General features: G+C 44.8%; 2 protein-coding genes across 2 annotated transcripts; one reads left to right on the forward strand and one right to left on the reverse strand.

Annotated features, from left to right (window-relative positions):
- Positions 1-14,434: 14,434 nt before the first annotated feature.
- On the forward strand, positions 14,435-37,756 carry LOC115529870 (60 kDa lysophospholipase-like). Its single transcript, XM_030338996.1, has 17 exons — positions 14,435-14,722; positions 26,189-26,306; positions 27,243-27,357; positions 27,571-27,696; positions 28,391-28,474; positions 29,091-29,217; positions 29,336-29,448; positions 31,828-32,013; positions 32,357-32,470; positions 32,726-32,842; positions 33,785-33,880; positions 34,678-34,841; positions 35,332-35,418; positions 35,951-36,050; positions 36,345-36,410; positions 36,553-36,603; positions 37,055-37,756. The coding sequence occupies exons 1-16, from the start codon at positions 14,554-14,556 to the stop codon at positions 36,571-36,573; spliced, it is 1,803 nt and encodes a 600-aa protein (XP_030194856.1). The 5' UTR covers positions 14,435-14,553; the 3' UTR covers positions 36,574-36,603; positions 37,055-37,756.
- Positions 37,757-68,809: 31,053 nt separating this feature from the next.
- On the reverse strand, positions 68,810-70,884 carry LOC115529848 (endonuclease domain-containing 1 protein). The gene is made up of 3 exons (XM_030338937.1): positions 70,733-70,884; positions 70,059-70,408; positions 68,810-69,882 (listed from the first exon to the last, which is right to left on the reverse strand). The coding sequence occupies exons 2-3, from the start codon at positions 70,392-70,394 to the stop codon at positions 69,217-69,219; spliced, it is 1,002 nt and encodes a 333-aa protein (XP_030194797.1). The 5' UTR covers positions 70,395-70,408; positions 70,733-70,884; the 3' UTR covers positions 68,810-69,216.
- Between the last annotated feature and the right edge of the window lie 1,205 nt (positions 70,885-72,089).

Genomic DNA, 72,089 nt, shown 5'->3' on the forward strand with positions numbered 1-72,089 from the left:
GGTTAGATTAAATAATGTCGGATATAAATAACAATAATCGGGTTAAATAACTTCACATGGTGTGTCTGGTGTGTTTCCAGCATTCGTAGTGTTGATCAGCAGATAGTCCGCCAAGACGTTGAGGTTGCTTAGCAACCAGAGACGCTGTCCATGCAAGTGAATGGAGCGTTCCCTCTTCGTCATAACTATCCAACCAAACATCCTTCACATTCAACGAGCGAACATTATGAAATTAAAATGCACATTTCTCGCTAAAAATGTTTACATAAACGCATTTAATTGCGTAACTATGTTACTATTTCCACCCAGAATAAAGGAAGATGTCGGCCGTATGCTTCTGTGCAAGCGTCACTACTCTGGTGACGTCGGTTCAAGCTCCACGCTGATTTGTTCCATTAGTAGATGGAACAAGGAGGTGTCCGATAGGCGGAGATGATCAGCGGGAGTGGCCGCCAGCGAAGCTGTGCATGGTGGGAGTTGTCTTCAATCCACAAGCGCCAAAAAGTCACTTTCTGCCTTTTCTCGGTCAAGACTGCACCAAAGTAGAATTTTATTTTATTATTCGACTACATATAGGACCCAATTGCAATACATATTCATGCCTCCACCGGTGAAAAGCTCCTTTAAGAGCTTCACGCTAGTCGCACTCACGTGGCAGTCGGGTAGCAAACAGTACCTAACGTGACGATCTGACAAAGTGAGCAGAAAGGGCAGCGTTTAAATACTCCACCAATCAACGCAAGATGAGGGACAGGTGGACAGAGAAAATGGAGGGCACAAACAAAAGACAGGAAGTCGCCCAAATAAGGACATGGGTGTCACCCCGGACACATGACCAACACATGGCTCCAAACATAAACAAAGCCCCGAACTATCACACTCCAACAGGTAGGGGGAGACAAAACAACAGTCCATGCGAGGATCCTGACAGTATCACATACTGACTACAATTGTGCGCAGCTGAATCAGCTTCGCGTTCCGCCCTCTACACGCCCCTTTTTAACCATAAATGGTCAATGCAAATGACCTCATGAATGCGATCTGCATATAAAACAGACTCAGATGCCGGTATTATGTCTTGTTGGAAACAATGGCAGAAGTACTGAGAAAATCAAAAAAGCGAAATTTCACGGAGGTTGAAGTGGAGACACTTGTGGGTGAGATGGAGGCCCGAAAGGTAGTTTTGTTCGGCGGTCACGGGATTGGGATCGCCAACAACAAAAAGCAGAGTGAGTGGCAACATGTTGCTGCAGCAGTGAACTCTGTCAGTAGCACGGAGCGCACTGTCCCAGAATTAAAAAAAGAAGTGGTCTGACATAGTTACATATTTTTATCTAGCCTACCAATAAATCGTTATGGTCCCTAAATACCCTCTCCCTCCGAATCCTGCCATTTGCATGGTCCGCCAGAAGTGCCATATGGTGCAGCATTACCACGGCGCTCACCTCTGTATTTATAGGGTTACGGTAATAAGACTGACGAGAACGCCTTGGATAATCAGTTTGTAATTACCCACGTAAAATGTTCTTGAACATAACCCCTTTTTAATGCCTGATTTGTCATGAAAAGCATCAAGAGTAACGGACAACGATTGTGATGAGTGTGGCTTGGTTTTTCACGCTTGGGATTTAATTGACATTCGATCATGTGTTTACAGTGTCACATAAAAATATTATGTTATTGACACATGTTGGACAGATGCTTTATTCCATGCAGTCGCGCCGTCAGTGGACAGTATGGAGTGACGGGATTAAATATAGAGAATTTCTTTTTATTTCTATTCTAAGGAGATATTTCTGGAGTTATAACTGAGAAATAACGCAGTGGATTTAAATTATTCTGATTAGGATTTAACGCATGATACGGGTTGAAATTAAATTGATGAAGGGCGATGATGAAACATAATCGTTCTTCTCACTCTGCAATTCTTCGGTCTGACTTCAGTTCACCACCACACCGTCTGTGTCGCCAATTCTCCTTTTCCTCCAAACCATGCGTACGCATGGGTCAGAGTTTGCTTAGGGCTGCGCACATTTTCCCGTCAAGTTGGTTTTTTATAGATCACAACCTTGGCGTGAAAAGTCACGTACGCCAATTTCAGCCCCGTTTTGTGCGTACGCAACGGTTATAAATGAGACCCCAGGGCCGGAGGAGGAGCCAGATGCAGACACGCCCGGAGCCGACCAACTACCCAAGGATGATGCAATCAAATTTCAGCAGGGTTTGAATCAGTCCTGTTTTGGTGGTCCACTATTAACAAAAATGTTGATTGGATAAATAATATATACTATAATCAGCAACGGTTTGTCAATTTTTCCACGGATAAGGTCAAGGGACTATAAAGATATAGATATGCTATTGGCAGAGCAAGGAGGGGTGTGTGGGATGATAAGGACAACATGTTGTACTTTTATCCCAACAACACGGCCCCTGACGGGTCAGTGACTAGGGCCCTGGCCGGCCTTCGAGCTCTTCTCGTCCAGATGGCAGAGGACTCTGGGGTCGACAACCCCATGGAGAAATGGATGACTGACATGTTCGGCAAGTGGAAGGGCCTTCTCATGGCCGTCCTGTCATCCCTGGCTTGCTTTGTCGGGATTGTGGTCTGCTGCGGGTGTTGCTGCATCCCCTGCGCCCGCACCCTCTGCTCACGCCTCATCACCACGGCCCTCGAAAAGGAGAAACAACAGCCCCCTCCCTACTCCGAAGCAGCCCCCCCTCATGCCCCTGCTGGATTTCCCGGACCAGCTTCCCCTGGACGACCAGATAGTGCCTGCAAACTTTGACTGTGAGCATGGCCTCCCTCACCCTGCAACCTTTGACTTTGAGTACGAGCTCCCCTACACACTCCCAACCCCCGCCATCGGCTGCGTCCCCGCCGAGCCGGACATCTACCCGTGAGTGCTAGTGGCCTCTCCAGGTGCACGGCCCCGGCGTCCTGTTTCCACCACCGTATGCTGAAACCCCCCCACCACACCCCCCTCCCCCCCCGCCTGTGACGTGCTAGTAACCTCTCCAGGTGGGCTGCCCCATTCCCGTCCCCGCCAACGGCACCACCCCCCTCCCACCTGATGCACCCACGTCGCCCGGACCAGGGATCTGCGTTCCGGCACCAGGGGCTGCGGCCCGTTCCCTTAAGGCTTGATGGCGCCCCTGGCTGTATTCGCTTCTGTACGCTTCACTGTTTTTAGCCGCTCCCATATCTATGCCTGCGTCTACGCAACCGACGCCGGGAACGCAAATGTTGTTGTTTATATCGCTGTCCCACTAGATGGAGCTCGGGGATACACACGGGCGAGATTCCAGGGGCCTTGATTGCCCGTTTATCAGATGAGGTCCTGAGCGCAGTTGAATAAAAGGGTCTAATGCTCAGGTGGCGCATTGCGTCCATCTGCCCATGATGACACTCAGGACTATTCCGTGGTTTCTTAGTTGTTCCCGTGCCCCGGTCCTACCCTGAATACCCCATGCGAGTGATTGCTTATTGTTACACGACCAGTTAACAATAAGCACATCCTTAGTGTGTGGTCATCTAGGGATGGGTTGAGGGGGATTGCCATTCGTTGTGTACCTCATATCTTTCTGATATTGTAATTGTACTGAAGAAAGTACCGGAGCCTATAAAGGATGTATAATTTCTAAAGGGATGTAATCTGACTCATGTAATCTATAACCAAATAATATCTAAACCTGTGTACATATTTAGCTAAGAGTGGGAGGAGACCAAAGCTACGTTTAACAGTTTAATACAGACAATAAACTACCCTAGATATACACATTAAACACATTGACATATAAACACTTCAATACACACTCACACTCTACCTCCCCAATGCTGTACCCTCCCTTTAACCCAATCACACAGCACACACACACACACGCAGACAGTCCGACCTGAGGTCCCTCGGTGGGCCTAACGAATGTCCTCGTGCTCGTAGTGCGGCGCCGCTGGGTCGTTGGTGCACTTGGAGTGGGGGAGGGGAGAGGGGGTGAGTTGAAACTGCCTGATACAAAGGGGGGCGTTGGAGAGGGGGGACACCTCCCTTGTAGTTGGGGTGAAGATCGGCGGTGCTGCCTGGTAGGGGGCTTGAACCCGCCTCACGAACCTCGTCTGGATCGAGGGAGACCAGCCTCTTCCTGGGTCCCTCTGGCGACTAGGCCGCGAGCACGTGCTCCTGGATAGCTTAGCTCTTCGCTTAGCTCTCCGCTAGCTCTTCTCCACGAGAAACGCTAGCGGGCGAACGGACGGCAAACGCACCTCTGTCTACAATACACAACATGCCCGAACTGACGTAATAAAAGGGCAAACAAAGAAATGAGTAATACAATACCCCAATTAACAAAAAAATCAATTAGTACACAACAGATAAAATGCACATTTAATCCCTGGAAGTATGAACTATAATTGCCCTTATATGCAATTAAAGGGACAAGAATATCAACATATGCAAACCTTCAGAACAGTTATTATTATTTAGGGACACGTTTCATGGTTGCATTTCTTTCCTGTGATTGTTATTGTGTAGTGTTTGTGTGATTGCTGCATTTTTGTTTATATCGTTATTGTTTACTGTTAGTTTTATTGTTGCATTTTGTTGGTTGTTGTTTTTTGGTATCGTTTGATATTTGTTTTTGTATTGTTGTATGCTTGTTGTATGTTTTTTGTGTATTATCTGCTGCCAGTATTGTTGGTATTGTCTGCTCGCGATGTAAGGCCGGGGTGGATGCCACCCCCTAGGTGGGGTGTGTATGGCATACCCATGTCTGAAGCATGGGTAGCGTTTCTCCCACGTGGTTCCCCATACACCCGGTCCAGCGAGTTGTTTTAGTCCCATGCCCATGGTTGTTTGTTTTTATGATCATTTTGCCTTCTTTCTGTTATTTCTAATGGTGTTATAATGGTAGTCCCGCGCTGGAGTCCTATCCCTCGTACCCCTAATGAGTAAAAGTCGTCTTGCGACGACTTGAGGGGGATATGTTTTGAAAAATAACCTGCTGAGTACATCACATGTACATTACAAATATAGCTAACTCCTACCCTAGCCTGATAAGCACATCACATGGCAGACTCCAAGAATTGGCAGATACTAATAATCATGAGATAGTCATAAGAAACAAGACAAAGATCTAAAGTTGAGGCTTCCTCATTCTTAAATAGGAATTGAGTGAGCGTTTCGGACAAATGTAACACTCGAAATGTAGGTATGCGATGTGCAAGCTCAAACAAACATCGGAACATCTTCAATACTAATATTCAAACTTCATATTTCCTTGCCTTGCTACGGCTTAAAAAGGCTGCGCCTATACTCATAGAATCTAGAGTTACAATGCTAAAACTATCGTTTTAGCATTGAATCACTTTAAATCTGGACCTCACATTTGAAAACAAGTAAATATTTTAATGCTAATTTATTATTAATATTAGTAACCAGCCAAGTCTAGGTAGAGCAGTGTCAGATCAGGTCATTGGTTCCTACCTTCAATGTAAAGTCTAAACTGATTGTTTAACAATGAAGCAAAGCTTTTAAATAGCAGTTCCTAGCAGGAAGATTTCATCACCTGATTGAAAGGAAAGCAAAATTCTTAAGAATAGAGGTGTGCCAATTCATCATAAAGGCCTCTTCACACATTTTGCACTCGTTTAGACAGGGTCAGACAGGGAGAGTTAAAATGTAATTTTAATCAAATTTGTCTTGTTGGGCTTGTGAGTAATGTGGGCGGGCCAGCACCACCCAGTCTCGTTACTGATAATGCCGCTGTGGTAAACAACTGCAGACTGTTATTCAATAGGTAGACTGGCAGAGCCGGACAGTAACGGAGTACATTTACTTGAGTACAGTACTTAAGTACAATTTTGAGGGATCTGTACTTTACTCGAGTACCATTTTTTGGGAGTACTCATGACTTTACTCAAGTACATTTGAGAGGCAAATATTGTACTCTTTACTCCGTTACATTTCTATCCATAACCGTGAGTAAGTACCCGTTACTCCTTCTGAAAAATAAAAGGAGAAAAGAAAAATCACGGAAACCCTCAATTTGTTGTTTCCCTCTCAAACGTGATTCCGTTTGAGAGGAATCAGCCTTCAGCCTATCAGCAATCACCTTCGCTTTCCGCCAAAGCCAACTCCATGGTCAGAATTAGATGAGAGACGATTGTTGATTTGATTGATAAAAAAACGGAGAAACTCACACATACCTAGAATTGTTAGCTGACTTTTCTTTTCTGATATTGCATATTTATGTAAGCTGAGCAATTGTTTTTATGTTCTTGAGTAAACTGTTATACTGTATACTATTGTGCTATTGCCATGGTAAAAAGATGAAAATTACTTGATTTTACTTTCAATTCCTTTTACATTCTCCAAGGTGTTAACATTTTTCATAACTCCATGTAGGACGTTTCTATACATAAATGTAAGCACTGTGGCAGTAGTAATGCAATATTTAGAAAACATACTCTTGTACTCTTGATACTCAAGTACTTTTAAAAACAAGTACTTCAGTACTTTTACTTAAGTAGACATCTGACTCTAGTACTTTTACTTGTACTTGAGTAAAATTTAGCAAGGGGTATCTGTACTTTTACTCAAGTAAGGAAGCTGTGTACTCTGTCCGCCTCTGGAGACTGGTGGGAATTCAGTGTACTTTGTTCCACATGGACTTGAAGCAGTTTCTAGCGGGAAACTTTAATCACGTGACAATCAAGCGAAATTCTTCAGATTAGAGGTGTGCCAATTCATCATAACTGCCTGACATTGTGACACATTTTGCAAACCATTAGACCGATCTTTTCTACTGTTTTAATGTTAAAATGGACAAGATGGTGGTAAAAGGTGCCCAGTACAACCACAGACTTCTACCGGCTGACCTTGGAGCTGCCCATTCCAACCAGTCTTCTACTGTTGTACCGGGGCCTGCCAGTAGACATCTGCATTTATTAAGCATCCCGACTAAGCATAAAGGTATTTTTAGTAAATGACTAAATCTCAACAGTAATTTTGACGTGTGACAGTTCAAACCATGATGACACTAGAATCTAGAATCTAGGATCAAGCCCTACCCTAGCATTCATTTCACGAAGGCCGGCTGTCTCCAAGAATTGGCAGATACTAATAATCATGAGATAGTCATAAGAAACAAGACAAAGATCTAAAGTTGAGGCTTCCTCATTCTTAAATAGGAATTGAGTGAGCGTTTCGGACAAATGTAACACTCGAAATGTAGGTATGAGATGTGCAGGCTTCAACAAACATCGGAACATCTTCAATACTAATATTCAAACACATAGCTTGTAGAATTTTGTTTTACTTGTGTGTGTTGATATTGATGGTGAAGTCACACAAATAATCTTTACACATCCTTCCCATCACAAATTCATGTTTACATGAATACAATGACAGCTGCAAACTTGTAATAATAACATTGACTCATAGGAATTGTTTCTCCTTGAGTTCATCTTCAAGTAAAACACCACGGTGATTACAACATCACGAATTAACTTCACAAATGTGCTCCCCCGCACAAGTGTGAGGTGAGGAGTGAGGAACCTCTTACCTAAATTTTGCAACACCATTTGCGATAAATGTGTTGCAGAACTCGCACTAGTAGCCTGCAGTGGGGTGGAGACGAAGTGAAGCAATTTGTACTGAATCTACCGATACTGACCATACATTACATACCGCAATACAGAATGTGTAAATATACTGAAAGTACATTACATAGCCCAATACAGTATGTGTAAATATACTGACAGTACATTACATACCCCAATACAGCTTGGTATCCCTCTAAACAGTATTCGTCCTGATGCTGACAGTACATTAGAAGCCCAACACAGTATTCTGAACTGATATTTATGGTATATTACATTACTAATACGGTATCTGTAATGACACGGACAGGTCATTACAGATACTAAGCAGTCACCACATCTTGACTGGAACATTTGTGAGTTGTTGAGACACCCTAGTAGCTGATGTCAGTAGTTTACCACGTAAAGGAAACTGCTCTCTTGCCCTCTGCCTGTATGAGTTTTACTTGTTTTGGATAATCCACTGTGTGTGAAATACTGCAAATATTGCTGGGAGGATATCCTAGTAATAATGTATTTGTATGAATTGTATGAATTTACCAATCATTCCCTACAAGCGTAGGTTGGTGTGCCTGGAATGTCTTGTTGGGGTCATGGTGGGCGTCAGCCCAAGAAAGGTTGAGCACCACTGACTCATTTTATGAAAAAAGTTCGCACAAATTGCAAAATAAAATATTCCCCAACAATCATTAAAAATACCTTTTCTCATTCTGATTGCTTTAGTAGTTAGCACACATTTTTATTTCAATCACATAGTATGATGTCAGATTGTTGCATTTTTGATGGATACTATTTGTGTGAATGTAGTCTGATGTAAGACTCCATGTTTCTTTCTAAGGTGTACAGTATTGTGGATTTAGTATGATTTAAAATTTATAAATCATACTAGTATTAATACTGTATGTAAAATTACATTTTGTTTGAATAACGGTTGCATATTTTATTCATGTGAATGGGGTCTGATGTTAGGCCCTATGTTTCATTTTCTGTTGTAAATTTAGGTTAAATGTGGATTTAGTATTATTGTCTGTAGGGATATAGTTTGGATACAATGTAAGATTGTATGAAAGATTACGCAATATATATATTTAACAAGGGTAATTCATTATTTATAAATAAAGATATATTGTTAATAAATCTTGTTCCAGGCATGTACCCTTCTTTGAATCAAAGCCCCTGCCACTCAAAAGGTCTCTGCACGGCCCTGTTCCATACATCAAGACAAACCAACAACAAGTTTCTGGAAATTGTTTAACATGAGCATACGTTGCATAATCGAATTACGTATGTTCTCTAGGGATGGGCATTTGAAGGCATACCAATATTCGATAAAAATAAGAGTATCCGGTTAACCGAACTACGAAAAATATATATACGTGTCGCGCACTCATAATGTAGCCTGAAGTTCTTCCGTGGTCTGGCCTTCACTAAACAAATGTATTCGTTTTCCATCTATTAGTCAAATAAATAAGGAAATAAAAAGCAATTTGCTCAATTTATTGAGCAATTTAGAAGTAAAAAAAACACTCAAAGTCAGTATGCTGAATCGAAATTGGTTGAAATGAAACCATCATTTTTGACAAAAATATGAATGAAGAGTATTGCATAATTAAGGCACAAACTGAAATTAATTAAAGTAAATTTAAGGCATGAACTGAATAGATTCAAGTAACTGAAGCACAACAGCAAAAAGTATAAGTTGTAACGGGGGGGGAGGGGGGGGGGGGGGGGTTGGGCAGAACCCAAGTGCACAGACTGACAATGGTGACAGGTCAGTCCAAATGTTTTATTGGTCGCACAGATGATCAGGGTAGGACTGGCAGAGTAAACGGGGACAGGCAAGAGTTCGGGAACCGGCAGGCAATCAGGCAGACTGGCGGGTACCTTCGGCGGGCGGGTATCGGTCAGGCGAGGGGTCAATACCAGGAGGGCAGACAGGCAGGATCAGCGTTGGAGAAACGTCGCTGGAGTCACGGGAAAACTCTGTGAGTATCGAGAGACGATCTGGCAGAGACTGAGTGGAGAAAGAGGATTGATATAGAGGGAGCACAGGTGAAGGTGGTTGGGTTAATTAGGGGAGATCAGGGTGGCAGGCAGGTGAATGGGAAAACCAGGGGCGGACCATGACAGTACCCCCCCCGGCAAGGGACTGCTCCAGACGTACTAGATCGAACAGGGAGGGTAGAGGGGGCCCGGAGTCAGTGGTCGCGGTGGCACATGCCACAGGCCAATAAATGATCTCGGCGCTACTGGAGATCAGGCCAGGTGCCTGGCAAAGAGAGGCCCGTTCACGATTCTGATTTTAATTTGGGCAAGTGAACATAACATTCGGCCATGTCGAACATGACCTGTATTAGCCCGATGGGCAAGTGCTTTTTAAACCTTAGTGTGTCAACCCCTGTACTACTTCAGTTATTACTACTACTACTTCAGCTACTACTACTTAATATAATAATACTACTGTAATACTATAATACTACTACTTCAGCTGCTACTACTTCTACTTCGTCTTCTACTACTACTTCAGCTAAATGTAAATAGACTGCATTTATGTAGCACTTTTCTAACCATTGGCCACCCAAAGCGCTTTACAATATTGCCTCACATTCACCATTCGTGCACTGACGGCGGATTCAGCCATGCAAGGCGACAGCCAGCTCGTAGGGAGCAGTTAGGGTAAGTAGCCTTTCAAGGAACCTCAACACTCAGCTAGGAGGAGCCGGGGATTGACCCAGCAACCTTAAGGTTACCAGCCAACCCGCTCTATCTCCTGAGCTACTAGTACTACTGTAGCTACTACAACTTCTTCATCTTCTACTACTACTTCAGCTTCTACTACTACTTCAGCTTCTACTACTACTTCAGTTTCTTCTAGTACTTCAGCAACTACTACTACTACTTCATCTACTACTACAACCTCAGCTCCTAATACTACTATTTCAGCTGCTACTACTAATACTTAGTATAGTATAGTAGATTTTATTTGGACATGGACATGACAATGTCATTGGACGAACCAGATGCATTGTTTACAGTGTATTAGCATAAATGCTAGTTTACAACACCTGTCCACAGGAGGCTTTTTGAAAACAACAAAAGAAACTAAACAAGACAGAAACAAGATCAAATACTGATAAAATACTGATAGTGATAATTAAAAAGAGTAAAAATGCAGTATACAGTAGAGTACAGAGCAGCAATATAATGAGTCGAATATATATATAGGCTACGTAGAGAACAAAGGCAGCATGATCAAACAATAACCAGTTGTAAATTATTTGTGTGAGCACTGTTGATTTGATTTGAGCCGTTGTTTAAGTTCTCTGTTAAAAGTGTTGCTGTTAGTCTCTAGTTTTAGACTAGTGGGCAAGAGGTTCCATAGTTTTGCCCCCTTTGCAGAGAAGACAGACTGACCGAAAGATGTCCTGTGCATGGGAACAAGACAATCACCATTGATGGAGGCTCGTGTATTTGCCGACGAGAGCTCTGACGTCTGATGGCCAATTCAGACAACAGTGGTGACACATGGTTATTTACACACTTGAAAAAAAATTGAAGATTACTAAAATTAATAAAGTTATCAAAGGTGAAAAGGTTGTGTTTTTTTAGAATGCCGCAGTGATGCCATCTCATGGGTTTCCGGTCCATGACTTTTATTGTCTGTTTGTATATTGAAAAGATAGGTTTTAGTGCAGTAGAAGAAGCTTGTGACCATGATGTGATACAGAATGACAAATTAGAAAATATCATATCGTGCATAAATAATTTGGCCGTTTGACATGACAAGTCCCTTCTTATGAAACGGAAACAGTTTAGATTTAGTTTCGCCTTTTTTGCAACATACTTAATTTGCGTAACAAATTTTAAATTCTGATCCAGGATGATGCCCAGATATTTTACTTAATTTACTGATTCAATTCATTCATTTTTGATCCGTACCTCGAAAACATCGGTGATAGGCCTATTACGGATGGAGAAGCACATAGAGACGGTTTTCTTCACATTAATGGTCAACTGAGACAGCTCAAGCCATTTTGAAATGCTGAGTAATGCTTGTGTCAGGTGCTCACCTGCTAAGCTGGGTGTTTTACTGGACACATGGATAACATTGTCATCAGCATACATTTGACAGTTGGACCCCGGACAGCAGTTTGGTAGGTCATTGATATACATAGAAAACAACAGTGGACCAAGTACAGACCCTTGCGGTACACCCATGCTGTTGGCACGCAGATGGGACCTGACTCCATTGACCCTGACACATTGCTCTCTCCCCTCCAGGTAAAATGGAAACCACTGCAGAGCTTCTGATGACATTTTGAACGATTTTAACTTGTTCATTAGAGTAATAATAATAATAATAATACATTTAATTTAGAGGCGCCTTTCAAGACACCCAAGGTCACCTTACAGAGCATATAGTCATCATACATTTTTTAAAAAAACAAGATATTGTGTAAAAATAAATAAACATAAGCAATAAGAAATAAATAAAACAAAAACAAGACAAAACAAAACAAAAAAACAATCAAAACAGTGATCAGTTAGACGTTGTGTCCGAGTTTGAACAGGTGAGTACTGTGGTTTACCGTGTCAAAGGCCTTTTTTTAGGTCTAGGAACACTGCCCCAACAACATTTCCTTTATCCATTGAAGCTTTTATGTTTTCAAGCAAATAACAATTAGCTGTTTCAGTTGAGTATTTCTGTCTAAACCCAAACTGCTGTGGATGAAGCAGCTGGTTAGACTCTAGATGTTCCATTAGTTGCTCAGCTATGATTTTCTCCAGAACCTTTGCGACAACAGGGAGGATAGCAATAGGCCTATAATTACTCGCTATGTCCTTGTCTCCTGATTTATAAACAGGGGTAATTATTGCAGTTTTCCAGCTTTCTGGGAATATTTTGGTTTGTATAGACAGGTTAACTAAGTAATTGATTGGCTCTAACAAGTAGCTCTGATGTTTCTTGATTAATGCAGCATGAAGATTATGAATATCTTTTGACTTGGAGTTACTCATGTTTGTGATCACCTTTTCAACTTTATCATGAGACACCAATTTAATATAAAAGGAGTCAGACTGAGCATTGTCAAATTCTTTGGTAGATGATTCCGTAGCTTTAAAATTACTCACCAGCTCTTGTACAGACTCAATAAAAAAGCTATTAAAAACATTTGCAATGGACTCATTTGTATGGATAAGAGTATCACCTACTTTCAGACTGGTTATTTTGGGGTGTTTATGCTTGCTGGAGTTGGTTAGTTTGTTTATATGTTGCCACAGTTTGAACTATTACCATTGGCCTCTTCAATGAGTTTGGAGAAGTAATTGGTCTTGGCCTTTCGTAATTCAGACACTACTTTGTTCCTCAGGCCTGTAAAGACAAGGTGGTCAGTGTTGTGTTTTGTTATTAAAGACCTTTTAAGAGCAAGATCTCGCTTTTTAATGATCTGAAGGATATCACTGTTGACCCATGGAAGAGATAATTCCTTGGGTCTGCTTTTCCAGGTTTGTGTGTATTTATCAATCAGATCACAAAGGGTTGAGACAAAGTTGTTGGCACTGTGGTTTAGATCTTGCTCTTTAATTACCTTTTCCCAATTAATTTCACTCAAGTCATGTTCAAAGTCACCAACTTTTGACTTGGGAATTGCAGTTGTTAGAATTAGATTTTCTGTTTTGTTGTGGTGTACTAGGCGTTTTTTTGTTAGCTTTCGTACCATCAGTGTCATATTATGATCTGAAAGGCCAGTTATTAGATTATATGTTTTTGTAACCCTATCTGGCCTGTTTGTAAAAATCATATCAATAAGGGTTTCACTTTTCCTAGTGATTCGAGTAGCTCTACTGATCAGCTGTTTGTATTTAAATTTCTCCATTGTTGATTTTAGTTTTGATTTACCACTTTTATCCAGCCAGTTGATGTTAAAATCCCCAAACAACATACATTCATGACAGTTATCGACAACAAAGAGAAGATTATTCAGTTCATTGCAGACATTTGCATCATGTGATGGCGGATTATAAAGTACAACAATATTAAATTTCATTTTAGGGGATAGCATTACATTCAATCCCAGGCACTCTAAATTCAGGTCCAGTTTAAGCTCTACACATTTAAAATGTTCCCTAATATAAATTAAAACACCCCCTCCCCTTCCCTTGGCCCTATCTCTCCTATGGCATGTGTATCCTGATATGTCAATTAGGTCAGTAGGAACATTAGGATTTAGGATGGACTAATTAGGATTAGTCCAAATTAGAGTCATTAAGTACATTCCGGATCTGGTCTATTTTAGGCACAAATCATTCTTGACTACAGCCAATTATAAATACACAGTAAAATGTCACAAACTCATGAGATAAGACATGAAACAGGCAGAAGTGTAATTTATAGCACTCAGAATCTGGTTCAGGAGGTTAGGTCTCCGCTGACCATCTCTTGACACAAGTTTACATGTAGGCGTTGTTCAATGGCAAGAATAACGATTCAGACAACTATGGATGTCTCAGACTGAAACACACATTCACTTCAGCTACTACTACTAATACTTCAGCTGCTACTACTACTCTACTACTTTCAGATTCTTCAGATCAATTCATTTTACATTTCTGCATTTTCAGCAATGCTTTGCGTTTTTTATTCAGCCGTCAGCATTTTAGTATGAGGTTTCTCTGAAATACAATTGGGAAACGACATATTTGGAAATCATACCCCTTAGGCTCTTACCGTAATATCTAAGGTAATGGTGACACACCGCTAAGGAATTTGGAGGCTGGCCTTACTGCTTGACTTGACTTCACCACCCATAGATCATCCGATATTTTGTAAGTAGGCCTAACCCTTTAAGACTCCACTGTTGTGGTCGGATATAAAGCTAGGGCCAGAGCCGAGAGGGGTTTAAATCGGGGCGGTATATAAGACGTCTACGTCGAATCCTCCTTTGATCTCTGAAAAAATGACTTCACTCGCTCGAGCTTTGTCTAATCCCAAACCCAGCCACGCGGAATCTCTGAACTGCCCCCCCAACGCGATGCCAAAACGGATGCTGCATGAACGTTCTGGAGATCGTCGGGTACTGGTCATCAACACCGGAGGAACCATCGGAATGAAGAAACATGACGGGGGTAATTATCTATCTATGTTCTCAGATGAGCCGGGAGAGAGCATCGCCTGTCTAGGGAATCATCTGATGGACTATCTACTTGGACATTTAGGGTGTAGATTACGCAGAGTCTACTACGTGCGTTAGTGAACAATTCTGACAGATACATCTACACATAGGCCTACTACTGTTTTGGTTGAAACATCACACTCCTGATGACATGCACACAGGCACGCTGTTCAATCATTTCGCTTTAGTCAACTATGTGTCTGTGAAGGTTTCAAATCAACATTGTGCCGACTGTAGAAAAAAGAGTGTTCTTGATCGATAAAGAAATAAAATAAGAGCTGCTTCACCAAGCTTGGATCAATCCAAGCTGAGGGCTGAAGTTGGCTCTTAACACGCAAGCAGATGAGAGATGTTGGTTGGTCATAAACCATAAACAATATTTGTTAATCGCACACACTGGCACTTTGAGACAAATTCCTATTATGTTCTGCATAAATGGCAATAAAAAGAAATCCTAATCCTAATGTTGCAATCACAGTTGAGCTCTGAGTCCATAACCACACCAAGATTTAGGAACCTGATTTAGACCTTTATTCCACACTGATCGAGATTCAGTAAGAGCAGTAACTTTCACTTTTATCTTTGGCCCCAACAATTATTTTCAGGTTTATCTTTATTTAGCTGGGGGAAATTGATGCACATCAATTCATTAATTTGAACAATGCCCTTGATGAGTGAATCAATCTGACCATTCCTGCAATGTTAACTACCTATAGATTTATAAAAGTCAGCCTGACCCCACTGGTGTCATTCGTCCAGTAATAGTGGTGGAGCAGGTTGCCCTTCTTCAGTAGCGATGCTAAACAGTAACTCAATGCTGACTGTGTTAATATAACAACTCATGCTTGGAGTCTAGGGAGACAGCGCCCAGCATTACACAGGTTCATGTTTCAAGCACTGACATCAGACGTGATGACGGAAAAACAGCAAAATATCAGTTTTGTGGGTTTCTTCCCTCAAATCTTGTGTTTTCCTGGTGCTTCAGGGTATTGGAAGGCCAATACTGTTGGCCTTCCATCAATAATGGCCATTGATGCGCGCGCAAAATGATCGCAAAAAGAAATTTTGCTTGACCGGTTGCCATGGTTATCTCTGTGCGGTTAATTTGCAGCTGCGGTGTTAATTAGCGATGTTGTCCGCTTACTGTTACATTAAACTGTAATCAGAAAACGCGGTTATATGCTATAGACCCTGAAGTATCGGTGGTATAAAGGCAGGGACGAATTTCTAATTATAATATATGTACACTTTATGTTGAAAGAAAAGACCATCGCGATTCCTAATGAAATGAATGGCGGTGTTTATTCTTAAAAACGAGTTGATAAATTGTGAAAAATGAATTAAACTGTAATCAGACAACGCGGTTATGCTATAGACCCTAAAGTATCTGTGGCATAAAGGCTGGCACGTATTTATTTTATAAATATGTACACTTTATGTTGAAAGTATAGACCGTCGCGATTTCTATTGTAACGAAAGTAAAGATATATATGCGCAGTGGATTATACACCTGCGGAGGGTTGGGTGGATTGCGTGAAAAAAGTAATACTTGGAGGGATTGGGGGCTGGTCGCGGTTGAAATAAATAAATAATAAGCAGGTTAACATATTGACCAGCAAACGGCAAACTGACAAATTATATTTTTCTATAATCACCCTGCTTCTAAAATCTCCGCCCAGCGCTCGTCCGCTGGTTTTCCACAAGCATTCCACTGCGCGATCATCCTTGCTGCATATGCCCTCACACATTGTTGAAATTATATGCTGGATGCTTTATTCTTTCTATGTGGCTTTTAGTTAATGATCGGGTTATAATAAGACCACGTTGGCTATGTTCGCTTGCACACCGCGGTGTGCAAGCATAGGCTGATGAGGTGTCACGCGCTGTTCGACACATGCATGCGCATTGCGGTTACATCCCGACATTGTCAGACTGATCTGGCAGAGGTTCGGGACAGCGCAGGTGGACCTCTTCGCGTCCCGGGAGAACACGCACTGCAGGTGGTGGTTCTCCCTCAGCCCTAGGGATCTTCCCCCGTTGGGGGTAGATTCGTTGGCACACACCTTGGCCGCGGGCTCTCTTGTATGCGTTTCCCCCGCTCCAGCTGATCCTTCCTCTTCTGAAACGGGTCAGACAGGAGAGACTGTCCCTGATATTAGTGGCCCCGGAGAACCGTTCAGCTCTGTGGTTTCCAGAGCTTGCCGCGCTCTCGCGGTCGGCGCCTTGGCCAGTACCATTCAGGCCGGATGCGCTTTCACAGGCCCACGGGACGGTGCACCACCCGCCCGATGTCTCGGGACGGCTGTTGGTTTGGCTCCTGAGAGGTTGATCCTGCAGGGCAAAGGTTTGCCTGAGACGGTTATCAACACTATTCAGAGTGCTCGTGCGCCTTCTACTTCTTCCCTCTATGCGGCGAAGTGGTGCGCCTTCTCTAGTTGGTGTGAGACGAACCACGCTGTCCCATCTCAATGCGAGGTGGGAAGCGTGCTTTCGTTTCTGCAAAACTTATTGGAAAAAGGTTTGGCCTTCTCCACTATCAAGGTCTATGCGGCAGCCGTTTCGGCTGGCCATGCAGGCTGTGATGGTGGACCGATCTTCAGCCATTCACTGGTCAAGAGATTCTTGCGTGGGGCTAGACGGGTTAGGCCTGTTTCACGCGTGCTTACACCACGCTGGGATCTCCCCACCGTGTTGCACGGATTGTCCAGGGATCCTTTCGAGCCTCTCTCCCAGGCCCCTTTGGATGCCCTGTCATTTAAGACGGCGCTCTTGTTGGCCTTGGTTTCTGCCAAGCGGGCCGGTGAGCTAACCGCTCTGTCTGTCAGCCCGAGTTGCTTGTTGCTAAACGAGGACAGCTCCTTCGCGTTGCTCAGACCTAATCCTGCGTTCCTCCCGAAGAACATTAATAGTTCTTTTCGGTCGAGGGATATTGTGCTTAAGGCTTTTCACCCCCCGCCTCATTCTAGTGAGGCGGAGGCAGAGTTGCATCTACTGTGCCCGGTTCGGGCGTTGGCTATGTACGTGAATCGCTCGGCAGCGTTCCGCTCCACACAACAGTTGTTTGTGTGTTATAGCGACGCTAGCAGGGGCCGCGCTCTCTCTAAGCAGCGGTTTTCTCGCTGGGTATGTGAGGGTGTTTGCCTAGCCTACTCTCGGCAGGGCTTGGCGCCACCGTTGGGCGTTAAAGCTCACTCCACACGGAGCGTGGCCGCTTCAACGGCTCTACTCGAGGGCGTTTCGGTGGAAGACATCTGCGCGGCTGCGTCTTGGTCTCCCCCCGGCCCCTTTGTCCGTTTTTACATTTTAGACATGTCCAGGGGCTCACTCGGCAACTCTGTGCTAGAGTCCGGGACCCCTTTTACGGCTTAAGAATATAGACATGTTCTTTAAAGCGGCGTGGTTGGATTTCCTCTCGCCGGCTGGCGAGTTGGTCTTGATTACCAGTCTCTTACTCTCCCACCTTTTTTTTCAAATGAAAAACAGGCTAGGGGGTTTTTCTATTGGCTCGCCAATTGTCTGGTGGTTTTGTTTACCAGTGAGGCACTCCCGCCGTTTTCTTCAAATAAGAAACGGCCGAGAGAGTCCCATTATTGGAGAGCCGAATTCCGTAGCTCCGCCCCCGGTGGTAGCGGACCTAATGGAAACGATAGTTATGTTATTATAACTCTAGTTCTATGATTGTAGGCGTAGCCGTCTAGGCTTCGCCTTATGGGCTTGTCCCGTGCGCGCGCCCGCGCGCGCTGAAAATTCAAACTATGCACCTATCAGCGTGGGCACCGCCCACATTTCCCACGGTATCGTGTCTATATAACGCGGTGTATACCGTCGCTCATCCTCCACGCTTTTCTTTCAGCATTTGGAGGGTACAGCAGGCGGGAAACTAGACGGCTACGCCTACAATCATAGAACTAGAGTTATAATAACATAACTATCGTTCTATTTCATGTAGGCTACGCCGTCTAGGCTTCGCCTTATGGGCTAAGGTGAAGCTGCGAGCGGAGCCCGATCAATGTACTCCTGCTGGACCCCAGTCAAAACGACCTAAGTCACCAGAGCACATTAAGACTCAAAAAGCCAAGGAAGTGTAAAACACAACAGCTTTATAAAAACGAATTCCTCCTAGATCAAGCAAGGCAATGATCAAGGGAGAAAAAAGTGAGTCTGTAAAGACTCCGGCTCTATTCCGTGCTTCATGGAACCCATGAAAAGGAAAAGAAAACCAGAGCAAAACGGTTTCCATTAGGTCCGCTACCACCGGGGGCGGAGCTACGGAATTCGGCTCTTCAATAATGGGACTCTCTCGGCCGTTTCTTATTTGAAGAAAACGGCGGGAGTGCCTCACTGGTAAACAAAACCACCAGACAATTGGCGAGCCAATAGAAAACCCCCTAGCCTTGTTTTTCATTTGAAAAAAGGTGGGAGAGTAAGAGACTGGTAATCAAGACCAACTCGCCAGCCGGCGAGAGGAAATCCAACCACGCCGCTTTAAAGAACATGTCTATATTCTTAAGCCGTAAAAGGGGTCCCGGACTCTAGCACAGAGTTGCCGAGTGAGCCCCTGGACATGTCTAACATGTAAAAACGGACAAAGGGGCCGGGGGAAGACCAAGACGCAGCCGCGCAGATGTCTTCCACCGAAACGCCCTTGAGTAGAGCCGTTGAAGCGGCCACGCTCCGTGTGGAGTGAGCTTTAACGCCCAACGGTGGCGCCAAGCCCTGCCGAGAGTAGGCTAGGCAAACACCCTCACATACCCAGCGAGAAAACCGCTGCTTAGAGAGAGCGCGGCCCCTGCTAGCGTCGCTATAACACACAAACAACTGTTGTGTGGAGCGGAACGCTGCCGAGCGATTCACGTACATAGCCAACGCCCGAACCGGGCACAGGAGATGCAACTCCGCCTCCGCCTCACTAGAATGAGGCGGGGGGTGAAAAGCCTTAAGCACAATATCCCTCGACCGAAAAGAACTATTAATGTTCTTCGGGAGGAACGCAGGATTAGGTCTGAGCAACGCGAAGGAGCTGTCCTCGTTTAGCAACAAGCAACTCGGGCTGACAGACAGAGCGGTTAGCTCACCGGCCCGCTTGGCAGAAACCAAGGCCAACAAGAGCGCCGTCTTGAATGACAGGGCATCCAAAGGGGCCTGGGAGAGAGGCTCGAAAGGATCCCTGGACAATCCGCGCAACACGGTGGGGAGATCCCAGCGTGGTGTAAGCACGCGTGAAACAGGCCTAACCCGTCTAGCCCCACGCAAGAATCTCTTGACCAGTGGATGGCTGAAGATCGGTCCACCATCACAGCCTGCATGGCCAGCCGAAACGGCTGCCGCATAGACCTTGATAGTGGAGAAGGCCAAACCTTTTTCCAATAAGTTTTGCAGAAACGAAAGCACGCTTCCCACCTCGCATTGAGATGGGACAGCGTGGTTCGTCTCACACCAATTAGAGAAGGCGCACCACTTCGCCGCATAGAGGGAAGAAGTAGAAGGCGCACGAGCACTCTGAATAGTGTTGATAACCGTCTCAGGCAAACCTTTGCCCTGCAGGATCAACCTCTCAGGAGCCAAACCAACAGCCGTCCCGAGACATCGGGCGGGTGGTGCACCGTCCCGTGGGCCTGTGAAAGCGCATCCGGCCTGAATGGTACTGGCCAAGGCGCCGACCGCGAGAGCGCGGCAAGCTCTGGAAACCACAGAGCTGCACGGTTCTCCGGGGCCACTAATATCAGGGACAGTCTCTCCTGTCTGACCCGTTCCAGAAGAGGAAGGATCAGCTGGAGCGGGGGAAACGCATACAAGAGAGTCCGCGGCCAAGGTGTGTGTGCCAACGCATCTACCCCCAACGGGGGAAGATCCCGAGGGCTGAGGGAGAACCACCACCTGCAGTGCGTGTTCTCCCGGGACGCGAAGAGGTCCACCTGCGCTGTCCCGAACCTCTGCCAGATCAGTCTGACAATGTCGGGATGTATCCGCCACTCGTCTCGGCGGGGACCGCCTCGAGACATGAGGTCCGCTCCAAAGTTCTGGGCGCCCGCGATATGCAGGGCTCTCAGACTGCGGAGATACTGATGAGCCCAAAGCCAGAGCTCGACCGCCTTTCGGTGGAGAGCAGGGGAGCGGACTCCCCCCTGTCTGTTGATGTACGCCGCCGCCGACACGCTGTCTGTCCTGATCAGAACGTGGCGGCCGCGCACCAGGTGAAAGAAATGCAACAGCACTTTCCTCACAGCGTCGAGCTCCAACACATTTATGTGTGCTGTAGGGGGCGTGCGCCACTCGTCTCCGACCGAGTGAGAGAGGCACGTTCCTCCCCAACCCGTCAACGAGGCGTCCGTGAAGACCACTACGTAGGACGCCACCCTGCCCAGTGGAACACCCTTGAGAAGGGCGGAGGGTCCTTTCCAATATTCCAGGTCTGGCGACACCGAACGGGGGACGAGGAGCACCCTGAGCTTGTGTCGCCTGGGGTCCAACCGTTGGCGAGCAAACCACCGCTGGAGTCTGCGCATAAAAAGCAGACCCAGGGGGACCACGGGGTGGGCAGCTGCCATCAGCCCCAACAGGCGCATGGTGGACAGTGCGGTCACGTTTCTGCGAACGTGAAAACGGGAGAGCGCCGACAGGATGGCGTCTCGCCGAGGAGGCGAAAGCATCGCAGTCATGGTGGCTGAGTCTAGGCAAAGCCCCAAGTAGACTGTCTGCCGGCTGGGGAGCGGGGAGCTCTTCTCCCAGTTGATGGCAAAACCCAGGAAGGAGAGATGGTTTATCACCAACATGGTGTCCCTTCTCGCGGTCTCTTCTGAGTTGCTCAGAATAAGCAGATCGTCTAGGTAGAAGAGAATCCTCTTTCCCTGACGTCTGAGCGGTACCAACGCCGTCTCCACACACTTCGAGAAGGTGCGCGGCGCCAGGGAATAGCCGAACGGCAGACACTGGTACTCGTACGCCATCCCCATAAAGGCAAAGCGGAGAAACTTCCTGTGCGCCTGCCGAACAGGGACGTGGAAGTAAGCATCCTTGAGATCCAGGGATGTGAACCAATCGTCCTCTCTCACACACCGGAACAATGCTCCGACCGTGAGCATTCTGAACTTCCTCGTGGCAACGAATCTGTTGAACACGCGAAGATCCAGAATAGGTCTCATTTCCCCTGACTTCTTGGAAACCAGGAAGTAGCGGGAATAAAAACCTAGGTGAGACTCGTGGGGGGGAACGACAGTGATGGCCCCCTTTACCAAGAGACGTGCCACCTCTGCTGCCAGAGCCGTGCTCGCAGCCGGGTCCCGTAGCGTGGTCTCCACCAACCCCATAAAGGGTGGGGGACGACGCTTGAACTGTATGGGATGGCCCCATCTCAACGTGGTGTCCAACCACGATGGCAGAACGCACCGCTCTTGCCAACACGCATAGCGGTTGGAGAGAGGGCGAGCCGACAGCTGAGGAAGACCGTCCAGGAATAACCCGTATTCCTCTGCCCCTACCGCCTTCACACTGCGTGTGGACCAAGGGGGGCTTCCCACGAAAGGGAGGAGGCTCAGCGAGCGTAGGAGACGTACCACAACTAGCAGTTGTAAAAACAACGAGCTGTCTAGACGTCGCGCTCGTGCCCGCTGAACAGGGAGCTAGCCGTCCGGCCGCAGCACCTGTGCGCATGCGCTGTCCGCAGGCTGTAGCCACAGCGCGCGGACCCATCTCCTCACCTATAATGTGGGGAACCAGGAGACCGTGCAACGAGTCTCTGATCCGTCCACGAGGCTCCAAGGGACGCCGCTTCTTAGAAGCAGGTGAACCAGAGGCCATGTGAACACGCCGTCCGACCGCCACCCTACAGCCACCGGGCTGAGAGGGGGAAAGAGGCAACATGGAGGAGCGCACCACAAGCGTAGGGCGCAGGTGGCCTGGGGAATATCGCTCTTTAGGTACCATGTACTGCCGTTCGGCCGAACGGTCTTTACTCTTTTCTTTAATAGGGAAAGAAAAAGTAGGAGCAAGCGTCCGGAACTTCCCGGTCCGTGGCGCTGCTGCTCTCCCCGTGCGCGGCGGCTGCGGCTGCTGCACCGGGGCTGGAGTCGGAGGCGGCCCCATGGAACGCTGGGACCGGCCTAGACCCCGCTTCCTCTCAGCCTGCTGGCGGGAGGAGCCCGTGAGAATCGTCCCGAACCGGGAACGATCCTCACGGACTGACTGCTGGTGCGCGAGCACCTCGGAGAACCTGGGACCAAATAGGCCATCCGGCGCTAGTGGACCCTGGACGAGGCTGGCCCGCTCTCGTTCCGGCACCGCAGTGTGGGAGAGCCATATGACCCTTTGAATCATGGTAGCCCACGCCATATGCTGGCCGGCCGAAACGGCTATCGGCTGGCATAACTGGAGGATGGCGCTGGAAAAGCGGGAAACCGCCAGCCATCTCGCGGCTTCCTCCGGGCCGTAGGCCTCCCTGTCAGCCGACAAGGAGACCATGGCAGAGGAGAGCAGGGCGATGTTGTTGACCGCCGCCGCGGATTGAGAGGCACAAACGAACACCCTGTCCGTTAGGCCGACAATCTGCTTCTGGAGGCGGTCGGGGGGCAGCGGCTTTTCGTTAAGGAGCCATCCGGCGCCCGGACAGAGAAGCGCTGCCAGGGGAGGCTCCAGACGAGGGATCCCCCTCGCCTGAGCATCGGCCCACCCCTCCACGTTGGTGAAATCCGTGTAGGATCTTACCGGAGCCTTCAGGGTCGAAGGGTCCTCACCGGCAGCAATAAACAAGTGCTGCAAAGGCGGGAACAAGGGGCACTGGGTAACCCGCCGGGAAAAAGATGGGGTGCGAAAGCACTCGCCCTGCATATCGTCAGATACGGGGGCGAGAGGCGGGGCCGGCATGGGAATCCCTTTGATGGCCGCCGCCTCACCCATGATCTCCCGGAAGAGATCGGTCATCCGGCACGGACCCTCGTGTTGTATGACGGTGGCGGTTGTAACCCGAGAGCGGGAAAAACCGGACGCCGAGTCGCCGAAGACGTCGTCCAGGGAGGCGTCGATGATGCCATCGTCGACGTCAGGTCCGAATAGGTCAATGGCGTCAGCCATTTCCACCGCAGGGGAAAAGAAGAGATGCCTGGAGAGGATCCCCTCTTCAGGCAGCTCCCGGCAGGCGACACAGGAGACGGGGGCCGCCATAGCAGCCGCGGCGTGGTCGGCGCCGAGGCACCAAAAGCACGCCAAGTGCCCGTCACCCGGTGCCAGGGAGGCGGGACAGGAGGCGCATAGGAGTCCTGAAAAGGACCTAGCTCTAGGAGCGCTCTCAGGTGGCCCTGAAAAGGGCCGTTTGTCCGCGGCCTCGCCCGAGCCGCTGCCACCGGCTTGGGAGATCCGTGTTGAAGTTCTCATCTTCTTAATAGTAGTTCTCAATTTCTCGCTGATAAGCACAAGTGCTGAAAGAAAAGGGAGGATGAGCGACGGTATACACCGCGTTATATAGACACGATACCGTGGGAAATGTGGGCGGTGCCCACGCTGATAGGTGCATAGTTTGAATTTTCAGCGCGCGCGGGCGCGCGCACGGGACAAGCCCATAAGGCGAAGCCTAGACGGCGTAGCCTACATGAAATAGAACCGTGTTGCTCTGGTTTTTCTTTTCCTTTTCATGGGTTCCATGAAGCACGGAATAGAGCCGGAGTCTTTACAGACTCACTTTTTTCTCCCTTGATCATTGTCTTGCTTGATCTAGGAGGAATTCGTTTTTATAAAGCTGTTGTGTTTTACACTTCCTTGGCTTTTTGAGTCTTAATGTGCTCTGGTGACTTAGGTCGTTTTGACTGGGGTCCAGCAGGAGTACATTGATCGGGCTCCGCTCGCAGCTTCACCTTAGCCCATAAGGCGAAGCCTAGACGGCGTAGCCTACATGAAATAGAACGATAGTTATGTTATTATAACTCTAGTTCTATGATTGTAGGCGTAGCCGTCTAGTTTCCCACCTTTACCCTCCAAATGCTGAAAGAAGAGCGTGGAGGATGAGCGACGGTATACACCGCTTTATATAGACACGATGCCGTGGGAAATGTGGGCGGTGCCCACGCTGATAGGTGCATAGTTTGAATTTTCAGCGCGCACGGGACAAGCCCATAAGGAGAAGCCTAGACGGCTACGCCTACAATCATAGAACTAGAGTTTTAATAACATAACTATCGTTATCTCGGCCATGGTTGACAAGAATTGGGGGAAAGGAACTTTGGCCTTGACTCTCTGAAGTAACCCCGACATGGAGGACAAAGGGATTGTAGGCCTACTCCCGGAGCTGAGCTGCCGGACTGCCGCCGCGCTCCCTCCAATGGAGCAGCTCGGCAGTCCGGCAGCTCAGCTCCGAGACAGATCACCCTCACTTTCTCCTCGATGTCTTCTCCTCCGGAGTCCGGACTACCGGCAGTCGGCAGCTCGTCCCCTTGTCCACAAAATCTTAGCTGCTCTGATTGGACAGCTCGTCCCCTTGTCCACAAAATCTTAGCTGCTCTGATTGGACAGCTCGTCCCCTTGTCCACAAAATCTTAGCTGCTCTGATTGGAGGGGGATGGGGAAGTGGGAGCTAATATTCAAAATCGCCGAAACTGATTCGCTTGTTTGGTAACTGGAGGCGGGGTCCTTTCAGAATGCATCTCACTCAAAAAATCATTTAGGCTACAGACCTTTTTCCAACAACCCAGATCCCAGGAAAATTGTTGTTTTCATAATATGTCCCTGGCCAAAATACAATAACCTACATGGAGGTTTTCCTGACATGCAGTAGCCTATGTCTGAAATCACATATCAACTGCAAATGTCACATCTGAATTTGGCGGTTGATAATGTAGGCCTACTCCTCAACTAAGTGAAAGATCCATATGTATTCAAATAACGAATCCTACATTAAAGTACTTCAGTATGAAAACATTTCCTCAAATGTAGTTAAAACTTCTCAGGCTTCAATAAGCTTGTCAGCCATATGGCAAGCAAGTAAGCTTGATAGACAAGCTTGCATGCCATGAGTGCAGTCATGCATTCATTGTATTGACAAAGACAATTCATAAATAAAAAAATCATATATACTGCCTTAGAAATCTCTGTATTTAGCATTATGATTACAAATGGTACGATATAATAAATGGAGGAGTCCTACTTGAATGTGTAAACTGAGACTAAGACTTTAATCTCTTGCAGTTTTAGGTTCTGTTTTAGGGTTCGGTTCATACGATTTTTCCCAATCTGTGAATATGTAATGGAACACGAACATGTTAATAAAGTTAAAAAATAAATAAAAGTTATATTATGTTCTTAAGCACGCGCATCAAGTGCAATTTTCCTTGTTACCAGCAGAGTTCACTGTCAGCCAGGTTTCTGGGCTGCTTGATTGTAACACAGCCACAAACGCACGCCTCTCAAAGACTGATAGTTTTTGTCTCACCCCCAGGCCTCAAACCGGAGCCCAATGCGATGGTGAAGGAGTTGCGAGGGATGAAAATCTTCCACGATGCAGAATATGCCAAGGAAAAGGGCTACGACCACGATGAAAACACACTGGTCCTGCCGTAAGCCTTTCGTCCAGCAAGACACCCCTTCAATATGTCATAAATATATTGCTCAGTCTCAAAGGGCTGTGAAGCCCTTTGAGACTGTGTGATTAAGGGCTATACAAATAAAATAGAATTTAACAATTCTATTGTATGGGGTGCCGATTGTAAAAATTCGGTTACACTTTTGATACATTTTCAACATTTAGCTCACTTTCCTCACATTTAGGGCATTTTCCTCACATTTGAGACAGATATTCATGTAAAACAACACGTTATGTAATTGTCAACAATATGTTCAAATGTAAAAAAAGGTTTTGTTGTTTCTGAATTTCTGTCTGAGGAAGCCTCGTAGGCTGGTCTGATGGTGGCGCTGTGGATCATTTGCCTTTGCCAAGAATATATTTAACATTGATTCCCGGGAAGTAGCACAGACTCATATGTTAGTCCTCCATTCATCAGACAGCGTCAGTATGATAATGCACTACCCTTGTAACACCTTAAGGCTACACTGGCAGCCTTGTAACACCTGAAGGCTACACTGGCAGCCCCACATAGACGTTGCCACTCGTTCGTCCCATTTTTTGAGAAGAGGGGGAAATGCTACGCCCATCCACAGTTCCGACTGTGCTTGTAAATGCCTTGGGACCCCCTGCAGCTCAAGCAGAAGGGGATCTGCTGCACAGCCAATCGTTTCGTTGAACATGCTTGCATTTTTCAAATATTTCCCATCCATTCTCTTAACACTCTCAAGTTAATCCACCATTAGGATTAACCAAATGAACGTGTGATTTCCTGTGTGATCCATTACTCCTTTTTGTCCATCTTTTTCCTTGTTATGCTGAATATTGGCCTTCATTGTAACTGCTGTATTAACTTCTTACTTTTAACGCCCTCCCTTTTAATCGGCTGGCTAATGCATTTGATAATTGCAAAGTCGACGTCTTTTCACAGGTCATATAGCAAGTGCGATCGACGGGTTGTGTACACCCTTCTAGAGTACGACCCCTTACTGGATTCCTCCAACATGACAACCGAGGACTGGGCGAAAATCGGGAAGGACATCGAGGTATGTAATGCCCAATTATCTATTTCTCTGCAGCACATTAATTATCACGCCTTTTGGGCATCACAATCAATTAAATATAAGGTGAAACATTTAAGAAGAAGGCATTGCTGGCGCGTGTTGGATAGATGTGTCTGCTCATTCACCAATCAAAAATGAGTTTTCCATAGATTGGTCATCTCACCCTTTTAAACCATATTATATTTGTTTCGGTAGAAAAACTACGAGCAATACGATGGCTTCGTGATCCTCCACGGCACGGACACCATGGCGTACACGTCCTCCGCCCTGTCCTTCATGTGTGACCACCTGGGCAAGCCCGTCATCGTCACTGGCTCCCAGGTAACGCCTGCGGTCTGACGAGGTCTGGGCTGACACCACAACAGCCCCTGGATAATGCTATGGGGCCCCGTCAAGATGGGACAGATCAGTCGAGGCTGCTGATGCAATAACGCTCTGTTATTATTTTATGACTGTGGCACCTACATTTCCCTTTGGGAATGATTAGTAGTATATTAGTAGTCTGTCTCTCTGTCTGTAGCATCTTATCCTAGCTATCTTTGGTGCATACAGGGAATGGGTTAACCTAACAATTGTTAGTGCTTGGTGGCACTTAGTTCTATGAACATCCTTACTGTACTGGCAGTAAGGATATACTGTCGTTATCCTCATCCTCATCTTTATCCGCTTATCCGGGGTTGTGTCGTCGGGGCAGCAGCTCAAGATTTATTTATACTGTTGTTATATATATTGTTTCTCCTTCTTTTGACAAATGTACTCATTGTAAGTCGCTTTGGATAAAGCGTCTGCTAAATGCCATAAATGTCCATGTCAATGTCTGTCTACTTCACTTTTGTATCGACAGGATAGTCGAGTTTGTTGAAAGAGTGAGATGTGACATGTAGCATAAGACATTTAAACCCGGGTAACCAAGGCATACTGTCGCCTGACTGGTTTGCACATCAGTGGGGTGAGTCACCGATGCGTCTTTTTTCTAATGTAATTATTTGAGTTGAAAACATAAACTTTCTTCCAGGTGCCAATTTATGACCTGTGGAACGATGGCAGGGACAACCTGCTGGGGGCGCTGCTGCTCGCTGGTCTGTTTGACATTCCGGAGGTGAGCAATAAGAGGCTGCTACTGTTGGCTACTGCACGTAGATACTACATGTAGCTACTGTGTGTCAGTTGATTCTTCTATTAACATTTGTTTGCACAACAACCAATTTGTAAATTTTCATTGACGTTGCATTTGAACGGGAACGTTCAAAAGAACGTATTTTTCCCGCCTTTTTATTTTCCGACAGAAAATTAGTCATTGTTTTGATTGACATTTCTTACAGTTTTATGTGGAGGGAAGGAACAAAAACGTTGTTAACATTCTCACTCAAGGAGATTGTTGGGTAAACGTTGGTGTGTTTCGCAACAGCAGGTGATTATCTCAAACAGGAAGAGGACTGTCAGGGAGTACAACAAGATACTAGGAGGACCATTAAAACTAACTGATTAAACTCCCTTTTTTGCACAAAAGATTAAACAGTTGATACGTTTGATACTATTATGGCTTAATTCACTTGTCTAGTGAGTGAATGAAACTATAATAGTTTAGCTTGAACCAACGTCCTTCCCGACAGACGTTTGTTCATGGCTGCTGTCCTCATCAGAAAGATTGTACCATTAAAACCATATTCCTCTATCAAAATACATTGTTCACCTGTACGTCTCTTCCTATCAAGGTATGCTTGTACTTCCGCAACAAACTGTACAGGGGAAACCGCGTCACCAAAGTGGACGCTGGGAGTTTCGATGGCTTCGCCTCCCCTAACCTGCCCCCCCTGGCCAAGATGGACGTGGATGTAACGGGTAATGGATGAATCAATGGATGGATGGATGAATAAATGGCTGGTCATGGTGCTTCCTCACGTTTGTATTTCCAGTTGTGGTTACCGTTGCAATTTAGTGAATTCTCTGTCCCCTACAGTCCACTGGGACATGCTGTGGAGAGCCGAGACCTCCACCAAGTTCTGCGTGAGCACAAAGCTGAACTGCAACGTGGGCCTGCTGAGGCTGTTCCCTGGCATCACCACGGAAACCGTAAGTCAGCCAGGGAGGAGGGGAGACGGCAGGAGATAGCTACAAATAGGGGAGGGAGGGAGGGAGAGAGAGAGAGGGAGGGAGTGGGAGCAAGTAGGAGGGAGGGAGGGAGGGAGGGAGGGAGGGAGGGAGGGAGGGAGAGAGAGAGGGAGAGAGGGAGGGAGGGAGGGAGAGGGAGGGAGGGAGAGAGAGAGGGAGGGAGTGGGAGCAAGTAGGAGGGAGGGAGGGAGTAGAAGGGGGGAAGTAAGTAAGCTGGAGGGAGGGAGAGAGAGAGGGAGGGAGGGAGGGAGGGAGGGAGAGGGAGGGAGGGAGGGAGAGAGAGAGGGAGGGAGTGGGAGCAAGTAGGAGGGAGGGAGGGAGTGGGAGGTAGCAAGTAAGTAAGCTGGAGGGAGGGAGGGAGGGAGGGAGGGAGGGAGGGAGGGAGGGAGGGAGGGAGGGAGGGAGGGTAAGGGAGGGAGAAGGAGGGGGAGGTATATATACAGGGAGGGACGGGGTGTCCACAAGGAAGGGAGGAAAAACAAACTTTTCATTCATATTCAATCTTGATCTTGTCTGCAGTGCTGGCTCCATTCCATTATCTCAATACGGGTTGATTAGTCAAAATACCTTGGGCTTTTGTCTTCATTGACATCCATATGTGTCTGTCAAATACTATGTATGTGTATACTATGTGTACTGCACAGGCTTTGCTCAGTTATAGAAGGAAGCCCTCCATCTAGCCATGCATCTGTCTTCTAAAGTACGGATAGTGGCATTGGTAATATTGGTAATAGTGGTGTCCTTTCCTCTGCAACTTCTTAACGTTGACAATTCTGAGAATAGCATTCATGTTTTACACAAATATTTGCCCTAGAAAGATTTCATTTTTTTCCTTCCCTGTAATTAGTCGCCTGACCCATGTTTGTAAACGGCCTGAGTCCCATGTTGCATTTTCACAAGGACACAGGCTTGTACGACTTCTACGGCAATTGGAAAAATAAATTGAGGGAATTATTATAGCGTTAGACTGGGATCTAACAGGCCAGATTGTGCGTGCATCTTCTTGGATTGTCGTACAGTGTATCGAGTGCAGGTGACAAGCCACGCAGTAAGACAAACACATTTGATTTAAATACCCATTTGCCATCGCAGTAGGCTTCAGATCCCTTTAGAGGCATAAATACCAGACTTTACAATGGGGAAGGGCTCCTGTGGCGAGGCGAATTAGACTGAGAGGAAACCCAGGGTTTCTCTCCCGTTACCCCCGTCGACCATCAAAAGACCTTCTCTCTCTCTGCCTCTCTCTGCCTGTCTGTCTGTCTGTCTGTCTGTCTGTCTGTCTGTCTGTCTGTCTGTCTGTCTGTCTGTCTCTCTGTCTCTCTTTCTCTCTCTCTCTCTCTCTCGCTCTCTGTCTCTCTCTCTCTGTCTCTCTCCCTCTCTCTCTCTCTCTCTCTATCTCCCACTCTCTCTCTCTCCTTTCCTCCCTCCCTCTCTCTCCTTTTCTCCCTCCTTCTCTCTGTCTCTCTCTCTCTTTCTCTCCTTTCCTCCCTCTCTCTTTCTCCTTTCCTCCCTCCCTCTCTCTCCTTTTCTCCCTCCCTCTGTCCCCCTCTGTCTCCCTCCCTCTCTCTCTCTGACTGTCTTGAGTCACATGGTTGTCGTACTCATGCTCGGCTCACTGTACCCTTGCTGTTTGCTTTGGGTTTGAAGCGCTTCCGTCTGTACGAGAGGCTTGGGGCATGGTGTATCCGCCTATCGTATCAGCAAACGGCCTTTCCTGCTGGGCTTTTTTAGTGCTGCGCACCTGTCCCACCTTATGTTCAGAGTGGCAGCATCACAAGACAACAGCAGATGTGCTTTTAGGAGAGGAGCTGGGATCACATGCATGGATGGGGTTGGGGGAGTTGAGCCCTGGGTATGGGAAGTTGTAGGTACCCAGCAGGTCTCGAGGTCGGGATGCATTTGGGATTCTGCGTCTGTGGTTCGGAGCCTTCTCTGCAGAAAGTCACTTATTCAGTGACATCTGGTGATCTCTGTAACGGGGAGCTGATGTGTCGTACAAAGGAACACGTGTGAAAACTAATCATGAATGCACCGACAAACCCAGCAGGGTTAGGGTTAGGGTTAGCTAACCCTAACCCTAACCCTAACCCAAACCCAGCAGGAAAGGCACAGCTGGCGGTGCATCTCCATCACCCCGACTTGTAGTTAGGTTTTCGGAGGGGGGCCCATAACATCTGGGGATCTTAGGGGCTTTTGCAGGGGACAGAGTCCAAGTGACTGACACAAAGTCCCATGTAGCCTCGACTCCTCCTCGCCTGCTCACGATATAACCCGTATGTCTGGCTGGTTCAGTGGAGTCCATGTATGGCGTGCTCTGACGCGTCTGCCCCGTGTGTGCAGGTGAGGTCGTTCCTGCAGGGCCCCATAGTGGGCGTGGTCCTGGAGACCTACGGCGCCGGGAACGCCCCCGACAACCGCCCCGACCTCCTGGCCGCGCTGAAGGAGGCCACCGACCGCGGCGTGATCATCATCAACACCACCCAGTGTCTGAAGGGCACCGTGTCCAAGATCTACGCCACGGGCGAGGTAGGAGCTAGCGCGGGCTAGCCATCAGAGAAGGGCTTCTGCTGAGTGGGTCAGTAGTAAATGGCAACAAAAGTCTGAATGAATAACCACGCAAACAAATGCTATTGGGAAAACAACCAACCAAGGGTGTGACTGATATCACATTTGAAAGTGGTTCTTCAATCTTCATTTGCTGGAATTTAAAGGCCCTGAACGAACTAAATCCTACCATCGTCCTGTGCAGTTTTTAAATGCAGTCGAAATGTCGTCAAAACTGAAATAAGAGGAATCGTTTGGAGTCCCTAAAATGGCAGGCGAGGGAAATGAGCCCTTGGATGGTAGCCACCTGCCTGCCTCTCCCCAGGGCCTGTATGCAGCGGGGCTGCTGTCCGGTGGGGACATGACCCCCGAGGCGGTCCTCTCCAAGCTGTCTCACGTGTTGGCCATTGAAGGGCTGGACCTGAAGACCAAAAAGAAGGTGGGTCTTGCATTTAGATTTACATTCAGGGCATTTAGCAGACACCTCCACGCTTCTTTCCAAAGCGACTTACAATGTGTGCATTTGTTAGAAGAAGGAGAAACAATATATCGCTGTTGGTACAGTCAGGTCGTTCGTACTATTGTATCGTTGTTGGTCAGTTCTGCCACATGCCGCCGATGTAGTTGTGACCACTGCTGGCCCCACGTTTGCATACTTATCTATGGGTTCCTGCACGTACCTCACACGGTCCAGATGATGGAAGAGAACCTGCGAGGGGAGATGAGTGCAGACCTGGGAGCCAAGCACAACCTGAGGGACAGCCGCTTCATCCAGGTCATCACCAAGTCGCTCAGCATCAGCTGCAAGAAGGTCAGTCTGAACGGAAAGATGCTTTACGTTTTAGCCCTATGTGAGATGCAGCATGTGGAAAGTTCAGTGTTTGTCAATGAGACACAAGCCTCTATCTCCATCAGACAGGGATACACTGCACACCGCAGACAATCTACTTGCAGGTAACCTTTTATAAGGACTTGGGGGCTTGGCTAATTGTAGACGGTGTCTATGTCGAGATGTGAGCCATCAGCTATGATTTTGTGTTCTGAATTTGGGCCGTTGTCAAACCATTGACGTCTGTTCTATTCCAAACGAGCAATAGATGTATATTTTGTTTTGTCCAACACAAGAAAGCCTAACCAAACAAGCCCTGGATTCATAGTTTTCTCCAATAGTGCCGGCATACTCTAAAATCCACAAGTGTTTAGAGGCCACTAGGCATGCTCACAGACTTGGGAGTCTGGGGAACAGGGAGAATGTCATGCCATGGCTGCGATGATTCTGAGTGCAGAGCAACCTTGCAACAAATCGTGGGGGAAAGTGTAAGCGGGGTCGTTTTTAAATGATGGGACCGCAGCCTAAGCCTTTACCCCTGGATCCAAATGTGCTCAGTGCCGAGCTGCTAGTGTCCTTGACCGTTGGCTGAAAGGTTGATAGCAGTTGGTGTCCCTCCCCGCCCTGCTCGTGAAGAAAAGATTTGGGATAAACAGCCACTGAAGGGCCTGACTGAAGTCACATTTGATGGTGGTTCTTCAATCTTAATTGAATTGAATTCAAAGGTCCTGAACTTGCTGCATTCTAACATTGTCCTGTGCAGTTTATGAATACAGTCGATATTGAAAAAGGGGATACTACTGTGGCAGTAATCCTAGTACTCGTTTTCACTGTGTTGCAGAGATAAGATGAGAATAGGATTTGTTGATAGCTCTATCAAAAGTGACGGATAAAGCTTCACTGATTTTGAATGCCGTTCCCCAGGAGCTGGAAGCAATACGTGATGCCCTGGCCCCCCCGCTGGCCTGCGCCGCCGCCAAGATCGGAGACGTGGAGGCCCTGGAATCCATCCGGGAAATGGCAAGCAACACTGAAATAAACGCATAATAATAATGTAGCATGCCAGGTAGGGCTGCAACGATGAGTCCATCAAGCGAGAAAATTTATTAAATCTTATTTACTTTACATCCCAACAGTAATCAATAATGCAAATGCTCTGGAAAAAAAACTGGGAAAAGAAAGAAATGGCTGGTCTGTGGTTGTCCCAGGCCGGTCTGTCTACTTACCTACCCTGCCACCTGCACACAGTCTGCCCATGCACTCATCACGCATGACCAGAGCTTTCCACAAGGCTAGGCAGAGCTATTGCTAAAGCTAGCCAGCGAGTAGAGTAATATGTTTCAGGAGAGTCACCTCCAAATCGTCTAACCGGACTGAAATGTTATTTTTGTTGGCTTGTCAGAAAAAGCAAGCACCTTTAAGCCTTCTCTTTGTCTGTAACCTTATGATGAAATTTGCTTTGACATTGTATTGTCAAAATTATTAATCTAAAAAAGATCCTGTTGGATTCATCGACTATAAAAATTTGCTGCAGCCCTAAGGCCAAGACGTTGAACGCAGCAGCTTGACAGGTTATACAGATCTACAAGATTGATGGCTTGATATAACTTGGTCTCTCTCTCCAAAGTTGATCGCTTCTGTTACTTTGAGGGACCTGGAGGCTAAGATCGACCGTGTTTTCCTTGATTCAGCTTTTATATTGTTCCTTAATAAAATATATCTCGCCCTGAAAGCTGTTTTAACTACATCATCATCCGGTCTTCATCATTTGACCAAAACACTAACGGCAGTCGTGGTTTGTCCGGTGTCTGGACTAGGGGAGTATCCTGAGTCTGGGTGACTACGACGGACGCACCCCGCTGCACATCGCTGCGAGTGAGGGCCACCTGAAGGTGGTCCAGTACCTCCTGGAGCACGGGTCCACCATCCACGGCCGGGATCGCCACGGCGACACACCCCTGTCCAACGCAGTGCTCTTCAGGTAAGCCCCGCAAAAGTTTGTGAAGGACTGTGCTTAACTGGCTTTTAACAACCGCCTCTTTTATGTTCTTTGTCATTAACTCCACGGAGGACGGGCCCGGAGGAGTTCCTCTTTGATTGTCATTGGGGAACCGAGGTCTTTAAACGTTAAACTATTAGAAAGTAATTGGGGTCATTAGTTCGATTTATAGCCGAGCCAGTTTGGGGTGTCCCCATTTTTTGTGCTTTAGTATCTGGACATGTTGGGTCTTTCTGCTGAAGTCACTGAGCCTCAGGGGAGAGCCAGTCTTTAGGGTGTCAAAGAAAAAGAGCGTATGATGGTACACGCTGTATTTGTCCCCTGTGGTTGCACCTCAACAACACGGACACCTCCCAACGAGTGCATCTTTGTTCTGTCGCAACCCCCCATCTAATAATACTCATTCGTGCCCAATTGTTACTGATGCACAACTCCTATGTTCCCCCCTCCGCCCCTCTGTGGTCTCCTGCAGACGCAAAGACATCGTGAGACTCCTGCGGAAGGCCGGAGCCCACCTGTCCCGAGAGCAGCTGGCCGTCTCGGGCACAGAGCTGTGCAGGTGAGACGCGCTCGGAGATGGTATGGGGGACAAGCGTTGAGACAACCACCCCCACCCTCGTCATCACAGCTACGACCAACCCCCCCGTGTCTGAGGCCGAGCGGTAGCAGGAATGCTCCCAGGCAGCATGACTGCGGCTCTCCTCATCTCCAGCATCTCTCTCTCTCCCTGGCCCCCATGCACGCAGAGCCTGGCTCCTCCGTGTGGCCCCCACACTCGGGTCGCTGGGCCCGTCGGCTCCGTCACGGTCCGGATGCTATCCCGCTGCGTTACGACATGTCCTGTAAAACGTGCCTGTTGAAGATCTGATACAGAGCCCGCCGTGTGTCCATTACGATTGATTACCACGTCGCCAATCATGAACTACTTCCATTTCTCTGTTGTTTAGTTATTTTTAAAAGATGCATTACCTTTGCTGACGCTTACCTGCTGGTTGATATGACTGCAGCGGTTTAGATATTCAGGTTGTTCAGCGGAACGGCGGCTGTACGTCGAGGGCTACTCTGACCTCTGATCCCTTGTGTGTTTTTAGCCTAGCGGCTCACGGAGACCTGGACGGTCTGCAGATCTGGCACGTAGCCGGGGCCGATCTGAACGCCCCCGGGTACGACGGACAGTCGGCCCTTTCAGTGGTTAGTACTGGAGTCCTTTTTCGTTTCCTTTCCGCACTTATTTTATATTGTATGTCCTGGCACTTCAAAACAGTACGTAGCATCATGTCGCGTCTTATAATATCTATATTCTTTGTATACGGAGAATGGGTTAACCTAACAATTGATAGTGCTTGGCCCTTGGTTCTATGAACATCCTTACTGTACAGCCAGTGATGTTTGGTTTCTCTTTCTTCTTAAAAATGTACTCATGTAAGTCGCTTTGGATAAAAGCGTGGAGGTGTCAACATGACAGTAACGTGTTCCTCCTTCCAGGCCAAGGGGGCTGGCAAGTTGGAGGCCGTTGCGCTGCTTAATCGCCTCCTGAGTGCCAAGGATCAGGTGAGCCGTTGTTGTTCCTCACCACTCTCTCCCCCCACCACCACCCCACCACACTTTTAAGACACAACGCAAGCCAATAACACACTGAACTTTAGTGTGTTTCTCTGGTCTCTCTGTCATTAACTCTTGTCTGTCTTTCCAGGAAAAACTGGGTGATGAGTAGGATGATGATAATGTTGGTGACAGGGGTGAGGTAAATAATATTCACTGTCTATGTGTGTATAACCCGTGTGATTTTCCCTATATCTGAATTCTGACCTCCCTTGCACGTTCATGCTCTTTGGAATCTTCCTTAAGGACTTGTGTTATTATTCTTTTTTCCCCTCCTTCTGTGGGTGAATTTTTCAGCTCACGTTACTCTAATTTCTGGGTATATCCCTACACTTGTGATGTCTGTGGAGGGCAACGTTTCTAAAAAAAAAAAAGCTCATAGTTAAAGGTTTAGAAGCATTATTATAATTTATCATAGCGACCATCTTGTTAATCCTACCCCACCATGCCTACTCCTGCGTTGGGCTAGATCCCCAGGAAATGCCTGCACACCTCAAACCTGTGCAACCTGCTGTCCCTGAAAGCTGTGCATCTCTGTGTGCACGTGTGCATGCGGTAAGAACAATCCATCTCCTCTCGCCCTTCTCCCTCAGAGTGGGATCAAGCCCAGCACCCCCCCGGTGGGATGCTAGACCCGGGTGGGCTCCTACGCCAGCCAGGCTCGCTCACTGCCCTTCCCAGAGCGGCGCCATCGCCTCTCCTTCCAATGTTCCAGCGAGTCCTGCCGCTTCAACGCTTTCTCGATCCCTTTGTCACGAGCGTCTCGGTACGCCACCAAACATGTGAACCTTTATTTCTGCCTGCTCTTTCCCCCAATGTTATGTGTGTGTGTTGTTATTTTTATGTTAATCTATTGTATGTTCTTGTAAAGGTTGCTTTTCCACTTGTCAGTACCTACCAGGCAATCAGGGAATCTGCTGTCAATGGCTTAAAAAAGATATGTGACAATGAGAACTTGATAAAGAAATTGCACTTGAGATTCTTGAACCATTGTTTCCGGCCTTCTGTATGCTGTTGTCTCTGCCGCTGAACAATTTGCAGTGCTTCATTATCACTTTTGACCATTGCTTGTACCCAAAGCCAATGTTAAAGTAGTTAATGCTTGAATGTATTCTTCTAAAGCAATCAATTAAGGTTTGTGTGAGTTTTTTTAATTGCTGTCCAACAAAACAAAGTTTTTCAGGGTTTTGGTAAGGGTTTTGTGTCCCTGTCGTATCAATATGCTTAAATGCTGTTCCTATTTGATTCGAAATAAAATGTATGAAAAACATTTAATAAATACATCCCATTCTAAATAAATCTCCTGTAATCAATGGTGAAATGTTACGTCCACATCGAACATACTTTGATAAAGACAACCAACCCATGAAGGTAATATTATATTTAGATATTGCTTGATCGGTACTGAATGAATCTACACATTAAAACATATCAAGCCCATTCCGGGACGAGGTGGAGCAGCTGAGCAAGCAGTGCAAGGCTAATAACCTGCTGCTGAACCAGCTCAAAACCCGGGAGGTCATCATCGACTTCAGGAGGAAGAAGACTGCGATCCAGCCCCTGCTCCTCGACGGTGGCTGCGTAGAGAGGGTCGCAGCCTTCTGCTTCCTGGGGGTGCTGTAGTGGCAATTTCTTTATCAGATATTGCGTCTAAGCAGATGAGATATTTAGATGCAAAAAAGCACACAATACTGTTGACAATTAGTGGTCATATATATTTGTAATAAAAGTACGAACAAAGATACATCACAACATGCATCAACAAACAACATAACAGGCATACATTACAAAAATCTGAGGCCTCAGGTGGGAGCTTCTCTTTGCGTGTTACTTCATACTCAAGATACGCTGGGGAGAAGTCCACTGAGTCTTCCAATCAATGAGTTCTTATTCACTTCGGTTGGGTCCTGAAGGGGGTGGTCCCCCAATACTAAAAGTCTTTGTTCACCAGATTGTTATCTTTACAGTTGAAGCTCCCCCCACCGAGGCTAAGGTGGGGTCGGCGGCCGTGCAATGTAACCCTCTGGCTTTGTTGACGCTAGCCAGAGTGTCGAGGAACAGGCCCATACATCAAAGCATTGCTTGGAAGCTGATTACACCACATGAAAGATAAAGAAAGAGCAGGCAACCAAAATGCATCACTCGACCCTTGACGGTTTACACTTTAGATGACCCACAAGGAGTAGAACCTAGGCCCTATATAAAATTACACAGAATAGCAACAAAACTTAAGTTCATAGATGGACCAAAAACGTAACAACATACGTAGATTTTCCATCACAGTGCACATCCAGGATGACCTGTCCTGGAGGACCAACACCGCAGCCATCATTAAGAAGGCACAACAGCGACTCTATTTCCTGAGAGTCCTCAGGAACTACCACCTTAGGGAGGAGTTGCTTGTGACCTTCTACCGCTGTTCAGTTGAGAGCATCATCACCTACTGTATCTGCGTGTGGTTCTCCAGTTGCACAGCTGTAGAGAGGAAGGCACTACAGCGGGTCGTTAACTCGGCCCAGAAGATCATCGGCTGCCCTCTCCCCTCTCTGGAGGAACTGTACAACACCCGCTGCCTCAAGAAGGCTACCAAGATCTCCAAGGATCCAACCCACCCGGGTTACGAACACTTTGTGCTGCTGCGCTCAGGGAAGCGGTTCAGGACTATGGCTGCACGGACAAACAGACTTGTATCTAGTTTCTACCCCAGGGCCATACAGGCGTTGAACGTTGCCAAAACCTGACCTTGTACTATCACGCACACACACATAACATGTGGCAGCTACTGGGGAACTGTGCAATTCCCTTCGAACAATCTATTTATTTATCTATTCATTTATATTATTATATTAAATATTATTTATTTATTTATTTATTTATTTATTTATTTATTTGTTTATTTTCTAGTTAGATTTATATTAGATGTGTTAGTTTTAGTTAGATATATATCAAGTGTTTTATTTATTTTTTATTTATCATACTGTATATATTGTTTATGTATGTTCCTTGTCCTCTTTTTCATTAAGCACCAGGGGTGAGCTCTCCCAAATTTCGATTTACCTGTACCTGTACCTGTACTTTGACAATAAAGATCATTCATTCATTCATTCATTCATTCATTCATTCATTCATTCATTCATTCAAGTCCCACTAAGGAAACGTGACCCAACCATCGCAGGGAGTGACGCAGACTGTCACTACTGTCAGGTAAAAGGAACGGGGAAGCCTTGTTACTTTTGATCTCAACGGGTTACGAAAGGCCAATCTGTGGCATTTTCCAATGATAATCTTGCAGGTGATGGATTCAACACTCAATCTTTAGAGACTAGAGAAGTCGAGCTTGGGCTCCGTCATTTCAACAAGTTAGCACTCTTTTGGAGAAGGTTTGTCTCCAATACGAAACTGTTAGAACTCTACATGTTATCAAAAGCAACTTTTATTCACGTACCGCAGTGCAAGTAAAAGTTGACTTGTAGCACCGGCTGCAAGCAAGGTGGATGATCGATACACAAAACAGATCAGTCTTTTATCACACTTACGGGGGGGGGGGGGGGGAGAGGGCGCTGGAGAGAGCAGGTGGGAGGAGAAGGATGAGAGATTGGGGGAGGAGAGTCTTGTAATAGCAACAATAATACTAGAAAATGCATGTCCTGCAGGAAATGCGATGAGTGCTGTTGTACAAAGTGAGGTTGAAAATATGTGTTAATAAAGACAGTTTAAGACGTAAAGAAATGTTAAATGGCTTAAATCAAGTGAAGGGATTTGAACAAAAGTTCAAAAGTCTAAATGGAGTAATCAATGTAAACATGCACACCATTTAAGAGAATGTAAATGGAATGTAAATGGTTGGAAACAAATAAAGTGACAGCTGAATGAAAAGCGCAAAGCTTTGCTAAAAATGCAGAAATGTTTTGTCTTATTCAAGTAACATTTTCAGCACCTTAAAAGTTGTCCAGGAATCACTCAATATCCACGCATTATCATAGAATGAGCTATAGTAACCTACGTCACTACGTTTGATGTGTGTGTTTGGGTGTGCGTGCGTACATTTTTTGTGTAACCTTGTAATGGCTCCATGATACTCTGGAGGTCAGAGGTGAAGATGCTATACGTGTCACTGTTGCTCTATGCAATATAGTCTAATGTGAGCCTGTCTCCCTCTAGTGTGTTAACAGCAGCAATGCAGCACGACGCGTTTGCTAGTCCTAACGACTCGGCCCCCCCAAAAGCTTGGTCACCTTTTTATATATATATATATATATATATATATATATATATATATATATATATATATAGTAGCGGGCCAGTGGGTGTGGGGTTTCCACGCTACCAAGTTGAATAGACAAAATGACACAACACAGAGAGCAGTTCCAGTGCAGAATGGTTTATTTAATTAGTAAACCAAAACCAGGGTGGGAAAAGGGTCGTCCACCTCTTCTATGATACAGTCCAACACCTTCCACCTATCTGTTTCCCTTAGGCCGTCCGTGCTTCCAGGCGATCACACAGATCCTGCCTGTCCTGTCCTGTCCTGTCCTGTCCTGTCCTGTCCTGTCCTGTGCTGTCCTGTGCTGTCCTGTGCTGTCCTGTGCTGTCCTGTGCTGTCCTGTGCTAGCCCTAGCCCTAGCACCAGCTCTAGCTCCAGTTCCCCCTGTCTGTCGTTTGCTAGCTCTTTTAAGCCCAAGCACCCCTGCTTAATGATCCCCAGGCTCGCCTCGTTAAAGTGAGGAAGTCCATGTAAGGCTTGGGGGTGGAGCCAGCAGGTTGCCCGACCTACCACTCCCCTCACTCCTCCCTGCCGTCTGCCACATATATATGCATATATATATATATATATATATATATATATATATATATATATATATATATATATATATACGTTACGTTGGGCAAGACGTTACGTAGGTCAAGTGCTCAGCTGCTGCATTGATCAACCTCGACTGCATTGATTAAGGCGGCAATGATTCGCAAAATGAAGAGGTCTAAACTCTTATAATTTGTTAAATATTCTTGAGCATCATTCATAGTTTTTTTGTATACAATTCATTATTTGTATTCATTATGTATGGATGTAGACCATATTTTAGCCATATTTAGCTTTTTTAAGATTCCTCACATGAGCACCTTTACACTTTACACACTGAATTCAGTGTGGGACAAATACATTGGTTACACTGATTGAAAAAATGTACATGCCTAAATAATGTAATATAATGCATCAATCACAAACTGCATTCACTGAATATTGACAACCCATGCTGTTCCCTCCATTGGGAGAGAATCAAGTTAACTCACCTTTGACAGTCTCCAAGGTGTACATCAACAGAAACTGTCGCTTTTCAATTTTGCAATGCATAAATAAACTTTTCCATACATTATACAGAATTGTGTGGACTCACCCAGATTGCAGATGATTTAGATTGTTAAAATGTAGACTTACCTGGACTGGATTCACTTACCTTGCTCCATTGAACCATAAATTGATTTGACAACATTGACTTACAAGTGGGCATCAGAAGCTGTGTTTCTCCAAAAAACAAAACAAAAAACTGTTAATATTCGCAGATAGACACAGTACAGCCTAATCATGATATGCTAAATGCATATCATATAAATGCATGGACATGCCTTTTATCTCTTTACTCATACAGTTCCTCTGAATGAATTGTCTGTCAGAAGCAGCGATTATGGCTAATTCAGATTAAGTTGAGCAATGTTGGGAATGTCATCGGAATATTGCGAATTGCGATTGGACTCAATGTAACCTTACCCTACACACTTTTTCCTACGATAAACACACGTCTTCTGCATAGCATAGCATGCTAGTGTTGTAGCAAATTACAACCGTGATATAAACACTTCGACTAACTTAAGAGAGAGGAAAAGAAATTGAGGGGTCCGGAGCAAGTATTGACAAAAGACTTTATCGTTAAAAAGACAAGAACAACAAGGACAAGAGCCGAGTGATTTGCAAAGCACTGTCGGTTTAACAGATTCCAGCGTCCTCTTATACACACACACACAGCAGTTTCTTCTTTGAGGTGTCCGCCCACAATCAATCATAAATTTGTCTAACCAAATGGTCACCGGGATAATTTAGGACACCAGGCTGAGGTCAGCACGCATTGACCCCGTAGCTTCCTGCTCCTGGGGTGGGGGGTCCAAAATATGCTCTGACCCAAGACTCCCAGGCCCTGGATCAGAACCCAGAGACGCTTTAAATGTTCTCTACCATTAGATATACAGGCCTAATAATAATCATGGTTTATCATAGAATATAATCATTAATTTCTACCACACATCCCCCCTTTTGTGACCGCTAAGATCACAACAAAAACATAACAGTCGTTCAGGTCAGATTTTGCACTACATTTGATCATCGTTAAAAACCTTTAAGCATGTTCAGGGCTTTCAACCTGCATAATTCTCAGGAATTTCAACCTGTTGTTTAAGGCAAAAAAGTGGTGATCAAATGTGGTACATCCTATTAACATTTTGATCCCTGCAATTCATTCATACAGAACCATACACCCTTCTAAATCATAACAACACAATGTTCCATATTCAGCATATAATCCTATCAAATGTCTAACTAGAATTCACACATAGTAATCATAACATAGTATGTTCAGCATGCATTGAAAATTAGCATTTCAGAATGTATGACACATAAATATAAAACTCAAAAAATAATATTTAAAAAAATAAGTAAAAAATAATACAAATTAAAAATTAAGATTGTCCGCAAGCTTTCATAGATTTGGATAGCTCTGATTATCTTCATGCAGTGGTGTAGTCTACGTGATACGCAGGTATACGCCGTATACCCACTAGGAACGCACCAGGATTTGCGTATACCCACTTAAAAATGTGCACGGATACGTATCAATCGTCTTGTGACAGATCTTTGACTTCTGTATTTATTTTTCGGAAATATCGGTTGGGTATAACTGCAATAAAATACTTTAAGCAGGGGAAGTTATCTCCTACATTCACCATTCATAAAATTCCCGCTGCGCGCTCGCGCTCTGCCCTGTCTCTGTTACGAAGCGCGAAGCTGCCCCTGCATCTCTGCACGTTAGTTGGCGGGCCGAGCCCCTCCTTCTCGCGTGTGTGTGCGTGCGTGTGTGTGCGTGTGTGTGTGTGTGTGTGTGTGTGTGTGTGTGTGTGTGTGTGTGTGTGTGTGTGTGTGTCCAGTCCTCCAATATTAATGTGTAAACCACATAATAAGTAGTCAACAGAAGACAATGTTTTAATCCCACTTTATATCTCCTTGTTACTTTTAGATGAGAACCCCTGGCCAGCCTTTCAGACTGGGTGTCAGGCTAGGGAATTTAAAAACAGGCATCCTTGGTTAGAGTGGAGGGGAAAAAAGTTATAGGTAAATGTCAGCCAACATACAGTTGGTATGCACAATTGAAATTCATAATGTTAATCACTATGCAAATGAGAGTATAGCTAATTCATGGTCATTTTTAAGGTGCAGTAATTTCACACTTTTACACAATTCAATTACTGTATGGTATGTTAGATAACAACAGTAAGAGCTCAAATTAGAGCAATTGAAAGAGTGAAACATTAGTCTCCTGTCATCTCCTTCTCATGCACTGGTTAGCCATGGATGTAAACAGTTCATTAAATTATTTTGAGTAGATTTTGTCCTTGTTTAGCATGTGCTATTGCTACTATAGATATACAAAGGACAACTTGTCATTTTTGTGTTCTATTTGTTCATACTGTTATTAAAACTGATAAACCTACTCAGCTTTCCATGATTGTTGATAATCGTTATACTCTTAAATCAGCGGGTTGTAGACCCCTGCGTTGGTGAGTGTGGTGCGACACCCCATAAGCGCCACACACGTACACTTCCCGGTCGGACGGGTTTGTACGAGGCTGGGAGGGAATCATCACAGTATACCCACTACAATAAAATAGACTACACCACTGTCTTCATGTATCGGTATGCTGTATAAATGTTGGGGGTTTGGGCATTGTGGTTGCTGCTCCTGTTCGCAGCACCAGGCCCTGGAACCCGTTAGTCCAATGTCCATTTGTTCATGCTGTCCGCAGCGGCTGTAGCTCACAGAGAGGTCACCAGTATGAGCTAAGACCTCCTTCTGATGTCCGATTCTCACATTCCGGTCTCCTCTCTAGTTTCACTCCAATCTATCTCCCCATAGAGCTTCCTCTCCCAGTCATTCGACTCTTCAAGATATTTGTTATGGTGACTCGATCCTAACAGCAGAAAACATTTCATTGAACATATAACATACTTTTTCTGATATGGGATACCTTCTGTTCGTGTTCTATTTAAATTGACCTCTGGATCATATTCCTGCTGTGTCCGTTCTTTTAAGAATTCAAAATCATATTTAGTATTTACGACATATTGAATGTTCTTTCTGACACTACCATAAGAAGCATATATCCTCTCATATTTAATTTATACTCGCTGTTATAATCCCATGTTTTTCCTGACTTTACTGTTAAACGCCATTTCATTGGTTTAGGTTGAATATGTACTTCACACTGACTTTTCCTCTGAGCTTATTCATTATTCTGGTGGAAATTTAATGTACATAATGATTGGTTACCTGACATAACAGTAAACACAAATTCATTAACTTGGTTTTTGCGGTGGTATCTGAGCATATAGGACTATTCTCTCTTCCTTATTAACTATTCCTAAATGAGTTGGGGCCGGATTGTCCTGTGTTTCTCTCAGGCTTCCTTCAGTATCCGCCCCTGATTCCTGGCTCATCCAGGTCTGTGTTGTCTCCATGGTTTCATCCTTCCTCGGGATCTGTCCTTGGGCCAGCGGAATCTGGCAGAACCCTTAGAGGATCAGGAACAGGCTCCCCATTTTCAGCATCATCATGTGGCTGTTGCTCCTGGCTCGGCTTTTGTGCAGTGGTTGAGATGATGCCTCGTGGCACATCCTTCCACCTGGTTGGCTGTTGGTGTTGCGTTGGTGACTTTGTATGGTCGTTCTCTCCTGGGCTCGTTCCACTTTCTCCAACACCCTCAGGTACACTTGGTCACCTGGCTCCACCCCTCTTGGTGGTTCCTCCTCCAACTCTGGAACTCTGTGCTGCTTTCGCTGGAATTACAAACTTATGTACAGCAGTTAGTTGTTCAAACATATTTTCCTTAATTTTATTACTCTAATGGAAGTCCCTTTTGGGACCCTCAAATGTTAGGTGAAGGCATGGGTCGACCCTTAAGCATTTCATGTGGGGTTAGATGCGTCGTTCTGTTAGTTTGCATGCTATAACTCATTAGTGTCAGTCGTAGTGCATTAATCCAATTCAATTTAGTACTTTAATTTAGTTAATTTAATTGCAGACACGACCTAGTCTTTATTTGACATGCAGATGTTAAATGACTTGTTTGAGTGTTTTCTGAATAAACGCTGCCTATCGTCTTGAGCTATTTTGTGATGGAATTCCAAACCTTGGCATGACTTCTCTAGTCAGAAACTTGATTACTGTAGCCGCACTTGATGGGACAGCTTCTACCCATCTGCTGAACCTGTCAATGATAACTACATGCATAACATGTCAACATAGTCCATGACCAAATGTCAAAGTGTTTTGGGAATGTGTCCCATTGGTGTATTGATTGTTTTTCTTACATTGTTTTGTCAAATATTTCCCACTCATTTAGCTGGTTGTCAATCATTGTTTGCAACAAGTATGGTGAAGAAAAACCTTGTTTTCTAATTCTCCTCAATACCTCCCCCCTTGGGCAATGGTCAAAACCATGCGCATGAAATGATAAGCAAACCTAATAACGCCGTTGGTGCAACCAACGTTGAAACGTCTAACTTTAACCATCTGTAAACTAAAACCTATCTATTGGGAAGGGAAATCACAACCAGTATATACAAAACCAAAGCCGATATAGGTGGGTTTACCATCAGCCGCCTGAAACCACGCTGTTCCCAAAGTCATGCACTAAACCAAAAACGTACATGCGTTAGTGGGCTTCTATACCACAAAGGTAAAATAAAATAAAATAAAATAAAACGCGACATGCCCCGTTCCAAGACCACCACCTCTGCTGCCAGAGCTGACATATCTGACTCCTGTTCCCCCTCCACCTTTCATCAGCCGGCTCTTCCTATGATGGTTGCAGTTCGTCGCTTCCTGATCAAGTGAGCCAGTGCTCACAGTGACTGTGCCAAGTAATCGTGACTGTGCCTGTTTTAGGTTGTCCCGGGCTTCAAGGTGGGATCTTACCCGTTGTTGGTTCACCAGCCTTCCATACTGGCTTATTGCAGGATGCCGTGCCTGGGATACAATCAATCTCCACCCATAAGGTAGTATAGATTGCAAAGTGGAGGGATGGAGACAGTCTTCAGTCCCATCTGCCCATGCAGCCAAGTGTGTGCGTAATGGATACACATCAGGGCGACTATAACAACAATAACAACTACTTTACACTGAGTGTGCGAGGGGGCGTATGATGGGGTGAATTTAAAGGTAATTTATCAGAGTTAAAAATATCGTATTATCAATTAGTAAAATTACAAAAGTGTTGCAGCAGCAGTAGTGGCATTTGAAAGGCAAACCCACTACCTCTGAACCAAAATTGAGAACATAGCATGTAGGACTCCTTCCCAGCAGATGTAGCGTCAATCCACCTATTGTCCTTAACTAGGGAGATGTGAAAGAAAACCAAAATCACAATATTAAAACTTGCATTTCAATATTGTGCGACTCACTTCCGTCTTAACCGTTACTCAAAATCATAATTCCCTTCCTGATTCTACCCGATTGCCCTACACTATCCATTTAAATTGGACAACCTAATTTAACCTTTTATTCTACCTATTGCTTGCATTTAGTGTTTTCCACATTTTGATTCACTACTATGTACCCAACCCAAACCCTCTATGTTGTCCTTATCTAGTTTATTCAACACTGAATCGATAAATTGTTTCCATTTTCTAATTAACCATATTGTTTTATCTGAAGTATGCTTTCAGTATCCCCTTGTGTATTCCATCACTCTGACTAGGAGAGGATTCTCCACTACCTCGGCGGCCCTGACACACACACGAGAACAGGCTCACACACACGTCCTTTTTTATTTTATTTTACTTATTTATGGATAACATTTTATCGTACTTATTTAGTCTAGTTTTATGTATTGCCGATTGTTTTTCTAAATTATAAGATCACTTTTAATAAAATGTCTGTTACTATCGTAATCTCTAAGGAAAACAACATCCACCTATCCACCGCGCTCCCGCAGAGTCCATGGGTTGGGTCAGCTCCTCTTTTGATGGGTGCATCTGTGTTTACCCTGGCGCCATTAAACCCCTTGACCCCTTGAATACCCCAGGGCTCTCCCCTGACTTGTTATCTCTGGGTCGGTCCCCAACCGCCCTCTCTACGTTCCTTACATTCCTTTCCCTTCTTCAAACACCTTCTTATCCAACCCGTTGTCTCACCAGTGCTCTGTGTACCAAGATGTAATGATCTATACCACATGGCGCTTCGACGCGATGGAGAGTCTCCAAGAACCACAGAATCACCAATCCCAGTGGTGGTTCTACATTTTTTCTAAGACAGTGGACATAGGTTACATTCCGGGACCAATTACAGAGTACATCCAAGCGCACAAATAATCTATTCAGTACAATGCAAATTCAGTCTCTTTCTCTCTGTCCAGCCCCCACCGACGGTTTTTCCTCTTACTCGCGTTCCTGCTCGCTCTCTCTCTCTCTCACTCACTCACTCACTCACTCACTCACTCACTCACTCACTCACTCACTCACTCACTCACTCACTCACTCACTCACTCACTCACTCACTCACTCACTCACTCACTCACTCACATATACACCTTAAAATAAGAATTCTCCGATTGTAATCCTTGGAGCTGTCATAGGTATTAACTGCATGTGTCCCGAGAATCCTACAGTTTTGGTGAATTTTCCTGCCATGGGGAGGTGAGAGGCATGTTTTGAACCTACGCAAGTTTAAGTGGCTCCTGTGTCGGCCATGATTGGCGTGCCTCTGTCATTTATCAGAACCTGCAGTATTGGTTCCTCATCAGCCTGTTTTGTGATTGCTACAAGCTGACCCTCCCCCTGTGGATTCTCTGGGCACCCCTAGTATCCCTGACCCATGAAGGGACCCGCCTGTCCCTGGTTGCTATTACCCTGTGTTTGCTGTGGTGGAAAAGGGTTAATCAAACAATCATTCTTAGTATGTCCTTCCTGGTTGCACCCATAACATATTAAAGGACCTCTGCGTTGTCCTAGGTTTTTATAGGTTTTATGTTTTTATACCGTCCTTGGGGTCCCTTATACTGATTCTGCCTATTTCCATTTGTGGGGTTCCCATAATTATGGATGTGTACATGTGTGGAAGGTGGAGTAGGTGACAGTTGGCTCTGAGGCAGTTGTACTGGGGGAGAGAATGCCTGCTGTCAACTGGAATAGGAAAATTTCCTGATGATGTGTTGGGTGCTCTTCTCTCCTCATGCGATCTATGCTTCTCATGTAACTCAAGTGCCGGGAGGCTTTGTAACGCTTTACTGCAGACAGGCCCCTCTGTCCCTGGGTTGCATTTCTTATCTTCTTCATTTAGTGTGACTTCCCCTTTAATTTTTACCGTGCCAATTACCAATGGGTACAATGATACTGGTTTGTACAGCGGTGGCTCAACCTTCAGAGGCAATGGTTGAGCCTTCTTGTTATTAGCTATTATTTCTCCCGCCACTCTCTGTAATGTTCGCCATCTCTCTCCTTCCTCTAGGAACAAAGCTAGTATTAACTTTTCCCTGTCCCTCTTTGCTAAGGCCTTTTTTCCGTTTCTGTTATCTTTGTAGTTCCTTATTAATACCTCCATGTCCCTATACATTACTGTATCAAAAGTCCCTCCCATGGGCCATATAGTGCCTGATCCTTCTGTCCTTTCTTCCCATTTATCAGAGATTTTTTCCATCTCACCTTTGAGCAATAGACGGTCTCTACTCCAAATCTCCGCTGCCGTCGGTACTGTATTAATATTTTTGGTGTTAAAACACTATTATTAATACAATTTAATTTAGTTTATTCTACTCGTTTGTCTAAATTATCACTATGGGTTCAGATGTGCCCTTTTCTCTAGCGCTACTGTCGCGCTAGAGAATGTGCGTCCTTGCTTGAGCTATGCTATTTTTATCCCTGCTTCTGCTCGTCCCCGATTTTGCTCGTCCCCGATTTTGCTCGTCTCCTGTGTCTTCACAGTCTGAGTCAGCGCGATAATGTTTAAATCAAAGAAGGTTTACACATTTATTCATTACTTCAACAAATTAATTATTCTCTATCCGTCTAATTTATTTATGATTATCAATTACTTCAAATAAATTAACTATTCTCTGTCCGTCTAATTTATTTATGACAGAATCAACTAAAAAGAAAACGGGCCGTACAAGTCTCAGAGGTAACTCTGGCTTGAATACAGAAATTAACCGATTTATGCGACTTTTGATAGCGTATCGAAAAAAATTCTGAATTGTTTGCACAAGATGCTGAGTGGACCTAGTCACTAGCTCGTCTTTAATTACAAATAAAAGGTTGACCGAGCGTTGAAGCTGGCCTTTTGCTTAAAACATGAACGGTCGGATATATAATCAATCAACCAGAATTTCAAACAAATACCTATCGTTTCACAGTGCCAAGATCAGAATTACAAATGAACTATCTCAGTTCATCCAAAAGCTGCATCTCAATCGGTCCACGATCAGCACATTAAACTCGTTCACACGGCACTTTAAACAACCTTTAAACAAGCCTATTCTTTAAAAATAATGGTTGAACACATAACTACTCGACCAGATCAATAACGAACAAGAAACTCCCCAAAATACCAACTCAAACGGTACCCCAAACAAGAAACGTATCTATTCAAAAGTGCGTTTTCTCAAGAAGCCAAGATCGGAATTAGAAATTCACCATCAATTGGTGCAGGATCTGCAGTTCAACCGGTCCAAGATTAGAATTGAAAATTCACTAGTCGGCATCCCAAGGAAGCTCTTCTCAAATAAAAATGAATTCATCGACAGCAATGAATTCCAACCCAACTCCAAATGAGATCTCGGAAATCCAATAGTTACGCAATCGCACAACCTGCGGACCTGCACTTTCCTATTGGAACTTTCCCACTAATTCGTTCCTCTAGAAGACAGCCACAGGACTTTATAGTAGGCCTACTTAACCGAAACACCAATAACAACAACTCGTATCAATTGGGAGCCACAAAGCGTCTTGGTTATTTAAAACCACAGAGCGCTCATGGCTTATGTGCGCGCACAAGTCAATCTCTCAAGGAACTCCCCTATTTCTCTCTCTCTCGATAATTTTGATTCGTTGGATCGAAGAGACACTTTACCTGCTGCTCACCGTTCAGACGGGGCAAGAACAGATCAAACGACTCTATCCTATATATGGCAAGACAACTTACCCTTGAGCTCTGGTCGTATGATCCGTTCGCGTCCCGTCCTCTGGCCCGGCAGCTGGCGAGTCTCTGCTCGATCCTGTTTGTGACGCCAATATCTGGTGGAATTTAACCGAGATATAAACACTTCGACTAATTTAAGAGAGAGGAAAAGAAATCGAGGGGTCCGGAGCAAGTATTGACAAAAAATACTTTATCGTGTAAAAAGGCCAACGACCAGGCCGAATGGTTTGCAAAGCACTGACTGTTAACAGATTCCGCCGTCCTCTTTATCCACACACACATGGCAGTTTCTTGTTTGAGGTGTCCGCCCATAATCAATCACAAATTCCTCTAACCAAATGGTCAACGAGATAATCTAGAACACCAGGCAGGGGTCAGCACGCTTTGACCCCGTAGCTTCCTGCTCCTGTGTGGGGTTCCAACATATGCTCTGACCCCAGACTCCCTGGCACAGTGTCAGGCCCTGGATCAGAATCCAGGGCCTTAAATGTTTTCTACCATTAGATATACAGGCCTAATAATAATCATGGTTTACCATAGAATATAATCATTAATTTCTACCACACATAGAGCAGACAAACTGCATAGATTTCAAACTTACCACAGGTCACAAACTTAATCAGACCTATGTTATTTAACAAACAATAGGAAAAATTAGATTTGAATGGCATGGGGCCTATCACAGTTTTAGGCCCCGTCCACACGAAGCCGATTTCATGGCGAAACCGCAAAGGTCTTGTACGGTTTGGCCTTCCGTCCACACAAAGCCGGGGAATCCACTGACGGTTTCGCCTGTTTCGGCTTCGTGTGGACGGGGCCTTAGTTTCAAACCGTCATATTCTACAGTTGGTCCCATTGAAGCCGTCTGCCCATTCTGACACTGAAATTACTTAAGACATCGTAACTCGGTCAAATTTCAACTGTTTACCATCGTTCAAACCATTAAACAAATCTACACACTTGTATCTTCAATAATATCAGAATTTCGATATCATTTAAACATTTTCCAGAATAACAGTTTTAGTTTCATTCCGGCTTTGTTTTCAGTTGGTCTCATTGATTTAAATTGACGCGGGAGCGTGAGGACGTTCAGCAGTGTTGCCAGATTGGAAGTTTTTTCCCGCTAGATTGGGCTACTTTTGGAGGTCGTTCAGGCAGTGTTGCCAGATTGGGCTGTTTTTCCCGCTCTATGGGGTACTTTCATCACACACCGGCTCGCTATTCTCTTAAAGCCACACCCACGCACACACACACACACACACACACACACACACACACACACACACACACACACACACACACACACACACACACACACACACACACACACACACACACACACACACACACACACAGTGGCGGGCCATACTATTAGGCAAACCAGGCATTTGCCTGGAGCCCCAGGCCCCATAGAAGGTTTTTGGGGCCCCCAAAATGCCCCAATGCATATATTTTGTCCCCATATTTATTATTTTTTATAAAAAATCTCTTCACAATAGTAGCATCGGGTTGTCTAATTACTCATGTTTTGACGATCTTTCCGTGTGCACCCCCCTTCAGTCTGCACTACATGGACTATTCCATGTTACGCGCATCACGCTCATCACACGTATGCGGAAATTATGTCAAATTCAAAACAGTAAGCGGTAAGAGTAGAGAGAGAGAAATCGAGTGAGACATAAATCGAGTAAAACATGAAGCGATCGTACGAAAGCTGGTCACATAAAAAGAAGAAGAACGACCAAATGCAGGACTTTCTTTCAAAGCTGCCAAAGCTATCCAGCTTGTTTACAGCCACCGCAGTGGCAGCGGGACCGTCGGCGGATCAAGAGCAGCCGTCAACGTCGGTTGCTGTCACGTTACTGCTCCTTTCATTCCAAGTGGCTCTGGCAGAGCCAGCAGCGATGCTAATGACGTGTGTCAACAAGCTAACGGAGATGATGCACAACTGGTAGTGAATATTGCTCACTCTCCTTCTTCCACTTCGGTTATTGAAAATGATGATAACAATGACTGCAGGACACATATTCTTGTGGATGACCCAGCACTCTGGCCCAAGCTGCTCACTGATAGAGAGCGCTGCTCGATAGTCAAATTGGGGCCAGTCCAGGTCAAAGATAAAGATTTTCCGCAAAATGAAAAGGGGCGCAGATTCACAAAAGCATGCTATTACATAGTAATGAAAAATGGTGAGAGGGTGAACAGGTCTTGGTTAGTCTACAGTGAAAGTGCAGAGCGTGTTTTTGCTTTTGTTGTTGCCTTTTTGGAAAACAAAAACAACAACTGAGTGAGGAAGGCTTTAAAGACTGGAAAAACCTTGCAATGCTAATCAACCATGAAAGGTCTGAAGAGCACAGGAAAAATACTGATAGCTGGAAGCAGCTATCAGTAGGTTCCAGTAGTGGTTTCCAGTAGGTCACAGCAGATAGCTGCTGTGACCTGCTGGAAACCCTCAGGTAAATGGTGACATAAGTCAGTGTAATGGGTCAATATAACTAATCTTATTGTTTTTATATGTTATTCTCAATTCGTAAATCGATCTCATTATGCGATATAAGGTACATTAGACCGGTAGATGCAGGGGCCCCCAAATGACTGTTCGCCTTGAGCCCCCAAAGGGCTAAGTTCGCCACTGCACACACACACACACCAGCAGTGCAGGGCAATACATTTGAGCTTTTACATTTCTGCATTTTTAGCAATGCTTTGTGCTTTTCATTCAGCTGTCCCTTTATTTGTTTCCAACCATTTACTTTTTCTTAAATGGTGTGCATGTTGTGACGCCCCGCTCTGTGCCTTGAGCGCTAGGCCTATTCCTCCCTCTGCCTGTAGGGTATAGGAAAATGGTTGCATGTTTATGTATGGTACTGTTCCCTGTGGCCTGCAGGAGGAGCTAGAGTGTTCCTGGCGTAATGAGGGAATTGGAGGCAGCCGTGTTCTGGCTGATATAGAGTGGCGAAGTCACGCCCCTTCCGGTAGAGCTCATGGGACCTATGAGATCGAAAAAAATGAATGGGTGTCAATGGAGAGAAAATAATTATTTTCTGGTCCCAGTCTTTATATGCCCTGGATTACACATATGTTGTTTGTGGATTTAAATGATAATTTTTCATGCAAAGAGTTCAACCGTTTATTGTGCAATTGTTCAGATAAAGGCTGTAGAGAAAACACAACGAGAAAGACTACACAGCTCGTATGTGACGTCACGCTCCCTGAGACTGGCGTGGAGAAGACCGACAATCTTCCCATCGGCATAACTGAAACTCTGCACGTGCCCCGACTTATGATGGTTTTCACCTCTTTCGATGCTTTTATCCTCCCCTTGGAAACAGCGGTGAAGTGGGGCAGAGAGAACGCCATCTCTGTGCCGAGTTCCAAGTGCGGGTGTTGTGACGTATATCATATGCGTCGAGAGCAGCGAAGAGCTGTAGTTCACAAAGCGGCCTCACATAAAACCTAGAATTATCAATCTTCTTCACGAACATTTTTAGTTTTCTTTGCATGAAAAATTATCATTCAAATCCACAAACAACATATGTGTAATCCAGGTCATATAAAGACTGCGACCACAAAATAATTATTTTCTCTCCATTGACACCGATTCATATTTTTCGATCTGATGGTGCGTTCGAGTATTCTCTGCGAGCCGACTCGGATCTCGGATCGGACGCCACGCCCACACTAAAATCGTTTTATTATGTTTTGAGCGTAGGTCGTCGGAGAAAAACATGGACGCCACCCGGAAAGCTATTGTTGCGGTAGCATTGGCCGACTACTACTACTATTTTCATTTATATTATTTCAGGACTACGAAATAATATAAATGAAACGGTGCGTTTTCACCGTACGAAAACGCAGCCATTTGAACTTCTACAATTTTCACTTCATTTCATGTTTCAATGTATCTTCTGCATATTATGTAAGTTATTACAGCAATACGAGTGATTGAAATTGCGATTTAAACCACCAAAGCGGTCCAAACACAATGAAAACAGTTCACTGAATGTCACACTGGGCGCATCCATCTTCAATTCTATCTCGGAAGCCTCGCTCGGTCACCGCTGAGTTCAAACGAGATGGCGAGATCGACTTCCGAGGAAAAGGGGCGTGTTTGTGCGTGTCGCTAGGCAACGTCCTCGGAGCTCCGAGACGGATGGATATTAAAACGCACCATCATAGGTCCCATGAGCTCTACCGGAAGGGGCGTGACTTCGCCACTCTATAGGTGGTGTCCTGTGGCCCCATTCTCTCTCTCTCTCTGATAGACGCGGTTTGACGGCTGGATGCAGCGGATCGCATTGTCTTCTCTGCGCCCATGTTGATTTATGGAACTGCCTGTCAATAAATATAGTTTATTGTAATGAACGTTACCCGACGGTGTCTGTCTCCCTATGTTCAACGCCTTTGAGCCAAGGCGTTTATGACAATGTTTACATTGTTTACTCCATTTAGACTTTTGAACTTTTGTTCAAATCCCTTCACTTGATATAAGCCATTTAACTTTTCTTTATGTCTTAATCTATGTGGCTTTATTAAAAAATATTTTCAACCTTACTTTGTACTACAGCACTCACCGCATTTTCTGCAGGAAATGCATTTTCTAGTTTGAATTGCTGCCTTTTTGTGAACACACCTGTTGCTAATGTGTGTTGATTGGTTGGTGGTTCAGTGTGCCCATCACATCACACATCAGTCTCTGTCGGATCGTGCCAGTATGTTATCTGTGTTGGAAATAAACCTTACCTTGTAACTAAGAGGAAAACAGTACTGTCACAAGATAATAAAACACTAAAACACTCAGTATCTGATGCTTTATTTATATCACAAAGATACAGAAGAGATTAAAACATTCATTCAGCGAGAGCAAGAAGACTTGTTAGTACTGTCATCAAATATAAAGATGTACTATCCATTATAACACCCAGTAAATATGTCTTTAAAGCAGGCATCCATACAGGGTGTTGATACACAGATTATTTTAGCACCAGAATTAGCATGTTGAGGTTCAGGTAGCAGGAAAGACTTTGCTAGCATATAGTAGATCTCAAAGTTCTCATCTTGGACTATTAAGTACTATCTTTATTCTATGATCCAGCTATTTGGATTGACTGATGTTAAAAGCAATATTGAAAATACGAATGAAAAGTGAAGGCTTATTGTTCGGGTTAGGGTGTGGGTTAGGTTATTATGTATGCATATATTTTTTTAGGGTTAGGGTTATCCGCTGTCAGGGCTATTGCATAGGGAGATCACATTTTTCTCCCTCTTTAGGTATAGGATCATCCGGCATAACTGAGGCACGGCAATTCTTATTTGGGAATGGCTCAAAATTAAGATCAGTTTTCAGTTCTGCTAAAGTTATGGGCTTCATCTTTTCCCTGTCATCTTTAGGTACTTCCTCATTGGCACCCCAGTGTGCGCTTGCGACCCACCTACCCCGCTCTTTGCTATAGCAGCAAAATGCCGCCCAGAGAGTTTTTGGAATATTGACCCCGGACTCCGTATATTTATCACTGGGAAATGCTCCAGCAATAACAAATGCCTCAATGCGATCGTTTTGGTTTGAACAGTATTTATCCATCAAACCTTTGACATATTTCTCCATTTGGCACCATCTTCCCCTATTGAATGATGGAACTTGTGGAACACAATTGGTCAGCTTGAATGTGGATTTCTGATCATCTTTGCTGTCTGCATGAAAACATGGATACAAATGGCCCTTATCAAATGAAATACCCTTAGGCCAGTCCTTTTTTGTAGCCTGGTCTTTGGCATCAAGCTAGAAAGGAGAGAGAATTCAAGGTTTAATTAGGTTTCCTTCTATTATTTCAATACCTCACTTAACATATTGTAATTTACAACCAAATATACTAGTTACATACTTAATTACACATACTAACCGTCAACTAATGTCATCATCTTAGTTACAAATAAAATATTAAATTACCTGTGGCTCAGGCTTCCAATTGGTACTGGATCTCCCTTCTATGTGTCCTGTGTATATATATGCAGAAAACACTGGGATTTTATTCATTGTGTCATAGAGTATCATGAACCTTGTTTCAGTTTTATAAGTCTGCATTAAGGGCTTGTAGCGATTTTGGTCCAAAATGTTCCCCTTCCCCAACACTTCTGGTATTTCTGGTGGGATTCCTTCCAGGAAAAATTCTTCCCATGGCCCCACAGTGGCTGTAGGATCCATGGACACGAGAATCAGAATGACAAGAGCCAATGGACAGCCACCAGTCACTGATGACGTCATCACAGGCTGCAGATCTGTCGAGCAGGAAAACAGTGAACCTGATGAGTGGATGTCCAACTAACAGCAAGCAATTATTTTTATGCATCAATTTATTTCATTTTGATCTCAATTACAAGTGTACAGAAAAAGTGTCTATATACAAATTGTGAATTCACAAATATGCAGACACAGAATTAATAATATAAATATATGTGAATAAATTCAATTATTTATCTGATCCTTTATCACTGGATTAGCGTGAGTGTTAAAATCAATGTGTAGTAGAAGTAAGTGGAACCAGGTTGACAGAGTTGGTGAAGAGTTAAAACTTACGGGATCCAGAAGATATTTGGTGTAGGTTCTCTGAATGAAATGGTCCGTCAGTCGTCTCTGCTTCCTTCTGTCCTTTCAAATGGATAGAAGACGCACCAACTCTGCCACTGTAGAAGTAAAAGGAGAGGATCTTCTGAGCTTTCGACGGAGCAGACCTACTATATATGAGCACTCCATTGTCCACAGTTAGAGATATCTGTAATTCAGTTTTGAATAGTCACAACTGAAATATTGATATAAGCCGTGATGTCCCTTAAACGACTCGACTCAATACACATCCTGAATGACCATCGCAGATATCCCTCATTCAGTTTTGATAATCCAAATAAAAGTTGCAGTTATCTCACGCTTCATTAGGACTAGTTCTAACTGGTTTGCATGATGTTGCTCATGCGAGGCAAATGCTTTTGCTGGGACAAGAGCCAATGGGAAAATGAATATTGGCCCCGCAGGTGGGGGATAAGCGATGCGACTTCGGTGCAGCAAAGAGGTCTGTCTGTCTCTCAGTCAGAGGTCTGTCTGTCTGTCAGCTAGAGGTCTGTCTGTCTCTCAGCTAGAGGTCTGTCTGTCTGTCAGCTAGAGGTCTGTCTGTCTCTCAGTCAGAGGTCTGTCTGTCTTTCAGCTAGAGGTCTGTCTGTCTCTCAGCTAGAGGTCTGTTGGTCTCTCAGCTAGAGGTCTGTCTGTCTCTCAGCTAGAGGTCTGTCTGTCTCACAGATAGAGGTCTGTCTGTCTCTCAGGTAGAGGTCTGTCCGTCTCTCAGCTAGAGGTCTGTCTGTCTCACAGATAGAGGTCTGTCTGTCTCTCAGGTAGAGGTCTGTCCGTCTCTCAGCTAGAGGTCTGTCTATCTCACAGATAGAGGTCTAGCTTTTGTCTGTCTCTCAGTTAGAGGTCTGTCTGTCTGTCTTTCTGTCTGTCTGTCTCACTCTCTTTTGTCTGTCTGCCCTTCTGCTGTTTTTGGTGTTACATAAACGGCTTGATGCTAGTAGCCCCACTCCCCACTTATACTGGCCCTCCCCCCAATGTACAATATACATTCTATATGATATAGTATTATATAATATTGGTATGTACGGTTGATAGCTGGTTCAAGAAGAAAATAATTTAACATAGGGGTGTCTATAATTATGCAGCCTGTATTTTATGGAAGAAAAGAAAGAGGTCAGCTGTGTGAAGCTGCTTCTGCTTTATGCATTTAGATAAAAGTCGCGGTGCGGTTGCACCACATGCACCACCGGTTCCGGCGCCTCTGGATTAGGGATGTCTGCGATTGTCATTCGGGATGTGATATGAGTCGAGTTGTTTAACGTGCTACATAGTGTTCACTCTATATTAAGTAGGAATGTGTTTTAAATAGTGTACTGTTTGATATATATACAGAATGGGGAATGGTGTCCTATATATCTACTGTACTAGAGTTTCGTATATAGTGTACAGTACAATAGGTAGTGAAAGGTAAACAGGGCACAAGCAGAATGGCGAGGCGCACACAGCATTTGGTCGTGTTCTGTAAATGTCCTAGAACACTCTGGTTGCTCCGGCGGGAGTCCTGGAGCTTTATATCTAAATAATATCACATTATACATAGATATCTATATCATATAATATATATTATCACGGCCATATATATTATCACGATATTATGAATCTCAAACGACTGGTTCGGGTTCTCCGATGTCTCTGGTTCTACCACGTCCACCTCAATCTGAAGTAGACTGAACCACGACATGGAGGAGAAAGGGATTGTGGCCCGCGATTGTTGACCGCGATTGTCTCCCGCCGGAGCCTTGCTGCCCGCTGCCGAGGGACCAACGCCGGGGCGGCGGTGCCCCACTGTGGTGGTGCCTCGCGGCAGCGGGCAACGGACAGCGGGGCTCCGGCGAGAAACAATCGCGGGCAACAATCCCTTTCTCCTGCGTGGTTCACGTACTTCAGGGAATCAAAGCCAAAGTTCCTTCCCCCCAATTCCTTCTCAACCATGGCTGAGATAACCCCCACTACGAGTCTCTTTGTGGAAATACCAGAGATGTCGAGAACCCGACGTGTTATGCGCCATAACACCAACGTTATCTAAATAACAAAGAAGTGTACAACACTTGCGTTACAGTGTGTGTATTCACACACACACACACATGTGGCGCTCGCACGGTCGTAGCTCATTGGGCAAAGCAGAGAAAGGGGAGGTAGCATGTCCCCCCTTATGACGACATACAGGGAAAATTCCAAAACATCTGTGCATCTGAGCTTCATTTTTTCAAAAGCGGAACAGAATGCCTAGTGCTCCTTCTAGCTACTATGGGACCATAGGTAGGCAAGGGGAACTCAAATTAATGTTAGATAACCTCAGAAAGTGAAATTTCCATGGCTTGGGATCTTTAACAACTTCCAACTCTTCTGTGCCCAAAAACACCCCAGATTGAGAAAGCATAGTAGTAGAAGGTTGCTTCGACAAGTATAAACAAACAGTTTATTTTGCAGTTAAGATGAGCCACAATCTATTGAGCCATGTTTGTGTGTGTGATAGAGCTGTTGAGAGCACACGTGCTGCCTCCTCAGGATTTTCTGCTTTAGTCAAAATTACAGCGGCATCACTGCTTCATACCTGCTGGGTGGCCCGTAGTTGAGCTGACGTTGGCGCAGCGTCTCCTCCTCGCTGGTGTGGACGACGCGTCGGGCGATAGGAGGCGATCTTCGGTCCTTAACTGCTGCATCGCTGGCCCTCGGTGGTTGTTCAGGGATGGGTGGGTGGTGGAAGCAGGTGTTCACCTGGCTCCCGCTGATGCATCGCTGGTTCTCTGCTCGGTACAGCTGCATGAACCGCCGGCATCCAGATGGTGGTGGACAGGTTCAGCGCCTCTGCCCCTGTAGTTGTTGCAACAACACATTCACTATATCAAATAGGAATGTGTTTTAAATAGTCCTAAATAATACTATATAGTGTTTGACCACGCCGAGATGCTGGAGTACAGAAAGATCATCCTTAATGTGGCGGACCGGTGATTCCCGTTCCTCCACAGACAGAGAGATCAGGGGCCTTCTGGAGGAGCCTGAGCCCTGGATGTGACCCCCCTACTGCAGGCCTGCCATCCACCGGCCTCATAGCGGCCATCATCTCCAGACAGTCCCGCACGGCGGGTCTCCACCTCACACCAACGAGATACGGAGCACACGACTCAACATGCCACGGCCTCATGCAGGTTAGCTCCATTGGTTGCTTCTTGTTTTATACCAACATGCAGTCCTACTGTATATCACATTTACAGTCCTTTATCACACTTATAATCCTTTGCCACACTTAAGAGTCCTCTATCACATTGATTGTCCGTTGTGACATTTACAGTCCCTTATCGCACTAAAGGTCCTTTAAGATCGGACGCCCGGCCCTAGCGAATAAACCATGGCAAAAAAGCGCATAACATGTGAAGCAAATGTTTTATAACTATTTTATTGACCGACAGAATCACGATGAACACATTTGTTTGTGTGTGTGTGTGTGTGTGTGTGTGTGTGTGTGTGTGTGTGTGTGTGTGTGTGTGTGTGTGTGTGTGTGTGTGTGTGTGTCACCTCTTTATATATAGATATAAATGCATTTCATCATTTTGTTAACTAGACCATACAAACGCATATATACAGACACATATATGCATATATATATCATTTTATATCATACAATTAAATATTTTATAATAATAGTAATTTATATACATGTTTAATAACATATATTGATATTTATATCTATATATATGTCTAGAGCTATGTAGATATAAATATATTATGCATATGTTATGTGTTTAATCTTATGAGTGAGTGAAGGATTTGTTGTGAGGTTGTTAGCCAGAATGAGTTGTGTAGAAATAAAGGCCACATAAAAGTAAAATGTCCTTATTTGGCAGTGACAACCAAGAAGTACATAGAGAAACAATGAGACAGCATGATGTTATCCACATAGCTATATTGAAAACATCATGTTCTCTCATTACTCATACTGTAGGCCCTATATTTGAGGAAGATCAAGAAAAACACCATACCCAACCAACCAAGAAAAAACATTATAAAAATTGTGTTTTAACTGTTTTAAGTTATGTGCCTTTGTTTGTGGGTTTACTGTACATTTGGACAGCTTGGGACCCAGTGTTGTTGCAATGGAGTTACCACGAAAGTGAGACAAGGATCATAGGATGATAAGTATTTTGCTCAAACTAGAAGCTGGAAAAATGTATAGAAATATAAGTTAACTAGAAATCTGTTTAGTATTACGATGTGTTAACTAGACCATCTCAGTTTATATTACAATATGGTAACCAACTAGTAAACCATATTGTTTTATAGTAATATTAAAGAATTTTAACTTGACCCCGCCAGTTGACAATTGGCCACCAGGCCGCAGAGAATAAGAAGTGAGGCCAAAATAAAATACACCCACGGGATACGGAGCACACGACTCAACATGCCACGGCCTCATACAGGTTGGTCCATTGGTGGCTTCGTGTTTCATCCCAACATGCAGTCGTCTATCACATATACAGTCCTTTATCACACTTATTATCCTTTGCCACACTGAAGAGTCCTGTATCACCTTAATTGTCCTTTGTGACATTTAAAGTCCCTTATCACACCAAAGGTCCTTTAAGGTCGGACGCCTAGCGATAAACCATGGCGAAAAAGCGCATGACATGCAAAGCAATTTTTTTTAAACTATTTTATTGACCGACAGAATCCTGATGAACAAATGCGTTCAATGTAAAAGTACCTTTACAGTCCCGTGTCACACTTGCAGTCCTTTACCACGCTAACAAACTATCGGTCCAGTATAAAGTATTTACATCAGCCAAAAGGCCAATCTATGGCATTTTCCAATTGACGTTTCATTTTTCATTCATTTAGGCCTATTTAAAGGACAGTGCACATTAATCTACATTTCTGTAAATGCGCCAGTGTTAGCCAGCAGGGAAATGTTCAACTACATGTTAAAGAATACACTCAGCAACCGATAACAAAACCTATGACATGATGCATGATTACATGAAACAATGGTAATCTTGCTGGTGAAAAAGACTGATGGATTCAACACTCAACCTTTAGAGCCGAGCAAAGCTTAGGTTCCGTCCTTTCAACAAGCTAGCACTCTTTTGGAGAAGGTTTGTCTCCAATACTAAACTGTTGTGACTGTTACAACTGTACTTGTTATGAAAGGTGTTACGTATTTTAAGAACCGTACCAACCCACACATAGACCTTGGGAAGCAGGACCAAACATATAAGCTGTAAATACTATACATAGCCACAAGGGGAGCAGGACCTTACTGAAGGCTGCAATTACTATTCCATCCACAGAGGGCAGCACCACAGACAGGTGAGGGGGCCGAGGGTAATGCGTCACACCGGCTCCTCCCACTCCTTCCGGGCCATGCGGATCAGACCATAACAGTAAACACGAGCCAGAGGCTCTCCAGAATCTCTCTGGGTTAATATAGTTTTGGTCATCTAGGAGACGCTCAGCACGTGCTAGACACACTTTCTACCTCCTTTTGCTCCATAGTGTTAGTTTACCATACCGAAATACTTTACCAAATAAAGTAACTGTTAAAAGCTATCCTTTGGATTTGACCACTTTCCTTGAAGAATACTGCAATAAAGGCAACCGTTATTCAGGTACCGCAGTGCAAGTGAACATTGACTTGTAGCACCGGCTGCAAGCAAGGTGATCAATGCACATAACAGATCTCAGTCTTTTATCACACTCGCAGTCCTCTACCTCAACACACACACAATTATTATATAATAGTAGTATTATTGTTGCTATTACAAGTCTCTCCTCCCCCAATCTCTCATCCTTCTCCTCCCGCCCTCTCTCTTCTCTCACCCTCTTCCCCCCCCCCCCCCCCCCCCCTCGACTGGTAAAGTTATAAGACCTGTGTGTGTGTGTGTGTGTGTGTGTGTGTGTGTGTGTGTGTGTGTGTGTGTGTGTGTGTGTGTGTGTGTGTGCGTGTGCGCGTGTGTGTGTGTGTGTGTGACTTAAAGTACCTTTGAGAACATCAACATGGACGGACTGAGTGTGTTACTGTAGTCACAGTATCTGTGTACGCCAAGGTGTGTGTATGTTAACATGTGTGTGGGCGTTTGTGTGTCTGTCTGTCTGTCTTCTGCAGATACTGTTTACCTTTCACCTTTGCCAGCATCCAATGGTGTCTCTCCTGACCAGGAGGTAGTGCGGTGGTGTAGCAGGGCTTTTCCATGACCCGTCTAACTCCATAACCCCTAGCCCTTAACCCAAACCCCTAGGCCGTTATTATCTCTATATGATGACCTAGACCAGTGGTTCTCAACCTTTTTTGAGCAAACGCCCCCCTGACCTTACCCTGATCCTCTGGCGCCCCCCCCCAATAAAAAAATAAAAATAAACAACCCCACTCACACTCGTGTTATATTGCTTAAAGTTGTCGGTTCATCATTTTTCATTGATTTTGCGTTGGTCACTAATAGCAATGAATGCCTTCTGAGTCGGTTTTGGTACAAAAAATATTAATGAATATTCATGACATGGAATTAAACTCCCAGAGAGAGGGAGAGAGAGGGAGAGAGAGAGAGAGAGAGAGAGAGAGAGAGAGAGAGAGAGAGAGAGAGAGAGGGAGAGAGAGGGAGAGAGAGAGAGAGAGAGAGAGAGAGAGAGAGAGAGAGAGAGAGAGAGGGAGAGGGAGAGGGAGAGAAAGAGAGAGAGAGAGAGAGAGAGAGAGAGAGAGAGAGAGAGAGAGAGAGAGAGAGAGAGAGGGAGAGGGAGAGAGAGAGGGGGAGAAGGAGAGGGAGAGAAAGAGAAAGAGAAAGAGAAAGAGAAAGAGAGAGTTGAGGAAGAAATGGTTGGATTGAACATTCATTCACCCGCGACTCCCGGCCGCCACGTCTCCCGTCGTGCCCCGGCCGCGGCACCCTACGGCCCGGGCACCGTGACCTTGGGCACCGCGACCACTCCCGCGTCTCCAGCGACTCCCACCGAGCCCCGTGAACGAATTAAGGAATGGCCCGGGAACCACGGCACCGCGGCCCAGGCAACGCAGACTCCACGAAAACAGAGGCCTAATAAGGCCTATATATTTTGTATTTGAAATGCAACACTCTTTTCGTGGAGACTACGCTCAGAGCAGCTGGAACTGAACAAGAGGAAGGAGGAAAACGGGCTATGAAACAAAATTTGATATTTTTTTGTTCATCAGTGTTAATACACAGATCATGACGATAGCTAACGGGAGTCTGGGCGTGTGCAGGACCGAAACGCGCTGTATTATCACTGTTCCACTGCGCATAGACAGTAAAAAGTAGCTGAGACGGTAGAGGGGTTAGAAACCAATAAATGAAAATAGGCTATTTATTTCAGCTAGTCTATTCTTTCACCCAAAAAAAAAGAAAAAAAAATTAAAATCTCCCCCCAAAAATGGAATCACGTTCCCAGCGCCCCCCTACGTTGTGCGAACGCCCCTGTTGAGAAACCATGACCTAGACTATCGCTATATGAGGACCTCTACTATCTCTATATGATGACCTAGGCTATCTCTTTATGAGGACCTATACTATCTCTATATGATGACCTCTACTATCTCTATATGATGAACTAGGCTATCTCTTTATGAGGACCTCTACCATCTCTATATGATGACCTCTACTATCTCTTTATGAGGACCTCTACTATCACTATATGATGATCCTGTCTCTCTATATTTCTATATGATGACCTCTACTATCTCTATTTGATGACCCTGTCTATCTATATCTCTATGTGATGACCTCTACTATCTCTATATGATGACCCTGTCTATCTATATCTCTGTGATGACCTCTACTATCTCTATATGATGACCCTGTCTATCTATATCTCTGTGATGACCTCTACTATCTCTATATGATGACCCTGTCTATCTATATCTCTATGTGATGACCTCTACTATCTCTATATGATGACCCTGTCTATCTATATCTCTATGTGATGACCTCTACTATCTCTATATGATGACCCTGTCTATCTATATCTCTATGTGATGACCTCTACTATCTCTATATGATGACCCTGTCTATCTATATCGCTTTGATGACCTCTACTATCTCTATATGATGACCCTGTCTATCTATATCTCTATGTGATGACCTCTGTCACCATGTCCTCCCAGTGCCTCGTGGCACATAGGGCCTTATGTGAATGATGTATGTGATGACCTACCCTTTCTGTTGCTCTCTCTCAGAGGGTTTGGCCAGCCATGTGCTCCTACCCTCTAGCGGCTTCCTCCTATTGGACACTGAGCAGACTGACAGGAAGTGGGACCAATCAGACGGAGTTTCACTTCATATAACAGAGGAAGAGCCGGAGAACAGCACTGCACTGTCCTGTGGTTCTACTGCACCCTAGTACTATGTACCCTGTATGAATACTGTGTATGCATCCTAATAATGCACTGTGTATCTACCCTGTATGCATGCTGTATATGTACCCTAGTACTGTACTTTTTATGTACCCTATTACTGTGTATCCTAGTATTGTTCTGTGTACCCTGTATAAATACTGTGTATGTACCCTGTATTACAACTGTGTATGTATCCTGGATGAAAACTGTATGTACCCTATTCTGTCTTTTTATTTGTAGCATATTTTTTGGTTCTTACTAACATTCTCTTCTCCTCCTCCCCTCCATCTCTCCAGTACCCTGTCTCCTCCCCTCCTCCTCTCTCCTCTCCTCCCCCTATACCCTTTCTCCTCCCTTCCACTCTCCTCCCCTCCTATACCCTGTCTCTTCCCCTCCTCTTCTCCAGAACTCCTTTCTCCTCCTTCTCTCCTCTCCTCCTCCAGTACCCCGTCTCCTCTTCTCCAGAACTCCTTTCTCCTCCTTCTCTCCTCTCCTCCAGTACCCCGCCTCTTCCCCTCGTCCTCCTCCTCAGGCTCAGACTGAAGATAGTGGTGGAGAAAAGAGACTTGAACAAACTCGGCCTTGCTACCATTGGAAAAATAAATCAAACTGTCAAATATGAGGTAAAATGTGGCAACGATTATTTCCCTTTCTTTGTGTGGGTGTAGGAATCTGTATTTATTTTGGTATACTTTATTTTGCATAATTTTTCCAGAAATGACACCATATATAATATAACACATCCCTGAAGGCAAACATTTCACATTTGTGACAAGTAGGGCTGGCCCGAATGCCATTTTTCAGGCTTTGAATACTCGTTGGTTTTTCCGAGCGAATATTCGAATACTCGTTCCAGAAAAAACACCATCAAAAACAACATTAATAATCCCTACATACTCCCTGGAACCGATTTTGACAGTATCTGCATATTTTGTTGAAGATTGAATAGCTTTTGAACATTAATTAGTAGAGCTAAGTAGGTTGAAGTTCCTTAGTTTTTCCCTGTGAAAGCGAACAGCTGTTGCTCCGTTCCAAATCAGCTGTTCTCTGCCATGTCAGCCCTTACGGGAGCTTTTCAATTCATCCTGGAACGTGCATCTTTTCAGGGAATTTGTACAATAAATCCATAACAAATACTGAATATTGATTGTCTTATGTGTCCATATTATATCCATTATATTGACCGGGTATTCCCAAGACGCTCACGCTCTGCAGCAAGCCAGTCACAGTTGATTGGCGCGGCGCTGTACAGCGAACGTAAACAAACAACTAAGCTAAGGTTTTAAGTATTACTTTTCCTCCAGAGATCCCGCTAATGTTGTGTTATAAAGTAAAGGGAAACAAGATATCTATTCTTCCTCCACCTCTCTTGCTTCTCTGCTTGGTGTCGCTGACGCTTAGAGATTGCCTCCCTCGCTCTGGTAACGTCACGTACGTGAAAAATAAATAAATAACGAAGCTCCGAATACAGATTTAAGCTTCAAATACTAATTTTCCGAACGAGTATTCGAATATTCGAATAATTCAGGCCAGCCCTAGTGACAAGGGAACAAAACAAGTTGCTGATCTGAGGTGCTCCTACAATGTGACAGTTTGCCACGCCACCGTGACGATAAGCTACGCCTGCGTCCTTGTAAAGGCCGTATTATGCCTCACGCCTAGTCCATGTACGCATGTGCATGATGGAGGCCGTACCCTGCGTCCGTTTGGTGTGTCCTTTGTGCACGTCTCCCTGGCCTTTAGTGGATTATATAGGCACGGTGCAATACCAAGCATGAATCATGTTCTGAGAGATGGAAACAGGTAATGACGAAGTAGTGGTAGTAGTACAACGCCGGTGAATTTGGAAGATAGGCTCTGGTCGTATATGCCCAAAGCGGTAAGCCTACGTCCTTTACTAAACCCTTGACCTTGACTTCTATGAAAATTGTCGTGAAATCAAGGAAAGATGTGGAGAATTCACAAGGATTTAGAAAAAGACAACGTGGTGCTTTGAAGAACCCGATGGCCCACTAGGCTACATAACTACAATGTTCCGAAAATGGAGTCCAAAATCTGCAACAGAGAGTCCCTGTGTGAGGCTGTGTTGCTGTGGTAGTACTAGTGTGTGGCGGTAGGGGGTGCTGCTGTCATCAGAGAGAGTCCCTCTGTGAGGCTGTGTTGCTGTGGTAGTACTAGTGTGTGGTGGTAGGGGGTGCTGCTGTCATCAGAGAGAGTCCCTCTGTGAGGCTGTGTTGCTGTGGTAGTACTAGTGTGTGGCGGTAGGGGGTGCTGCTGTCTTCAGAGAGAGTCCCTGTGTGAGGCTGTGTTGCTGTGGTAGTACTAGTGTGTGGCGGTAGGGGGTGCTGCTGTCATCAGAGAGAGTCCCTCTGTGAGGCTGTGTTGCTGTGGTAGTACTAGTGTGTGGCGGTAGGGGGTGCTGCTGTCATCAGAGAGAGTCCCTGTGTGAGGCTGTGTTGCTGTGGTAGTACTAGTGTGTGGCGGTAGGGGGTGCTGCTGTCATCAGAGAGTCCCTGTTTGAGGGTCCTTCTCCGGGGTAGTACTAGTGTGTGGTGGGGGGGGGGTGTACTGCTGTGAATACCTTGTCCTGTGCATTCTTACTGTTGCTTCATGCAGGCTATATAAACGTGGACAACACAATGAAAATATTCCTATTATTAATATTATCCATTCATGTGGTCACATGACTGGATGCTCACCCCCCCGTCCACTCATATGTATCAACATTCATCCAAACTGCTTTGCAGAGGTGGGAGGTTACTCTACCTACTGAGTTACACAGGGAATAGAGCCCCTGACCCTGCAGCAGGACTAATTAGGGAGAGGTTTATCCCCTAACATCTGTGTGACTGTGCCTTTCATTCATGATATAATTAACCTAACCTGGTAACTAAGAGGACCACAGTACTGTCACAAGATAAATCACTAAAACACACTCAGTATCGGTTGCTTTATTTATATCATAAAGAAGATGCAGAAGAGATTAGATGATTCATTCAGCGAGAGCAAGAAGATGACTTGTTAGTGCCATGGTAGCAAGAAGTACTATCCAGTATGACAACCAGGAAATATGTCTTTAAAGAATGAGCCCATAGGGTGTTGGTACACAGATTACTTTAGCACCAGAGTTAGCATGTTGAGGTTCAGGTAGCAGGAAAGACTTTGCTAGCACATAGTAGATTCTGTAAATTCTCATCTTGGACTATAAGGCTAAGTACTATCTTTATTCTGTGATCCAGCATGGATTGACTGATGTTATAAGCAATATTGAAATCACGAATGAAAAGTAAAGGCTTTTAAATCGTTAACATGGAGAGCGAAATTACCATTGTAAGGTTGTGTTTAAGCCTGTGTATCTAGTTTGGGAACACGGCAATCTCCCTTTGGAATTTCCCCAACTAGATGTTTGGCTCCAAGGCAATCCGCATTTGGAAATGGCTCAATTCCATATTTATCTTTCAGCTCTGTTAAAGTTTTGGGCAATAGCTCAGGATTGTTGTTGTTACCGGCATTGTCACCAAAGTGTGCGTATGCAAACCATATTTTCTTAAATCTGTTAAAGCAGCAAAATGCTGTCCAGAGAGTTTGTGGAATATCGACCCGGTTGTTGAGTGTTTTAGCACTGGATTGACTAGCTCCAGCACCAGCCACATTAGATGCTGCAGGTTGGTTGGTTAGTGTGTCAACACTAATCGCTCCCGTCACAACAAATGCTTCAAGTTCGTTTTTTTCGTTGCAGCATAATTCATCCATCAGTGCTTTTACTTGTTCCTCCATTTTGCCCCAGCTCTGGCTGTTGAAAGTTTTCTCTTGTGGCACCACATTGGTCAGGGTGTATGTGGATACCTGATGAATCTCGTCACTTGCATGAGCATTTGGAAACAAATGCCCTCTATCATACTTGCCATTTTTTTTTTCAATTCTGTAGTCCTCATTGGAAGCCTGGTGTGTTGGAACCGCTTTTCTAAAATTTATCATGTTAATTTCATTACTGTTTATGTTTTCAAGCTGCAAAGAAGAGAGAAATCAAGGTTTATTTAAGTTGCCTGCTCGAAATTCATTCTAGATAAATACCCAACGTAACATATTTGTCATTATCAACAACAGCTACTATTTTAGTCACATACTTAATTACCAGTTAACTTGTTACTATGATGTTAGTAACAAATTAAATATAAAATTACCTGTGGCTCCCCCATCCATGTGGGAGTTCTTGTGAGTGTCCCCCCTGTGTGTCCTTTGTATCTATATGCAGAAAACACTGGGATCTTATTTACTGTGTCATAGAGCGTCATGAACCTCCTGCAATCGCGATATGTCTGGCATATGGGCTTGTAGCGTGCCTCGATCACAATATCCCCCCCTTTCAACACTCCTGGTATTTCTGGTGGGGTTCCTCCCAGGAAGAATTGAGCACAGTCTCTGACTGATCTCACCACCTCAGTGGCTGTAGGATCCATGGACACGAGAAGCAGAATGACAAGAGCCAATGGACAGCCACCAGTCACTGATGACGTCATCACAGGCTGCAGATCTGCAGAGCAGGAAAACAGTGAACCAGATGAGTGGATGTCCAACTAACAGCAGGCAATATTTTTTATACATCATAATATATCACATTGATCTAAATTATAAATGTACAAAAAAAGATTTAAAAAAATGTTTTCGTGTAAATATACAAATTGTGAATTCACAAATATGCAGACACAGAATTTATTTATATAAATATATGTGAATAAATACAAATCATTATCTGATCCTTTATTTATCACTGGATTCGTGTGAGCGTTAAAATCAATGTGTGTAGTAGAAGTAAGTGAAACCAGGTCGACAGAGTTGGTGAAGAGTTAAAACTTACGCGATCCCAGAAGATATTTGGTGTAGGTTCTCTGAATGAAATGGTCCAAGAGTCGTCTCTGTTTCCTTCTGTCCTTTCAAATGGATAGTAGACCCACCAACTCTGCCACTGCAAAAGTAAAAGGAGAGGATCTTCGGAGCTTTCGACGGAGCAGACCTAATATATCCACCTTATTCTGCCACGCCCCTTTTTAATATAGATATAAATGCATTTTATCATTGTGTTAACTAGACCATACAAACGCATATATACAGACACATATATATACTTATATAGATATCATTTTTATATCATACAATTATATATATTTATAATAATAGTAATTTATACATATGTTTAATAACATATATTGATATTTATATCTATATATATGTCTAGAGCTATGTAGATATAGATATATTATGCATGCATAATATTATGCATGTATTATGTGTTTAATCTTATGAGTGAGTGAAGGATTTGTTGTGAGGTTGTTAGCCAGAATGAGTTTTATAGATCAAAAGGCCACATAAAAGTAAAATGTCCGTATTTGGCAATGACAACCAAGAAGTACATAGAGAGAAACAATGAGACAGCATGATGTTATCCACATAGCTATATTGATGCTCTCTCTTTCCTCAACCTGTGTGTGTGTGTGTGTGTGTGTGTGTGTGTGTGTGTGTGTGTGTGTGTGTGTGTGTGTGTGTGTGTGTGTGTGTGTGTGTGTGTGTGTCTCTGTGTGTCTCTGTGTGTCTGTCTGTGTCTGTCTGTGTCTTTCTGTCTGTCTGTCTTTCTTTATTATACTAATTATAGGTGAACTTTGCTATAAAGCTTTTTTTTGTCATATTCAAATAACATTTTCAACACCGTAAAGTCGTCCAGAAATTGCTCAATATCCACGCATTATCATGAAATGAACTATAGTACGTTACTACGTTTGATGTTTCCATTATGTTTGTGTGTATGTGTGAGTAAAGTTTTTTGTGTAACATTGTAATGAATTCTGGAGGTCAGAGGTGAAGATGCTATACGTGTCACTGTTGCAATGGAACCGAAAAAAGTTTTTTTTTTTTTTTTTGTCACCCCTATGTTAAATTCCTAAAGAGGGAGGCCGATTTTTTTTTAAAGGCCAGTTATTTCATGGGTCAAGGACACTATCCGGATTAAGTTCCCTTAGCCTTTGGAATTAAAATAGCCCCACATCATCACATACCCTTTGCCAGAGTTTGGCATGGTTTTATTTCAATTTGCCTAATAGTTGTTAGTTAGCCTGATGATTTCTCAATGCAAATCAAAATAGGCTGACTGAAATAAAACCATGGTGATGTGGGTCTATTTGAATTCCAAAGGCCTAAGTGACTTCATCAGGATGCAGTAT

This window comes from Gadus morhua, chromosome 17, assembly GCF_902167405.1.
Source record: "Gadus morhua chromosome 17, gadMor3.0, whole genome shotgun sequence".
NCBI lineage: Eukaryota > Metazoa > Chordata > Actinopteri > Gadiformes > Gadidae > Gadus > Gadus morhua.

What these genes read in the sequence shown, in the direction of transcription:
- LOC115529848 (XM_030338937.1), bottom strand. Translation starts at nt 70,394, where the DNA reads ATGACGTCATCAGTGACTGGTGGCTGTCCATTGGCTCTTGTCATTCTG. An exon ending in CATGGATGGGGGAGCCACAG is followed by an intron (nt 69,883 to 70,058) that starts GTAATTTTATAT and finishes TCTTCTTTGCAG; the next exon opens with CTTGAAAACATAAACAGTAA.
- LOC115529870 (XM_030338996.1), top strand. Translation starts at nt 14,554, where the DNA reads ATGACTTCACTCGCTCGAGCTTTGTCTAATCCCAAACCCAGCCACGCG. An exon ending in GATGGACGTGGATGTAACGG is followed by an intron (nt 29,218 to 29,335) that starts GTAATGGATGAA and finishes TGTCCCCTACAG; the next exon opens with TCCACTGGGACATGCTGTGG. An exon ending in TCCAACGCAGTGCTCTTCAG is followed by an intron (nt 34,842 to 35,331) that starts GTAAGCCCCGCA and finishes GGTCTCCTGCAG; the next exon opens with ACGCAAAGACATCGTGAGAC.